Source organism: Lathyrus oleraceus, chromosome 2, assembly GCF_024323335.1.
Source record: "Lathyrus oleraceus cultivar Zhongwan6 chromosome 2, CAAS_Psat_ZW6_1.0, whole genome shotgun sequence".
Lineage (NCBI taxonomy): Eukaryota > Viridiplantae > Streptophyta > Magnoliopsida > Fabales > Fabaceae > Lathyrus > Lathyrus oleraceus.
Window position 1 is genome coordinate 420,526,494 of NC_066580.1, and position 72,089 is coordinate 420,598,582.

Here is a 72,089-nt window from a genome sequence, read left to right on the forward strand (position 1 = left end):
CCTTGGTCAAGGTTTATTTAACTTTTGTTGGATCAAAACCATTGGATTTAGGGGATTGATGAGATGTACATTTCATCTCCCAAAATGAATGGATGGTTTTGTTTTGATTAAAATCCTCCCTTGGTCAATTTGTGTTTCTATCTTCCCCTCCCTCTTCATATCCATCCCTATTCTTCCCTATTCCCTAATTTGACCAATGAAATCTCTAATGTCTAAAGGCTAATTGGTTCATAAATGATCTTGTGTCAGATGAATCAATACCAATATGATTGAGATAGGTCCTTCCATCTTGATTTTTTCTTTTAGTGTGTGATATGTTTTAGGAGTTTGGTTTTTCATACCAAATCTCTAACATACATTAACACCTAAATTTGTATAGCTTAACATAGAGCTAAATTTGACCCTCAAGGTATAACATTCTAGTAAGTGAGATTGTAAGTCTCCCATTCTTCATGGTATTGTATGGAGACTTGACCTTTTTCCTTTCATGAGAGCTAGTGTCATACTTGTTAAATTATCCAAGTTGGAGCCCTTCTCATGGAAGATGTCTTGGTTTAAGGATTCATACTTGTGAATAAATGGTTGAGTATTCTCCAAAGAATGACTTAATCAATTAAAAATCACCACTATCACTTGGCTAACTTTTGACTAACTTTTGACTAACATTTGACTAACATTTATTTATTATGCTTTTAGTTTCAACTCATTTACTTTATGCAATTTAACTTTCAGTCATTTATCATTCATTGCCATTTACATTTCATGTAACTTATTTATGTTTATTTCATTCTCACTTTGCTCATTTGAGCCATACTTTGTGATTGTATATATTTGCTTGTTTGTTTTGATTTTGCTTGTGGTCTTAAGACCTTAAAATACCCAATAATAACAAAAACCCTAAAAAAACATCTGGTGGACTGTTGATCTTGATATGAACTTTTGGACTTAGGATTAGGCAACATTCCCTATGCAAAAAGGACTTGGCCAATGCCAACATTTTGAGACCGAGCTATATTGAAATGAGCATTCATCTGATGCAAGCCTTGGGATTTGTTTGAACTCATCTGCTATTTTATCTTTATGCCCAATTTTTATATTGATCTTGTGTCTGATGCTTTGTTCTAAGTTGATCAAGGAATATTTCATCTGATACATTGGAAGGCAATGAAGACTGCTAGCTATTATAGTGCTTGCTTGGATGTGGCTATCTTTATTTGATTACTTGATCTTCATGATGTCTAAATATTGCTCATAGCTTATTGACTATTGATTGATTAAAGTCCAAAGGAAAATGAGTTTCTATATGACATTCTTGTCTGTTGGATTGCATCCCATTGGTCAGATCTTTTCAACCCTTAACTTTTAAATGTGTGCTTATGATATCCTCTTCATCTCCTCCCACTTCTTAAATTTCAAAATCTCTCCCCCTTTTCTAAAACTTCTTTGCTTATGATTTCAAACTTATACATTGTTTTAATGATTAGAAACTTTGGCCTTATGCCATTGAATTTTTGAACTTCTTTTCCTTAAGTCAAACTTGTAAATGAACTTAACCATATTTGCTTAAATTTCAAAATACAAAAAGAACTAACAACTCCATTCAAACTTTTTGCTCTTCGTGCCTTTTCTTATTAACCTTTTGTTAAAAGTAGTTCACCAACTAATTTGAAAATTTTACCACGAACTACGAGGTTTTGATCCCTCATTTTTATGTTGGTACGTAGGCACAAGATCGAAGGTCTTGTCAAACACAAAAATATAATCAATGAATTCTTTTCTCATCCCCACACTCTATTTTTATCAAATATCTTTTATACCAAAACACACATATACGCATAAAAAAGGGCTCCCTAGGAGTACCTAAGACACTTTGGGTGCTAACACCTTCCCTTTGTGTAACCAACCCCCTTACCTGTAATCTCTAGAATTTATTAGTTTTGATTTGAAAACTTCTTATCTTTGGGTTTTGTTCATACTTTTACCTCTTCCTTTGGAAACAATAAAAGTGCGGTGGCGACTCTGGTTTTATCGATGTTAAGCTCATCCATCGCTTGATGGTCATGAATTTACCGCTACAGAAATTAAGTGGCGTCTCTACTTGGGAGTAGTCCTCTGTTGGTTTAGCCTACTTTTTTATGTGTATATATTTGTATATTTGATGTTTGTATATATTGTTTGTATGATATAATCTGTCTGTTATGCTTGGTGATCTCTGGGCGGTGAGATACGTTCTAACCCAAACTTGAGTGCAATTAAGATAGGAGGATGGTATAGTCACGTTTAACTTGTGTGGAGTAGTCCTTAAAAAATTGGCTTGAGACCCATCTACTAAGTGGAGACCCTTTTGGAGTTACTAATGTCACACAAGTTATTTGTGGATAGGCATTACTTTCTCTGATTTGGGGTCCGAGAAGCTGAGGGCCATAGAACATTTAACCCAACTTGGCTTATTTAGGATGTAGTGTGGAGACTGTTCAAGTGTAGACTTAATAACAATTATTACGTGATACTACACTCATATGAGTTTCTCTTGAGAATATTATGGGTTGATAAGTCAGTCATCCTAAGCTATAATATTCGATAGATGGGATCAAGACTATGGGAACCTCTTAGAACATGATCTACAGGTTTTTATCCTTAGTACACTCCTTTGGGATGGTTCTTAACCTGACTCCATGCTCGTGACTCACAACAAACCCTTTGATTCTCAATTGGTCCGATCAAGTCTTGTCAATATCAATGGAACTTGGGTGTTGATAAGGTGAAAACCATAATCCACCAAAATGGATGATTGATCTTGATAATGACTTGATCCATCCCTTGACCTTTATTTGTGTTTGCCTTGTGTGTGATCCCTTGTGTGTGATTGTTGCATTCATGCATACATGTGTATCATAACATTCATCACAGAAAAATAAATTTCAAGGAACTGAGGTCTTATTTGAAAATATTTTCAGACCATGGATTGTGGACGAAGGAACACTAAGAAGTACAATTTCAGATGTCCTGATTTGAAAAAGCTAAGGAAGTTGTCATCTTTTGTACTAGATCCCTTGGATTTCAAGCAACATCATGGGAAGCTCTTGTCTGTATTATCTGTTGATGTGGTTGAAGGACTTCTGAGTGTTTTGGTGCAGTTCTATGATCCTCTCTACCGATGTTTTACTTTACCTGATTATCAGCTTGTTCTTATGTTAGAGGAGTATGCTTATCTCCTAGGAATACCCATATCTGACAAAGTACCTTTTAGTGGATTGGAGGAGATTCCCAGATCTCATGTTATAGCTGAAGCTCTTCATCTGAAGAAATCTGAAATTGATGCTCATTTGGTTAAGAAAGGAGGTATTCTTGGGTTACTTCTAAGTTCCTCATTGGTAAATCTACTATTTTTTCTCAAGCCGGTAGTATGGATGCTTTTGAAACCATATTTGTATTGCTCATCTATGGTCTAGCTTTGTTCCCTGACATTGATGGTTTTGTTGATGTTAACGCCATTAGAATCTTCTCAATTGGGAATCATATTCCTACTCTGTTAGGTGACATGTATTTCTCTTTGCATTTGAGGAATTCTAAAGGTGGTGGGACTATTGTGTGATGTGTTCCTCTTCTGTACAAGTGGTTTATTTTGCACTTGCCTTAGACGCCTACTTTCTTGGAGAACAAGCAATGTCTACAGTGGTATCAGAGACTTATGTCTCTCACTAATGATGATATTGTTTGGTATGATTCTGTATTAAGTAGCTTGGATATTATTGATAGTTGTGGTGAATTCTCTAATGTGCCCCTCATTGGTACACAAGGAGGAATCAACTACAACCCTGCTTTGGCTCATTGTCAACTTGGGTTCCCCTTAAGAGATAAACCTAATAATACTCAGTTAGAAGATCTATTTTATCAAGAGGGTAAAGATCCCCAACATTTGAAGCAGAAGATGATACATGTTTGACATCATGTGCATAGGAGAGGAAGATCTGAGCTTGGTCCATGCAACTGTGTAGCTTTGGAAGCTTACACAATTTGGGTGAAGAAGAGAGCTTTGGAGCTAAAGATGTTGTACGCTTGTGAAAAACCTATGTATGTGGTTGTGGCTGAACCATAAAATCTCCCAGACCAAGATGTAGAGGAGTTAGAAGATGCACTTACCAAGATGAAGCAAGAGAAAGATGTGTGGGAAGAGAGGTTTCATGCTTTGAGCCGAAAGCATGACGAGTTGTAGCTTGAGTCGAAAGACAAGGATGCACTTATTGAGATTCTAGAAGACCGAGCAATAAAGAGACAGAGAGAGCTATATGGTCTACCTTCCTCTAGTATGCCTCAACCTTCTGGTTCTTGGAATAAGATTGTTGATCAGCTAGTTCTTGAGAAGGCTCAGATGAAGACATCCTTTGAGTCCAAGATTCGACGCATTTGAAGGAAGTATGCACCCATAGGCAGATCATCTGATGCAGTTCCTAGGGATCCTTAGGATGATAGTTTCCTTTTCTCTTGTATTCGTATTTTGGTTTCTGAAATTATACTAAGTGTAATCCTTCCAAATTTTATGAATAAAAAGAGATTTTATGGTCAACCAAATTGTTGTTATTATTATTCATATATATTTGAAAATAAGACTTCATATGTTCCTTGAAATTAAAAATAATAAAAAACATTGCATTTCATGCATCATTTGCATAACAGGTATTGTATCCACTTTTATTGTGTTAACCTTATCTTCCAGCTGATTAGATTTTGATCCATAAATTCTCTTATGTCTCATCTTTTCCTTCATCGGTGAATTGACATGATGTTATCCACAAAAATCTTCTAATAAATGACCAATAATGTGATAAAAAGAATAAAACAAATAAGTATTTCATATTTAATTTCAACATTAATAGCCCAAACCTCCCTTTCAATAAGGAGAACATTAGATAAATGTTCTGACAAATCTAGATCCACAAAAATTCTTGCGTAATATTCATATTTCTTATTGTTAATTGTTTTGTCTAAGGTAAGAGGATACCAATACCTCTTGTGATTGATTTTTTAAATGGTTTTCAATATTCAAGAGGGAAATCATGTATTATAAATCAACATTGGAACATTAGTATTTTTAACTAAATTTGGATTAGAGTTCGAAGTAAAGAATGTTGAGTCATGAGGAGGAGCATCAACATTGGGCTAAGAGCAGCACACAAGTGAGAGAGACACCACATATTCACCCCCAAAATCTTAAGGTGATAGGTGTGTGGATTCTCCCACTTATAAATGCTTAAGTCTTAATATTTATAACCAATATGGGACTCCAACTCACACTTGACTTATTATTCTTAATATTCCCCCTCAAGTGTGAATCCGCAATGCTCCCCCTCATGTGGAAACTTTTTTGTCCATATACACTTGTACCGTCGTTGACACTTCTTCCTGGCCATTTCAATTTCCAAGGAGACCTCTTCTTGGATATTTCGATACAAGTAGGTTGGTCCTTTTATTCGTACCAAAGGCTCGCGATACCATTTGTTAGATAATAAGGAGGAGCATCAACATTGGGCTAAGAGCAACACACAAGTGAGAGAGACACCATATTTTCACCCAAAATCTTAAAGTGATAGGTGTGTGGGTTCTCCCACTTATAAATACTCAAGTCTCCATATTTATAACCAATGTGAAACTCCAACTCACACTTGAATTATTATTCTTAACAAAGAATACCTGGAGAAAGACTCCAAGAATCTACCGTCAAAACCCTCATAAGATCCTTAATGGATGAAAAAGAAAAAAAATCTTACTAATAGATGTGAAATATAATTTGTCAAAAACATTTCAAATGTATTTTATCTTTAAGTGAAGTGCATCAATTGTTGGAAAATATTATGGTTTCTTCAATGTTATTCTTCCATGGAGGAAGTTCTTACAACTACTAAGACTATCAACATAATCATCTTTCTGAATGTTCATGGCTACCATATATCCTTTAAAATAAGGTGTGGGTAATTGGCTCAAGAGTATGTCATAAGTGTTATTTAAAGCTGATTTTGATGTCTTCAAAATTGGAGAGAAAATAAAAGTGATAAGATTCTAATTTATAAGTAAGACAAAAAAGATGGTGATTCAGACATGCCACATGAACCCAACCAACAAGAAGCGATTGGCACAAATAATTTACGTACCTTGGTGTAGAAAATTGACTCAATGCAAAACATGAATTATAGTTTTTGTCCGAGCATTCAAAAACAGTGTTCTTACTAGGGGAATTAAACCATAATAAAGTTTCTCCTCCAATGTCTTGATGAAAGTTATTATACTTTATCGTTTTGTATTGAAACAAATTATGATAAATTTATTATATCATGTTTATTTTAGCCTTTGTTTGGCTATTTGGAAGGAAAAGGATGAGAGAACTTACAAAAAATGAAGGATAAAGTGGAAAGTATTGAAGAATTTTGGTTGGGAGGATTTTTTAGAGTTTGTTTTTATTCATAACACAAAATCTACATAATTTAGGAAACTCAAAACTTGCATTGGAGGAAAGTTTTAAAGAATTTTGGAGGGTTTGCATAAATTATTCTTCAAATATAATTTTTGTTTTTATAATATTTTTAAATTACAATTATAGAAATGATAAACATTTATTTATTATTCTAAACCAAACAACAATTTCAAAAAATGTTTAAAATTTATCTATTTTTTTTACGAATTCCCTCCCCTAAAGCCCTTTCTCTCATTTTTTTCAAACTCTCAAACAAATATTTAATGATTACTAAATGAATACTTTGTTGAATGATAATTCAGTATTTTATTATTTTGCCTATGTGACATTATTGTTTGTGTATATAAGTAGTCGTGTGCTTAGCCATTAAGCAATGCAGTGTGTGTGCAACCACTTTGCTGTAACTGTTTTAGTAGAGTAGTGAAAGTTTGTTATTCTCTATTCTCTCTTTTCTTCCATCTTCATCTTCTTCATCTTGTACACCAATAATTGGTATCTAGAGCTTTAGTTCAGATCCACAGGGAAACACGAGTGAACGGTGAGGCGTTGTGTGATTGATTTTGTTTCTTTAGTTCATGTTGAACTTTTGATTCGAATCGTAACAGAATCACATTTCTTGATTATACGGGATTGGGAAACACTAGTGTTTGGTGAGATCTGAGTGATTTGCACAAAGTTGAAGATGAACGAAAACAGTAATCTGAGTACTAAGCTTCCAATGTCTGATGGCAAGAACTGGAATCATTGGATGATTCAGATGCGTGTGTTGTTTGGTGCTTAAGATGTTCTTAATCTCGTTAATAATAGTGTTCAGGTTGCACTTCCAGAAAATACAAAGGATGTATAAAGGAGTGCTCAACATGATTTGAGGAAGAAGGATTATAAGGCGTTGTTCTACATCCATCTGTATGGATATGAATGTGTTTGAGAAAACTGTTGATTCGACGACAGCAGAGTCTGCATAGGACATACTAGTATGGTGATACGATGATGATGCATAAGTGAAGAATGTGAAGCTTCAGTCTCTAAATATGAAGTATGAGAATCTCAGCATGAAGAACAATGAGAAGGTGCCTGATTACATCTCCAAAGTGATTCTGATCACAAATGAGATGAAGTCATATGAAGAAACTCTCTCTGATGAAAGGAACATTAAGAAGGTACTTAGATCTTTTACCCCCCAATTTATCTACATTATGGTAGTAATTAAATATTCTAAGGATCTTAGCACCATGATAATTGAAGAGCTGCAAAGCGGTCTAGAGGCAAAAGAGTTGCGTTTGACCGAGAGAAACTCTAAAATGAAGGTAGAGCAGCAGGCTCTGAAAGCAGTTTTTGGTAAGAAATATCAGAAGTAATCTTGGTCATAAGCCAGAAAGAGATCTGATGGTGTTTAGAAGTCAGAAAACTCAACTTCTAAAAGGCATAAGAGTGCTCAGAAGGGGAAGTATGACGAGAGGAAGGTTCAATGCTATTGTTGTAAGAAGTTTGGCCACTTCGCTGCTAATTGTTGGTCAAACAAGGAAAGGAAGTTAGAAGAAGCAAACATAGTCATAGGAGATTATGATGATGAATATGGGTTAGTGATGGCTTATGAATCTGATGATGTGTATTTAGAAGACTGGTGTTATATGGACACTGACTGCTTAAATCATCTTATTGGAAATAAGAAATGGCTTATTGACTTTGACTCTAGTAAGAGAATAAAGATCAAATATGTTGATGATAAATACGTCAATGTTAGAGTAATTCTAAATAATGGTAAAACAACACTGATTTAGAATGTGTGGTATGTTTTTGGCATGAAAAACAATCTGATGAGTGTAGGTCAATTAATTGAGAAAGGTTTTTCAGTTACCATGAATGACAATATTTTGAAGTTGTATGAATGTAATCAGAAGTTGGTTATGAAGTCAGAACATGGGAGGAATAGAACATTCAAAGTGAATGTAAAAATTGTAGACTTTGAATGCCATAGTGTAACAAGTGTTGTGAAGGAAAGTGAGTTGTGGCGCAAACGATTTAGTCATCAGAACTTCATAAGCTTAGGGCATATGAATTCAAAAAAGTTGGTACATGGAATTCCTGCAATTAAGAAGCCAGAGAAGTCATTCAATGTGTGTATGAGAGGAAATCAACCAAGACTACCATTTGTATTTGAAATGCCTCAAAGAGCAAAGCATACTCTGGGTGTTATGCATTTTGATGTGTGTGGACCATTTTCAGTACCTTCACTTGGAGGGGACAAATACTTTGTGTCATTTGTTGACGAGTTCACAAGAATGACACGGGTATCCCTCATAAAGTTCCAACACGAGGTGTTTTCTAAATTGAAGAAATTCAGAATCAAGACAAAGAACCAGAGTGGTCAGTGAGAGATAGAGTAACTAAGGAACACCGTAAGGTACGGTGCACTTAAGTGAATTGTAGAACATCGTAAGGTACGGTGTACTTAAGTCGAATACGAAATATGGTAAGGTACCACGCGCTTAAGTGAATTTGGCATATTATAAGATATGGGCCACATACACTTAAGTGGGTTTTTTTTAGCTTGAAGCCCACACAAGTGGTTCTATAAGTAGAACCCTTGTGTAGAAGCATCGTGCAGTTGCAATTTCGTTTTTCTCTCTCTCTCTCTCTCTCTCACTTAAAGCCTTCATTCGTAGAACCTAGCACTGAGATTGAAGGAATCCGTTCGTGTGGATTGAGTAGAGGCGTTGTCATCGTTCAACGTTCGTGATCGCTCTGTAGATCTGCATCAAAGATTACAATCGCCACAAGAGGTAACGATTCTATCACTGATCAAGCCCATTCGTAAGGATCATTAAAGGAGAAATTTTAAATTCCGTTGCGTTTTGGATCGCCCTTCTCCTTCAGTGGTATCAGTGCCACTTACGAAACCATGCATCTGATAGCTGTTTATTTTCTGTATTAATAAGATTAAAAGACAGAATGAATCAAAGAATAAACGAGTAATTAAATTGAGATCGATCAAGTTATATATATGATATAAGTATTCCTTATGCAAAATAAGGTATATATGATATATTGTTTCTGATTCGTTCATTCAAACACTTAATGGTTATTTTCCTTTGAGCGATCAATGGTCGTTTGCTTCTTGATCTGACATTAGTATGGTGAAGCAATGATGTATTGATCAATCATACTGAATCAACAATCGAGATGTGTTTGACGGTCTGAAATTGGTGCATTAGGGTTAATGACGGCACAAGGGTTGTGTTGTCAAAGAGTTATGCATTAGGGTTAATGACGACACAAGGGTTGTGTTGTCAAAGAGTTATGCGATTAGGGTTGTGACTGCGCAAGAGTTGTGCTTTAAAGTATCAAGTGTTGATGTGAAAAACGACGTCGATTTCAAATGAATTGTTCATTTAAATTTTCGGCCAGGGGCGCTGCCCCCTTGACCCCCGTCCGCTGAACGGGCAGCGGAACACCCGTTCCCACTGACCGGGCAGCGGACCCCCGGCTAACTCTGCGTAGTGTGATCGGTCGCCGAAATTTAATTTGGTTTTAATTAATTAAAATAATTAAAATTAATAATAATAATAATGTGTTTATTATTATTGTCTTGTGGTGATCGGTTATGGCCTTAGTTTTCCTTTATTTTGTTTTGGGTTTTAAAATACGACATGCGTGTCGTGCCTCTCTTTTAATCTCTTAATGTAACTTCTTTTCTCATCTCACTCCCTCGTATATAAAACGAGTTTCTTTTATGTAATGTAATGTTATAAAGAAAGAGAAGAATTCAATACCAAAGGAGGACAACCTTGAAGATCTTGCTTGGAGAAGCTTAGATCGTTATTAGGTTAGCTTAGGTTCTCTCATTGGCTTGGGAGAACAATTGCGTTAGGGGCTATAACTGTTTCATTATGAATGTATGTTGATGCATGTGAATGTATGTTGATGCATGTGAGCGACGATTTATATGATAAATAAGTCGGTGAGATCAGTATAATTGAAAATTCCCTTAAATTAAATATTAAGTTCATGCTTTCCAAGTTTTAACACTCATCAAGACTAGTATCGGATAATGTAGGTTTTGCCTACGCGAGGTGCATGTTCTATATTAGTAAGGTGCGATGGGATAATTGTAATATACAATTGTTAAAACAATGGGTCAAACTTAACTAAACAAATTATAATAAGATTATATATGTTTAGAAGCAAGAGTTGGAAATGATCCATGTGATGGATTGGAATAAGGAGTTATTCACCCAACTAAAATATTCGAGAGTTGTATTAGATACAATTGGAAGGAGTTCCTACCTAAATAACCTAGTTTTGTGTAATCCGCCTACGTGGACTTAAAACAGAGTGAAATATGGATCTCGACCCACTAGAAAATCTTCCAATGGGATTTTCCGAATCAAATGGTGAGGGTCATTTGTTTTGAGTAAAATAGTGGGAGCATATTTAATTAAAGGCCTAATTAAATATGTTATTGATACTTATATTTTCATTATTTTCATGTAGATTACCATGACAAAAAACACCTCTAACAACATTTTGCGATCAATCCTTGACAAGGAAAAATTGTCTGGGACAAATTTTCTGGATTGGCACCGAAATCTGAGGATTGTCCTCAAACATGATAGAAAGTTGTATGTTTTGGAGAAACCTGTTCCTGAAGAGGAACCTCCTAGTTCTGCACCTAAGGGCAGAAAGAGATGCTTATAAGAAGCATGTCGATGATGCCAATGAAACTGCTTGTCTCATGTTAGCTACCATGAACTCAGAGTTGCAAAAGCAACATGAGAACATGGCAGCGTTCGATATGATCGAACACCTGAAGATGCTTTATCAAGAGCAAGCAAGGTATGAAAGGTTTGGAGTCTCAAAAGCCTTTTTTCGAGGCAAGTTAGCTGAGGGAGCCCCTGTAGGTCCCCATGTGCTCAAGATGATTGGGTATGTGGAAAACCTTGAGAGGTTGGGTTTTCCCCTCAGAAAGGAACTTGCGACTGATTTGATCTTGCAATCGTTGCCAGATAGATTCAGTCAATTTGTCCTAAATTTCAATATGAATGATATGGACAAATCTCTTCCTGAACTGCTAGCCATGTTAAGAACTGCTAAGCAGAATCTGAAGTCAAAAGGGAAGTCCACTCTGATGATTGGAAATGGAAAGAGACAAAACAAAAGGCCCACCAAGCAGGGTGATAAAGGGAAAGGCAAGGAAGTTGCCAAACCCAAACCCATTGTTGCTGCTTTGAAGCCTAGTGGAGGCATAGCAAAAGAAGGCACCTGTTTCCATTGCGGTAAGACCGGACACTGGAAGAGAAACTGCCAAAAGTACCTGAAAGATAAGAAGAATGGAGTAGAGACTTCAACTTCAGGTATTTTTGTTATTGAAATTAACTTATCTACTTCTGCATCATGGGTATTAGATACTGGATACGGTTCTCACATTTGTACCAATGTGCAGGGACTAAAAAGGAGTAGAGATTTGGCAAAAGGTGAAGCTGACCTACGAGTTGGCAATGGAGCAAAGGTTGCTGCTTTAGCCGTAGGAACTTATGTATTGACTTTACCTAGTGGTTTAATAATTCAGTTAGAGAACTGTTATTATGTACCTGCAATTAGCAAGAATATTATTTTCGTTTCTTGTTTGGACAAGTTTGGTTTTTCATTTATAATAAAGAACAATTGTTGCTCTTGAATGATATATTCTATGCTACTGCACAAATTAACAATGGACTATATGTCCTTGATCTTGAAATGCCTATTTATAACATTAATACTAAAAGGATGAAACCTAATGAGTTAAATCCAACTTACCTTTGGCATTGTCGATTAGGCCACATAAACGAGAAACGCATTTCCAAACTCCATAAAGATGGACTCTTGGACTCTTTTGATTATGAATCATATGAGACATGCAGATCTTGTTTAATTGAAAAGATGACAAAGTCTCCATTCACAGGAAAAGGTGAAAGAGCAAATGATCTTTTGGCCCTCATACATACTGATGTATGTGGACCACTGAACATACCAGCCAGAGGAGGTTTTCAATACTTCATCACATTTACTGATGATTTCAGTAGATATGGTTATGTGTATTTAATGAAACGCAAATCAGAGTCGTTTGAAAAGTTCAAGGAATTCAAGAATGAAGTACAAAACCAACTAGGAAAGAATATTAAAACTCTTCGATCAGATCGAGGTGGTGAGTATTTAAGCCTAGAGTTTGATGACCATCTGAAAGAGTGTGGGATCCTATCCCAACTTACTCCTCCTGGAACACCTCAATGGAATGGTGTATCTGAGAGAAGAAATTGAACCCTGTTAGACATGGTCCGATCCATGATGAGTCACGCCGATCTTCCAAACTCCTTTTGGGGACATGCACTATTGACAACAGCTTACACACTTAACCGTGTTCCATCCAAAAAGGTTGAGAAGACACCATATGAGATATGGAGTGGTAAGAAACCACATATGTCTTACATGAAGATTTGGGGTTGCGAAGTTTATATGAAACGACAAATTTCAACTAAGCTTGAGCCCAAATCTGACAAATGTTGATTTGTGGGGTATCCTAAAGAAACAAGAGGGTATTACTTCTACAATCCTTCTGAGGGCAAAATGTTTGTCTCTCGAACTGGAGTTTTCCTATAAAAGGATTTTATTTCCAAAGGAATCAGTGGGAGGAAGGTAGAGCTTGAAAAAATTCAAGAATCACAAAGCATCGACGCACCTATGGAGGAATTAGAGCAGGAAACAACAGTAGTTGTGGAATAGCAACCTGCTCAAGTAGAACAAGACCAGCGTAGGTCAAACAGGATACATCACCAACCTGAGAGATATGGATATCTCATAACTGATCAAGGTGATGTATTACTCATGGATCAAGATGAGCCTGTGACCTACCAAGAGGCCATAACTAGTCCCGAGTCTGAGAAGTGGCTAGAAGCCATGAAATCTAAAATGGATTCCATGTACACAAACCAAGTTTGGACCTTGGTAGAGCCTCCTGTAGGAGTTAACCCTATAGGATGCAAGTGGGTCTTCAAAAAGAAGACTGACATGGATGGTAAGGTACATACCTATAAGGCAAGACTGGTTGCAAAAGGATATAAACAAATTCATGGGGTTGACTATGATGAAACCTTTTCACCAGTTGCAATGCTTAAATTTGTTCGAATTTTACTTGCTATCGCTGCATATCATGATTATGAAATATGGCAGATGGATTTCAAAACTCTTTTCCTTAATGGGAATCTTCTTGAGGATGTGTACATGACACAGCTTGAAGGACTTGACATACCAGAAGAAGCCCAAAAGATATATAAGTTACAAAGATCAATCTATGGATTGGAGCAAGCTTCCAGAAGCTGGAATCTTCGTTTTGATGAAACGGTAAAACAATATGGATTCATCAAGAACGAAGATGAGCCTTGTGTCTACAAGAAGGTTAGTGGGAGCATGATCGTTTTCCTTGTTTTATATGTAGATGACATATTACTCATTAGAAACGATATCCCTACCCTACAACAAGTAAAGTCTTGGTTGGGGAAATGCTTTTCTATGAAGGACCTAGGTGAAGCAGCATATATATTAGGAATCATAATCTATAGAGATAGATCATAAAAACTGCTTGGCCTAAGTCAGAGTACGTACATAGACAAAGTGCTGAGACGCTTTAATATGCATGATTCCAAGAAAACATTCATACCTATGCAACATGGTATGCGTCTATCAAAAACACAATCCCCTTCAAGTAAGGAAGAAAGGGATCGCATGAATAAGATTCCATATGCATCTACAATATGATATATCATGTATGCCATGTTATGCACTCGACCAGATGTCTCGTATGCTTTAAGTGCAACGAGTAGGTACCAATCTGATCCTGGTGATGCCCATTGGGTAGCTGTCAAGAATATCCTTAAGTATTTGAGAAGGACTAAGGACTCATTCTTGATATATGGAGGTCAGGAAGAGTTGGCTGTAATTGGATACACCGATGCTAGCTTCTAGACAGATAAGGATGACTTTAGATTGCAATCTGGTTATGTGTTTTGCTTAAACGGTGGCGCTGTGAGCTGGAAAAGTTCAAAGCAAGATACAGTTGCTGATTCAACAACTAAGGCCGAGTATATTGCTGCCTCAAGTGCAGCAAAGGAAGTTGTTTGGATCAAAAAGTTCATTAGTGAACTTGGCATAGTTCCTAGCATTGTGGATCCCATTGGTCTCTATTGTGATAACAATGGTGCTATCGCATAAGCTAAGGAGCCTAGATCTCACCAACGATCCAAACACATACTTAGGCGTTATCACCTCATTAGAGAGATAATAGATAGAAGAGATGTGAAAATATGCAGAGTACCTACACTTGACAATATTGTTGACCCACTGACAAAGCCTCTTGCGCAGCAGAAGCATGATGGCCATACTAGATCTATGGGCATTAGGGGAATGCCTGATTGGCTCTAGTGCTAGTGGAAGATTGTTGGTGTAAGCCCTAGAGGCCAATAGTTTTGGTACTTGTATCGAATTATTTATTAATAATAAAAGGCTTTTTTTTTTATTATGTTTGTTTAGTAAAGTCCCTAGAATAGCTAGTCCGTTTAATGTATCAAGTATGACTTAATCATGAGATCACATTAAACATAAGGATACTATTCTTAAAGTATCCGTAGTCGAGCTTTATTATGAAGTGGGATAAAATTAAAGCATGAAGACTATTATGTTTATAGACTGATGATCACATCTCATGGATGATGGATAAGGAGTTATCAAGTCTTAAACATAGGTATGAATATTAAGAGTAATATTTATACTGGATTGACCCGCTATGAGAATACTATATAGAATGTTATGCAAAGTGTCATAAGTTATTCTCATGGTGATAATGGTGTATACCACCCTTCGGCCTGAAACCACTATGGACCCTAGATGTAGAGTCGAGTGCCTTATTGCTGATCAAACATTGTCCATAATTGGATGACCATAAAGACAGTTGATGAGTACTCCACGAAGCATGCTAAGGGACATGAGTGACCTAGATGGAATTTGCACATCCTGTGTAACAGGATAAATGTCTATGGGCCCAATATTTAACTGGACAAGAATGACACGGTCTATGCCTTGTGTTCAAATAGACATAAGGGCAAAAGGATAATTATACACATAATTATTATCACATAAGGATTTGTCAGATCACATGACATTTTCGTGTCTTGGGTAGCAGTGATGTGTTGCTAGATACCGCTCACTGTTTATTATGTTAAATACGTGATTTAATATAATTGCCAATGCCGCGAAAACCTACAGGGTCACACACAAAGGACGGATTGATGAGAGATAGAGTAACTAAGGAACACCGTAAGGTACAGTGCACTTAAGTGAATTGTAGAACATCGTAAGGTACAGTGTACTTAAGTAGAATACGAAATATGGTAAGGTACCACGCGCTTAAGTGAATTTGGCATATTATAAGATATGGGCCACATACACTTAAGTGGGATTTTTTTAGCTTGAAGCACACACAAGTGGTTCTATAAATAGAACCCTTGTGTAGAAGCATCGTGCAGTTGCAATTTTGTTTCTCTCTCTCTCTCTAACTCAAAGCCTTCATTCGTAGCAGCTAGCACTGAGATTGAAGGAATCCGTTCGTGTGGACTAAGTAGAGGCGTTGTCATCGTTCAACGTTCGTGATCGCTCTGTAGATCTGCATCAAAGGTTACAATCGCCACAAGAGGTGACGATTCTATCACTGATCATGCCCATTCGTAAGGATCATTAAAGGATAAATTTTAAATTCCGTTGCATTTTGGATCGCCCTTCTCCTTCAGTCAGAAGCTGAAAGTTCTCAAAACTGATGGTGGAGGTGAGTATAACTCTACAGGGTTCAGAAAGTTCTGTGAGGAGAATAGAATTGAGCATGAGGTGACTGCTTCATACATTCCTTAACACAATGGTCTTGCTGAAAGAAGAAACTGAACTTTGTTTGATATGACAATGAGCATGCTGAAGGAGAAGAATCTACTCCACACCTTGTAGGGATAAGCTGTTGCCACTACAAAATATGTTCTCAACAGGTGTCCAAACAAGAAGCTGAAGGAAATTATTCCTTTAGAAAAGTGGACTAAAGATGAGCAAAGTGTGAGCCATTTGAAGGTGTTTGGTTCTGTTTGTTACAAACATGTTTCAAATGCTAAGAGAAGGAAGTTGGATGACAGAAGCAGAGTTATGTTGCTTATAGGGTACCATCATACAAGTGCTTATAAACTTTATTGTCAGGTCACTAACAAGGTTGAATTCAACATAGATGTCATTATGAATGAATCAGAAGTGTGAGATTAGAGTAACCTCAACCCAACTATGGTGTAGAGTTAACCTCTAAAGATAATTCAAAATCTGAAGGTTCTGAAGATGAGTCAGAATCAAAAAATGATTTTGAAGGTGACTCTGAAGGTGAGTCTGACTCTGAAAGCAAGTCTGACTCTGAAGGTCAATCTGATTCTAATCCAGATTCTGACGGTGATTCAGAATCTGGTGGAAATCCAGACTCTAGGAATATTCATGCCTATAAAGGTGGCCATGCCTCTAAAGGTGGTGTAAGACCCCAATTTTGGCCCTAAGATCCCTCATGGCATCACAACATTACATTTGCAAAGCCTCAAGGATCATAAGCATCTTGGTTCTCCTTGCCTTTAGATGGGACCTCTTGTGAGTGGTTTGAGATCACCAAACATGCTTGAATTGTATACTATTTGCTTTTCTCATTTTATTCACTAACCAAAAGCACAAAAATGTGTCACTAACATTTCTTGTTTGTAGCTTGAGCAATCACAGGGTCAAAAGCTTCTAGGAGATCCTTTGTGCAATAAGAAGATGAAAGCAAGCATGACAATGGTTCCCAAAGCTCTCATCCATAAAATATTCCTCCCTAGTATCTCAATTCATCATTTTGATCAAAGCAAATCAAAGGGTTTGAGGTTTGTGTCCCAAGGAAACCCTAATTCATCTGTGTACCAAGTGTGCCTTGCTCATGAAGCAACCTCATCCCATGGTCAAATACAATCAAGGGAAGTTCTTTAATTCATCATTTCATGCATATTTGAACTTATTTGAGTATCCTCAATCATCAATTCATCAAGATATGAGTTGTGGACTTGAGAAGTTGATCAGTTAATTCATCTGACTATTTTGAAATGCACTGAGACCTAACTTTTTGTGTGTTGGTCAACTGGAGATGATCCCAAGAGAAAAAAATGTTCTTAAGGACAATATGAACAACTTTCATGTTCATCAAAATTGGATTTAAAGCATGGAAGGTCATCATCCATTCCAAGGCATTATAGGTCATTTTGACTGAAACCCTAATTTTGGGTCAACTTCCCAAGAACACAACTCATTCATTTTTTATGATTTTGAGGTGGAACCAAATGCATTGGAAATATTATTGTGTCTAATTCAAAATATATGTTGAACAAAATTTCAAAATCTCAAAAGAAATACATGTGATAATGCAAAACATTATAGGTCACTTTGGGCCAAATGCATTGAAATGGAAAAAAGTCCAACTTCAAGTGCCCATAACTTCTTCATTAAAAATACAAATGATGAAACATTTAAGTCCAAATTGATTGCATTGAAAATATCTACAACTTTCATGTTGAAGGTTTTATAATTTGGAGCTTACATCATTGAGACAGAAGGGCTTGAACATTGGCCAAATTTGGAAACTTCACTTTTGCATGTTTTGCACCCTATACTTTAAACTCAAAATTCACTAATTTCCAAGGCCCAATTGAAATTTTGATCAACATATCATTTGTTCCTTATGTAATAAGTTTTCTAACCATTACTCATGAGGTAGCATTTGGAGTTTGGAAGCACCATTTTCGAAGACATGAAGATTGAATGCATTTTGTGAAATTCCATTCAAATTGCCATGCATGAGCTGTTTATACTTAATGTACACGTCTATTTGCAATTCACATGAACTCAGCAGCTTGTTTTAGTCTTCATTGGGCTTTCCACATGATCACACAAGCCCATGCAATGAGAAATCCATTTGCCATGCACACAAGTAAACTCATGCACTCAGCCATTTCCAGCTATAAATACATGTGTTATGCTTCATAATTCTCCAACCTAAAGGCGCCTAAAACGCTGCAAGAGTGAATCCCTAACCATACCAAAGGAACTAAGTTCATCTTTCTTCAAAAAATTCAGATCTGAAATTCAATTGCATTTGGTTGAATTTTCAGATCTAAAGTTCCTAAACCTTCATCATTTGATCCATTGAAGATCTGTTTTGCAAAAGGAACCAAGGAAAGGGACTCAAAGCTTCACAATCCAAAGGTTTTGATCAACTGTTTTTTTTGCTTCGAATCTCTTTATGCTTTGATCCATTGGCCTTAATATTGTGTTGTCTGAAGTCCTCTCTATAGAGGCATCATTATTGTATGCTTAATTGTTGAAATCGAGCAAGTTCATGATGAACACCATCAAACTTCCATCTCTGATTTCTCTCTTAATAGGAATCTAGAGTGGAAGTGAGTGGTATAGGAGTGATGTACATCACTTCACCTTTCGAACGGTGCCTGGATCGTCCATTTTAGTGAGCATTTGAATCTTTGCATTTTTTGGCCTTCGCCGGAGCTCACCGGAGAAGACGGTGGCGCTGGCCACCGTCTCATTGCCAGATTGTATCTGGACCGTTTGATCACTTTCCCAGATTGAATCATGGCCTTTGTTTGTTATGACTTTTTTAAATGCATTGTGTGACGCGTTTGACTAAGACATTTGGTAGGCGCGCGCTTGAGATCCATCTGATCTGCCAGGTCAATTAATGAACTGGATCCAACGCCTCTCCTTTTTTCTGATTTTTTCTAATTTCCATTTTATTTCTTTTATTTCAAAAATTCATAACTCTCTCATTTTAATTCCAAAAAATATGGGACCAATTGAATTATTTCTCTTTTTAATTCTAGTTTCTAAAAATGATTTTTAATATTTTTTATTTTATCATTTGCTATTTTTTAATAATTTTCTCTTTTCTGGTTATTTTTAATTCATATTAAATAGTTTTTGATATTCAAAAAATACAAAAATATTTTCTCAACCTATTTGAATGATGATGGATCTATGAAAAATATTCTCATCAATTTTTTAATTGATTTGAGATTTATTTGAGATTTTAGTTCAATTAGGTTATTTTTATTCATTTTTAATTGATTAAAAATAGTTTCTGACTTTTAAAAATGCTGAAATTTTTTGTCAAACTTTGTTTGACCTTGTTGAACTTGGGATAATTCACTTGGACTTTCCAAAGTTGATTTGAAGTGATTTTGAAATTTCACCTTTCTTTAATATTTTAATTCAAGTTTATTTTCAAATATTAAAAATGCCAAAAATACTTTGTTTATTTCTTGACTTCCAATCTTCATCCCACTTCTGTTTTTGATTGTTTGACCATGATCCTCAATGTCTTTGGTCAACTCTTAATAGATTGGTACATTCCATTTCATTCCATGCACTTTAATTCTTCATCTCCATTATTCATCTTCATCTTCTTCTTCTTCTTTTCTTTTGGATCAATGAATTAAAGGTTGATAAGTTAGCATTGATTAGGGAGGTTGAATCTTCCTTGATTCAAATCTAATTCATCTTGATCAATTGATCAAGTGAATGGCTTTGCATTAAGGATAGATTGTTTCCTAAATCATGCAAAGAACTTAAACCAATACAAGATCATTTCTCTTCTTCTTTTTGGCATGGCAAGTTGTTGGAACTTGGTTCACTAATCAAGACTTCTAACTTGTGTTGTTGCCTACATTATTATTGACCGGCCTCAGATAGTTGTGACTTCTACATAAGTCCAATTACGATTGCTTAACATAGCGCTAAATTTGCCTTATGGCACACTAACTACTAACATTAACCATTAACCATTAACATTTACTTCTTGCACTTTACTTTTATGCAATTTATTATCCTTATACATATTATTCATTTGCTTTTCCTTTTTCTCACTTGAGCACATGTTTATGTTAATGCAATTTGCCTTTTGCTCACTTGAGCACATAATTGTGTATATATCATTGTGTTTGTGTTTTGATTGTTGTTCACTAAATGCAAAGAAATGGACAAATGGACTTAGACTTTAGGACTTTCCCTATGCAAATTTGGAGTCAAAGAGCAACTAGGCATTGGGCCTTTAGAATGCTATAAAAGTCAAAGAGAAACTAGACATTGGGCCTTTAGAATGCTACAAATGTTGGAGAGGACTTTTGAAAGGACCAATCTCTAAAACTCCTTCTTATTCATTTTTGATTGTTTGATGGAACTTTTTAATGTGTGTGTTCTTGTGCTAGGGATCCCAACATTGAGCCCAAGTGAGGAACCATTGCCATGAGCTTTTAAGAGAGAGAGATCCAAGAGCCATTGAGGAACTTTCCAAGAGCTAACTTGATTGTTGATTGCTTGAGCTTACTATTATTTTGCTTGCATATTCCAAAGGATAGGAGCTACTTGGATCATCAATATGATCTCAAGAGAGGAACTCCATGTGTGGTCTTGTTCTCTTATCCCTTATCTCTTGTATGATTAGGACTTTAGACATTCTTCTTCTTCCCTCCACTCTAACCCAAGCCAAAACTTTTGTGCAAACATTTAACATTTGTTTTCAAACATTAGAAACCTAAGCCTTATGCTTTTGATTTTCAAACTTTCTTTTCTTAACACTTATTTTGAATTGAACTTCTAAATCAACTTTGACCATTTTGTGCATACTTTTCATTGGTAAATATAACCCATTCAAATGTATTTTTGTGGTTTCAATGGCCACTTTCTTAATCAAACATTTTCATAACCTCTAGCTATTAGATTTGAGTTATCCTTGAGGTAGATGTAATGCTCACCTATATCCTTAGTGATGGACAATGAGTCTTCCATGCTTATTATAGGGTTAACCCCTCACTAGCATGTTGAAGTTATCCTCACATGGTGGATTTGTGGTTTTAGGTTGAGTTTTCTCCCTTAGATAACAAAAGACCTTAAGGCTTTTGGACCAATCAATTAACCCACTCATTTTGATATTTTTACCCCGAACTACGAGGTTTTGATCCTAATCTTTTTTAAGATGGTACGTAGGCAATGGGTTTATCCATCCAAACACAAAATGTAAATAAACTTGTATATTCTCTTCTCATCTCTTCAATCATGTTTGTACAAATAAATTTTCACAAAATACCAATCTTACAACAAATGTGAAAAGGGCTCCCTAGGAGTACCTAGGATGTTTTGGGTGCTTAAAACCTTCCCATTGCATAACCAACCCCCTTACCCAGATCTCTGACATTTTTACTAGTTTTTGATTCGATAAAACTTTTAGGTTTTTGTTCGCTTTCTAACCATTCCTTTGGATAAATAGAAGTGCGGTGGCGACTCGACTTGTATGGTTTACCTTGGATTTAGTCAATATCTCTAATGGTAACGAATACCCCGCTACAGAAAAGTGGCGACTCTGCTGGGGAAGTGATTTGCCTAGTGGGTTTTGCCTACTTTTCATATTTGTTGTATTGTATTGTATATTGTTTTGTGACATATTTTTGTGCAATTTGGGATTACTGTATTGTATGTAATGATTGAATTGCTTGAATATTAATTCCTTGTATGCTTGGTGATCTTTGTGAGATGAGTTCTATACCCGAACTCGAGTGCACTTAGGATAGGAGAATGGCATAGTCTTGTTGACTTGTGTGGAGTTATTCCTTAGCAAGTTGACTTGCAAGTCCATTCACTTGGTGGAGGTCATGTTGGGATCAATAATGTCACACAAGTAGTTGTGGTTCGACATTACTCTTTCCAATATAGACCTTAGAAGCCAAGGACCTTAGTTTATCAAGCCCCTCTTGGCCTATTCTTAGGATGTAGTGCGGAAGTCGTTCAAGTGTAAGATTTGATACGATTGTTACGCGATACTACACTCATAAGAGTCTCTCTTGAGAATATTTTTGGGATACGAGTAGTCATTTCTCCGATAATATCCGAAAGATGGGATGATGACTATGGGAACCTCTTGTAGAACATGTTTGACAGGTTAAACCCTAGTACACTCCTTTTGGGTGGTTCTTAAACCGAGACTCCATGCTCGTGACTTGCAACAAACCCTTGATTCGTGGTTGATCCGTTCATGTATCCTTAATATCAATGGAACTTGGATGTTGATAAGGTGTAAACCATAATCCCCTAAAATGGATGATTGATATTAAGGATAATATGATCCATCCCATGACCTTTGTTTGGTGTGCTTTGCTTGATCCTTGAGTGTGATTATTGAATTCATGCATTCATGCACCCATTTGCATCCATATCATCAAAATAATAAGAAAATCTTCAAGGAACTTAAGAAGTCTATTTGCAAATTTTCAGACATGGAAAGACAAAGAAGGAATACAAAGAAGTACAATTTTTCAGACAATCATACTTGAAAGAGCTAAGGAAATTGACATCCTATGTATTAGATCATTTGGGTTTCAAGGCTGGTTTTGGGAAGCTTCTTCCTCTTCCGACTACTCAGGTGGACGAAGGGTTGATGAGTGTATTGGTGCAGTTTTATGATCCTTTGTACCATTGCTTCATATTTCCGGATTTTCAACTTTTGCCCACGCTTGAGGAGTATGCCTATCTTGTGGGCATACCTATTCTAGACCAGTTGTCGTTCAGTGGCTTGGAGAGTATTCCTACTTCTTAGGAGATTGCTGATATGTTGCATATAGATGAATCTCTGGTTGGTGCTCATATGACTACCAAAGGTGGAATTCAAGGTCTCCCTTTTGAGTTCCTTATTGCTCAAGCTACTGTGTATGGGAAGGCCATGAGTGAGGATGCCTTTGAGGCCATATTTGTACTTCTCATCTATGGGTTAGTGTTATTCCCCAACATCGACAAGTTTGTGGATGTGAATGCTATTAGGATTTTCTCTACTCTTAATCCCGTTCTGACTCTGTTGGGTGACACTTATTTCTCTTTGCATATGAGGAATGCAAATGGTGGTGGTGCCATTATGTGTTGTTTGCCTCTGTTGTATAAGTGGCTTATTTCTCACTTACCGTAGACGGTTGCCTTCAAGGAGAACAAAGGATGTCTACGGTGGTCCACGAGACTTATGTCTCTCACTAATGATGATATCTCTTGGTCGCGGTATGATGGTGTGCAGATTATCGACTCTTGTGGTGAATTCTCCAATGTACCTCTTCTTGGTACATGTGGTGGGATTAGCTACAACCCCGTTTTGGCACGTCGTCAGCTTGGGTTCCCCCTGAAAGATAAACCCAATAACATTCTATTAGAGGGTGTGTTCTTTCAGGAGGGTAAAGATCCCCAAGGCTTGAAGGACAGGATGGTCCGCGCTTGGCGCAAGATTCATAGGAAAGGAAGGAAGGAGCTAGGTCCGAAGAATTGTGTCGCTTTGGAGCCTTACACTGCTTGGGTTAGGATGAGAGCTTCTGAGTACCTCATGCCTTACGAGTATTCGAGACCTACACCTTTGGTTGTGGTTGGGCCTTCAACCCTCCCTGACCAAGGAGTAGAGGAGTTGAGAGACGAAGACTGTTCACGTGCTTGGATCCGTGAACGAGAAGAGTTGCTTCAGCAGATCAAGGAGAAGGATGCTTTGATTGAGTTTCTTGAACATCAGGTTATTGATGATCCTAATGATGCATGGACTTCTCTACTTCCTCAGTCTTCCAAGTTTTGGAAGAGGAAGTACGATCGGCTCGCCAAGGAGAAGGCAGATATGGAGGCAGCCTATGAGGAGGAGGTGAAGAGGCTTCGTGCATCTTATCTTCCTGTGTCCCGAGCTTTAGATGATTGTTTCTAGGGATCCATAGGATGATCATTTTCCTTTTCTCTTGTATTGTATTTGGTTACCAATGTTGTACTTCTTTGGTGTAAAAAAAATATTTTCCAAATATCATTAATGAGATGTTTCCATATATGATAAAAGTGTAATATTGCCCAAAATTTGCAAATAGAACTCTAAAGTTCCTCTGATGTAAAAAAAACAAATCATATGCACAAGCATTGCATGCATCATGTGCATAAGCAGGTTTTGTTCCCGGCTTCTTGTCCTATGGTCTAACTCTGTGTTCTTCATTTATTTTGAAGACAAGCTGACTCACCGGTACTACACTAGAGCCAACTCTTTGAGACTGATGGATCATTTGGAACAAGAGAACCGCGAGCTGAAAGAGGAAGTGGCCAGATTGACTGCCCTGATGGAGTCATTCTTGGCTGCCCAGAGCCAGTCTTCTCCAACACCCTCAACTCCTCCCCAGAGGACGGTCATTTCTGAGATTGTGACTTCTACTGTGCCTGCTGAAACAGCCCACTTTGCACCATCTATGCCATCCAGGTTCCCTTGGGGAATGCCCGCCAATTTTGTGCCAGAGGGTTTTGCTCCTACTCTTGCTTCTTTGCCGGCATCTAGCCCGGTCCTTTCAGTGCCACCTCCCATTGTGCACACATTACCAAGAGTTGAAGATACCATCTACCATTCTGAGCCATCTGAGGGCCCAAACGTTTATGAGAAGATGGATGACATGAAAGATCAATTCCTTGAGCTTCGCAAGGAACTGAAGACTTTGAGGGGGAAGGACCTCTTTGGTAAAAGTGTTGTTGAGTTGTGCCTTGTGCCCAACGTAAAGATCCCTATTAAATTCAAAGTACCTGACTTTGAGAAGTATAAGGGAAACACATGCCCTCTCAGCCATCTTGTGATGTATGCTCGCAAGATGTCGACGCAAACTGATAATGACCAACTGCTCATCCATTATTTCCACGAAAGTCTGTCTGGTGCCGCTCTCCGGTGGTACATGGGTCTGGAAGGTTCGAACATCCACTCTTTCAACGATCTTGGCGAGGCCTTCGTCAAGCAATATAAATATAATGTGGATATGGCTCCTGATAGAGACCAGTAGAGGGCAATGTCCCAGAAAGAGAAAGAGACCTTCAAAGAATACGCCCAAAGGTGGCGCGAGTTGGCAGCTCAGATAGTGCCACCCCTTAAGGAGAAAGAGATGACCAAGATCTTTTTGAAGACCTTGAGTTCATTTTACTATGAGAGAATGATAGCCAGTGCTCCCTCAGACTTCACCGAGATGGTGAATATGGGAATGAGACTGGAAGAGGGGGTCCGTGAAGGACGTTTGACTCGAGAGGAAGGCTCTTCAGCAAAGAGATATGGAAGCTTTGCAAAGAAGAAGGAGGGAGAGGCACATGCCGTGTCTTCCCATGTCAAGAGAAGACCCTCTGTGAAGAGGAAGATTGCTCGCCCAATCAACAACCAGCATCAGGTGGCTCATATAGCACCTGTTTTCAGGGAAGCTCAACATTATCAGCAACCACAAGCTCAGCAATATAGCAACAACAGCAGCGTCCGCAACAACAAGCCTGAGCTTCACTGCGTATATCATTCCGGTGCTCCCGGACATGACGTGGAGAATTGCTATCCCTTAAAGACCAAGGTACAAGACCCTGTGAGAAGTGGGATTTTGTTTTTCGAGGACGTAGGTCCGAACATGAAGAAGAACCCATTGCCCGAGCATGGGAAATCTATCAATATGGTCCAGGGCTGTCCTGGCAAGTATAAAGTCAAATATGTCAGTCATATTCGACAATCGCTGGTTGAGATGCATCGTTTGCTGTGTGACTATAGCCATTATGAGCATGACCACGATAGATGTCGAGTTTGTTCTGTTAATCATAAAGGGTGTCGCCAGGTGCGCAGAGATGTTCAAGAAATGCTGGATGAGGGAGTCATTGAGATCCTTCAAAACAGAAATGTTGACGAAGATGCTGATGAAGTCAACGTAATTTCTCCGGTATTCCGGATACCTTAACCTGTTCTCATCAAGTATGATGGTAGCAAGCAGAAGGTTTCTCCTGCTCTGACTATCAAGCCAGCCGGCCCTGTACCGTACTCTTCTGAGAAGGCGGTCCCCTATCGCTACAATGTTGTAGCAGTGGAAAATGGGAAAGAGGTGTCCCTGCCCTCTTCATCTGTCGTTAATATTGCCGACGTCAGCGGTTTGACCCGTAGCTGGCGTGTTTTTTCGGCTCCGTTGAAGCCTCAAGCTGATGCTCAAGGAAAGGTTGACGCTGATTTTGTTGAACGCCCGATTGGGAATGCTATGAGCACTCTGAATCCGGCACTTGTTGCTAAGCCCTCCTCTATGTTGAGAACTCCTGCTTCTGCTGGCCCGAGTGGCAATACGAGAGAAGATTGTGATGAGATGCTGAGGCTCATCAAAAGAAGCGAGTACAACGTTGTAGATCAGCTTCTACAAACGCCATCCAAAATATCTGTATTATCATTGCTATTGAATTCAGAACCACACCGAGAAGCTCTGCAAAAGGTGTTGGATGTGGCGTATGTGGATCACGACGTCACGGTAGAACAGTTTGACAGCATTGTTGCAAACATCACCGCTTGTAACAATTTGAGTTTTTGTGACGATGATCTCCCCGATGAGGGGAGAGACCACAACTTGGCATTACACATATCGATGAGCTGCAAAGATGACGCCATGTCCAATGTGTTGGTGGACACTGGGTCATCATTGAATGTATTACCGAAGACCACTCTTGCGAAATTATCATATCAGGGGCCTCCCATGAGGCAGAGTGGAGTAGTTGTGAAGGCTTTCGATGGGTCTCGCAAAACTGTGATTGGTGAGGTTGATCTCCCAGTTAAAATCGGACCAAGTGATTTCCAGATTACCTTCCAGGTTATGGACATTCACCCATCATATAGCTGTCTCCTAGGCAGGCCATGGATTCACGAGGCTGGCGCCGTGACATCCACCCTACACCAGAAATTGAAATTTGTAAAGAATAAGAAGCTGGTGGTGGTAGGGGAGAAAAGGCTCTCCTGGTAAGCCATTTGTCTTCCTTCTCTTATATAGATGTTGAGGATGAAGTTGGAACTCCGTTCCAAGCTTTATCTATTGCTGGACCTATTAAGAAGGGAACTCCTTCATTTGCTTCCTATAAAGATGCAAAGTTGGCCATTGAGCATGGTGCAACTGCCGGTTTGGGGCAAATGATTGAGTTGGAAGACAACAAATCCCGGGCTGGTATATGCTATTCTTATGGGGTCTTCAACAAGCAAGGATTGTTCGAGAGTGGTGGATTTATCCACACCGGTCAAGACAAAGAGGCTGCTGCCGTTTTGGAAGAGAACGAAGAGGATTCTGGCAATTTCATCATCCCTGGAGGGATCTGCAATAATTGGGTCGCTGTTGACATTCCGACAGTTATCCATAAGTCAAAGTAATGTTCATTGTGTTTAAAAACCCTTCTACCATGCCAAAAGGAGAAGTGATGACATTGTTGGCGCATAAATACAATGATGTTTTCATTCAATAAGTTCATGTTAAATGTTTGTTTTTCCAATTATTTTCCCTTTTTGCTTTTGCATGAAAATGGTGATCATATAAAACCCTAAAAATAAAAATAAAATCAATCTTTTCATCTGCATAATGATTTGCTTTGTTTGAATTCTAAAGTTTCTTTTATATCCAAAATCATTGTGCAGGTTAATCAAACCCATTGAACATAATGATCCAACACCATCTCCCAACTTTGAATTCCCTGTATTTGAGGCGGAAGAAGATGATGTTGAAGAGATTCCTGACGAGATTACCCGTCTACTTGAGCATGAAGAGAAGATCATTCAGCCGCATCTTGAGAATCTGGAAACAGCCAACTTGGGGTCTGAAGATTGTGTGCGAGAAGTGAAGATTGGGGCACTCCTGGAAGAATCTGTTAAGAAGGAGTTGATTGAGTTGCTACAAGAATATGTTGACGTCTTTGCCTGGTCATATGAAGACATGCCTGGTCTAGATACAGATATTGTGCAACATTTCCTACCTTTGAAGCCTGAGTGTGTGCCTGTGAAGCAGAAGCTCAGAAGAACTCATCCCGATATGGCAGTAAAGATCAAGGAAGAAGTTCAGAAGCAAATTGATGTGGGGTTTCTGGTGACTTCTACATATCCTCAATGGGTGGCCAATATTGTGCCCGTGCCTAAGAAAGATGGAAAAGTCCGGATGTGTGTGGACTATAGAGACTTGAATAAAGCTAGTCCAAAAGATGATTTCCCTCTACCACATATCGATATGTTGGTAGATAATACAGCTAAATTCAAGGTCTTCTCATTTATGGATGGATTTTCCGGATATAATCAAATCAAAATGGCACCCGAGGATATGGAGAAGACAACATTCATCACACCTTGGGGAACATTCTGTTATCGAGTGATGCCCTTCGGTTTGAAGAACGCCGGAGCCACGTATCAATGAGCCATGACTACTTTATTTCATGATATGATGCATGAGGAGATCGAGGTATACGTTGATGATATGATCGCTAAGTCAAGAACGGAAGTTGAACATGTAGAGCACCTGTTGAAGCTTTTTCAGCGTTTAAGGAAGTACAAGCTTCGTCTGAATCCTAACAAGTGTACATTTGGAGTCCGTTCCGGAAAGCTTTTGGGCTTTATCGTTAGTGAAAGAGGTATTGAGGTTGATCCTGCCAAGGTCAAAGCAATACAAGATATGCCTGCGCCCAAAATTGAGAAGCAAGTTCGAGGTTTTCTTGGTCGCTTGAATTATATTTCCAGGTTCATATCCCACATGACTGCCACATGTGCACCAATATTGAAGCTTCTCCGAAAAGATCAGTCTCATGATTGGACCGAGGATTGCCAAAAAGCTTTTGACAGCATTAAAGAGTATTTGTCTGAACCTCCGATTCTGTCTCCGCCTGTTGAAGGGAGACCATTGATTATGTATCTGACAGTTCTTGAAGACTCAATGGGTTGTGTCCTTGGCCAGCAAGATGAATTAGGAAAGAAAGAATATGCTATCTACTACCTGAGTAAGAAGTTTACTGATTGTGAGTCTCGATACTCAATGCTTGAGAAGACATGTTGTGCTTTGGCTTGGGCTGCTAAGCGCTTACGCCAGTATATGTTGAATCATACGACTTGGTTGATATCCAAAATGGATCCAACCAAGTATATCTTTGAGAAGTCTGCTTTAACAGGGAGGATTGCCCGTTGGCAGATGTTGTTATCTGAATATGACATCGAGTATCGAGCTCAGAAGGCGATAAAAGGTAGTATTTTGACAGACCACTTGGCACATCAACCGATCGAAGATTATCAGTCAGTTCAGTATGACTTCCCAGATGAGGAGATTCTGTATTTGAAAATGAAAGATTGCGATGAGCCTACGCTCGATGAAGGGCCGGAGCCTGGTTCCAGATGGAGTATGGTATTTGGTGGCGTTGTAAATCAATACGGAAATGGCATTGGGGCAGTGATTATTACCCCTCAGGGCACACATTTTCCTTTTACAGCAAGGCTAACTTTCAAATGCACAAACAATATGGCTGAATACGAGGCCTGTATCATGGGATTAGAAGAATGTATTGATCTTAGGATCAAGCATCTTGATGTTTATGGTGATTCGGCCCTCGTTGTTAATCAGATTAAGGGTGAATGGGAAACGAATCAGCCCGACCTCATTCCATATAGGGATTATGCGAGAAGGATTTCAACGTTCTTTACTGAGGTTGACTTCCATCATATTCCTCGAGATGAGAATCAGATGGTAGACGCTCTCGCTACACTTGCTTCAATGATTGTGGTCAGACTTTGGAATGAAGTCCCCAATATCACTGTGATGCGCTTGGATAGACCAGCTCATGTATTTTCAGTAGAGGAGGTGCAAGATGATAAGCCGTGGTATTATGATATCAAGTGTTTCCTTCAGAGCCAGATTTACCCGCCTGGGACATCTGTGAAAGATAGGAAGACTTTGAGGAGATTGTCAGGCAGTTTCTACCTCAATGGTGATGTGCTTTATAAGAGAAACTTTGACATGGTGCTGCTCAGATGCGTGGATAGACACGAAGCAGACCTGTTAATGACTGAGGTCCATGAGGGTTCATTTGGTACACATTCCAATGGACATGCCATGGCTAGAAAGATGTTGAGAGCAGGCTATTATTGGCTGACAATGGAGTCTGACTGCTGCAAATATGTGAAGAAATGCCATAAGTGTCAGATTTACGCGGATAAGATTCATATTCCCCCGACACTTCTGAATGTGATTTCATCACCATGGCCCTTCTCCATGTGGGGAATCGACATGATTGGCATGATAGAGCCGAAAGCGTCCAACGGTCACAGATTTATTCTCGTAGCAATTGATTACTTCACCAAATGGGTGGAAGCAGCGTCATATGCAAACGTGACCAGGCAGGTGGTCGTGAAATTTATCAAGAATCAACTCATATGCCGGTATGGTGTGCCAGATAAGATCATTACTGATAATGGATCAAACTTGAACAATAGAATGATGAAAGAGTTGTGTAGCGAGTTCAAGATCGCACATCACAATTCTTCTCCTTACAGACCCAAGATGAATGGGGCTGTTGAAGCTGCTAATAAGAATATCAAGAAAATTATCCAGAAGATGGTTGTTACGTACAAAGATTGGCATGAGATGCTGCCATTTGCTTTACATGGATATCGTACGTCTGTCCGTACTTCGACATGGGCGACCCCTTTCTCTCTTGTTTACGGCATGGAGGATGTACTCCCCGCAGAGGTGGAGATCCCATCAATGAGAGTTTTGATGGAAGCCAAGTTGACTGATGCTGAATGGGTTCAGAGTCGTTATGACCAGTTGAATCTGATAGAAGAAAAGAGATTGACTGCCATGTGTCATGGTCAGTTATATCAACAAAGAATGAAGAAAGCCTTTGATAAGAAGGTCAAGCCTCGTGTGTTCCAAGAGGGTGACCTTGTGCTCAAGAAAGTCTTGTCTTTTGCGCCCGATTTCAGGGGCAAGTGGATTCCAAACTATGAAGGTCCATATGTTGTCAAGAGAGCCTTTTCAGGCGGTGCATTGATACTTACAACTATGGATGAGGAGGATTTCACTCATCCTGTGAATTCAGATGCAGTCAAGAAATACTCCGCCTAAAAAATAAAAACAGAATAGCTCGCTAAGTTGAAAACCCGAAATGGCGGCTTAGGCAAAAATGAGCGTTTCGGTGGATTGAAAACCTGAAAGGGCGATCCAGGAAAAAGTTAGAGACATATAAAAAATGATGATGAATATATGTGTCCCGCTAGATTGAGTACCTCACCCTGGGGCAATCTAGGCAAAAAAAAAAGGGATTTGGCAAGTAACTGCATCCTGACAAGACTTTGTTCTACAAACTGTCATCTATCAGATGTTCCCGCTCAGTCATCATCAACCAAAGCTTCAAATACATCGGATTCAGAATTGGTGGGGAAATGGTCATTATGTTCAATGTAGCCCCTTTTCAATATATATCACCAATTTCAAAATTGTAAAGATCCATGGAGTCTTGCCATTTGCAGACTACCATTCCATCAAATAAATTTTGAGCCTTTATCCAATTATTTACATTCTTATTTGTTTCTATTCAACAAATGTTTTGCATGTTTTAATTGAGAAATATCATTGTTTAAAATTTTTCATAGTTTGTTTTTAAACAAAGTGAACATTCACAATGATAAAAGGGATACTGGGGATGTCTTCAGTGCTCTCCCAAGGATGGTAGGATTCTCGACAGGGCAAGACATTGTTCATATTCCTGGCATGTTTGTATCCTCTTCCTCCAAAACCTTTTGTGGTTTCCTCTCCTGAGCAGAGTGTGTGTTAAAGATATGCAGCTCCCTTTCCTCCTCAGCAGATGAGATCCTGGGTAGGGATAATATTTGGTTGACCCTTGGAAGTTTCTAGTTGGTGTTTTTATCCCCACAAGGATCCATCATCCCCTTTGTTAGTTTCTCCAGTGAAGTCGCCATGATCATGTTCTCAACTGGAATGACTGATGCTCATTCCCCTGCAGAGATCTTTGTTGTCCTGGCTTTCTCTCTTGAGATGTAGTACCGGATGTTGTGTATTGTTCGTTGGACCTGTTTGTGTTAGAAATGTCTGTTTGTCAGCATTCATCATACATAAACCATGCATATATGCATAGTGATAACATTCAAATATTCATGTCGCATTATTTGCCATATATCTTTGGTTGTTATCTCTTGTTTGAGGGTATTATGTTTCCCCAAGCAAATGTTGGTGATTGATCTCTCCATATAGAGTCAGCCTCAAAAGCAGAAAATATTTATCCTTTCCTCCATAGTCCCCACAGAGTTATGTCCTCGTGGATGATGGTTGTTTTTGTTTCCTCCCAACATATATATTGGGATAGAATTCCCCATTGAGTTATATCCTCATAGGGACAAGTCTTGTTTCATCGTGCCTATCTAGTTTGATCCTAGATTGGCCTCTTGTGTCTACTTCCTGCACTTCCCCGTGGTCTAGATGAATAGTTGCTAATTAACCAGTAATTATCCATCTTTTCCCCGGCGGAGTCTATGGTTTTCTACCCAGTATCCGGTAGATGTAATCCCCTCCTTGACGGTTATCTTTATCCAATATTCGGTATTGATATTCCTTCACCCCTTTTTGAGCATATCCCCTAGTAACCGGTGATATGTCTCCTGGATCGTTGCCTTTGTCAATGTATCCCCAGTGAGTCATCTCTCATTTACCCTTTATTGTTAATGATTGTTTCTCCCCTGGATTGGTCATCATTATATACCTAGTATTCGGTATCCCAATGCCCTTGCTTTTCGGTCGATTTATCCTTTATTAACCCAGTAACCTGTTGTGGATAATCTTCCATGCGAGTATGCTATCTACGTTCTGACGGTAATAGATAATATATCTCATGCACTCTTTGGTCGAAGCCTTTTGTTCTTCCCCAGTCGAGTAAGATTCGTATCCCTTTTTATGGAATCGAATGTCCATCCTATAATCGAGTTTGCTTTTAGCCCTCTTTTAGATGATGAGTGTCTTGGTAATATTTCCCAATTCACGCTTTGGTTGGTCACCTATTATATGCCCAGTAACCGGTATCCCTGGTGTTCCTTCCTCCCTGCTCCCTATTATTGATTTCTTGTCCCTTGCGGAGTCGGACTTTCCTGAGTTGAAGTATACCTTTCTAGGTCTTCCTCAGATGATTTCGGATGTTTGATATCTCTCACCTTTATACCGGTCTTAGATATTCATTCTTCCCGAGCATGTTGTTCTCTTACCCTTATACCGGTGTTCAAATCACATGTCTCTTTGAGCTTATTACCCAGTAACCGGTAATACCTCATCCTGTTGCTTCCCCAGAGGAGTCTTGTTTGGGTGTTTCCCTAGCAAAGTCCCTTGGTGGATTCTCCAGCCTGAGTCCGGATTTTTATCTGAAGTATCCGTCACGGATAATTTTCGCTGTAGTGGCATATTCCCCAATACATGCATCTTTGAGTCAGCTCGAGTCTTTCCATTGATTTATTTCATGGATTTCCTTCGTGTCTCTCAGCAAGTTTCAAGTCGTGACCTGCTCATGCATTTTTATCCCTTTACTCCCCAGTAAAGTCCCTAGAGTCTCTGTCACATTTATGAGTGTGTTACTCTAGTGGATTTTCAATTATTCCTGATTTCTTTCTTTCTTTGTGGACACATATCCCCACAGAGTGTTACCGTTTGCATACATACATTTGCATCATGAGGTCTCTTAGGGACCAAAATTCGTCTCTTTGTTATTATTTAAGCCCATTCTACCTCGTCGAGACGAAGATTTTAACCTTCACTTCTCCGGCTAGAATGACCTTAAATAGGGGCATCTGTAAGACCCCAATTTTGGCCCTAAGATCCCTCATGGCATCACAATATTACATTTGCAAAGCCTCAAGGATCATAAGCATATTGGTTCCCCTTGCCTTTGGGTGGGACCTCTTGTGAGTGGTTTGAGATCACCAAACATGCTTGAATTGTATATTATTTGCTTTTCTCATTTTATTCACTAACCAAAAGCACAAAAATATGTCACTAACATTTCTTGTTTGTAGCTTGAGCAATCACAGGGTCAAAAGCTTCTAGGAGATCCTTTGTGCAATAAGAAGATGAAAGCAAGCATGGCAATGGTTACCAAAGCTCTCATCCATCAAATATGCCTACCTAGTATCTCAATTCATCATTTTGATCAAATCAAATAAAAGGGTTTGAGGTTTGTGTCCCAGGGAAACCCTAATTCATCTGTGTACCAAGTGTGCCTTGCTCATGAAGCAACCTCAACCCATGGTCAAATACAATCAAGGGAAGTTATTTAATTCATCATTTCATGCATATTTGAACTTATTTGAGTGTCCTCAATCATCAATTCATCAAGATATGAGTTGTGGACTTGAGAAGTTGATCAGTCAATTCATCTGACTATTTTGAAATGCACTGAGACCTAACTTTTTGTGTGTTGGTCAAATGGAGATTATCCCAAGAGAAAACATGTTCTTAAGTACAATATTAACAACTTTCATGTTCATCAAAATTGGATTTAAAGCATGGAAGGTCATCATCCATTCCAAGGCATTATAGGTCATTTTGACTGAAACCCTAATTTTGGGTCAACTTCCCAAGAACATAACTCATTAATTTTTTATGATTTTAAGGTGGAACCAAATGCGTTGGAAATATTATTGTGTCTAATTCAAAATATATGTTGAACAAAATTTCAAAATCTCAAAAGAAATACATGTGATAATGCAAAACATTATAGGTCACTTTGGGCCAAATGCATTGAAATGGAAAAAAGTCCAACTTCAAGTGCCCATAACTTCTTCATTAAAAATACAAATGATGAAACATTTAAGTCCAAATTGATTGCATTGAAACTATCTACAGCTTTCATGTTGAAGGTTTTATAATTTGGAGCTTACATCATTGAGACAGAAGGGCTTGAACATTGGCCAAATTTGGAAACTTCACTTTTGCATGTTTTGCACCCTATACTTTAAACTCAAAATTCACTAGTTTCCAAGGCCCAATTGAAATTTTGATCAACATATCATTTGTTCCTTATGCAATAAGCTTTCTAACCATTACTCATGAGGTAGCATTTGGAGTTTGGAAGCACCATTTTCAAAGACATGAAGATTGAATGCATTTTGTGAAATTCCATTCAAATTGCCATGCATGAGCTGTTTATACTTAATGTACACGTCTATTTACAATTCACATGAAATCAGCAGCTTGTTTCAGTCTTCATTGGGCTTTCCACATGATCACACAAGCCCGTGCAATGAGAAATCCATTTGCCATGCACACGAGTAAACTCATGCACTCAACCATTTCCAGCTATAAATACATGTGTTATGCTTCATAATTCTCCAACCTAAAGGTGCATGAAATGCTGCAAGAGTGAATCCCTAACCATACCAAAGGAACTAAGTTCATCTTTCTTCAAAAAATTCAGATCTGAAATTCAATTGCATTTGGTTGAATTTTCAGATCTGAAGTTCCTAAACCTTCATCATTTGATCCATTGAAGATCTGTTTTGCAAAAGGAACCAAGGAAAGGGACTCAAAGCTTCACAATCCAAAGGTTTTGATCAACTGTTTTTTTTGCTTCGAATCTCTTTATGCTTTGATCCATTGGCCTTAATATTGTGTTGTCTGAAGTCCTCTCTATAGAGGCATCATTATTGTATGCTTAATTGTTGAAATCGAGCAAGTTCATGATGAACACCATCAAACTTCCATCTCTGATTTCTCTCTTAATAGGAATCTAGAGTGGAAGTGAGTGGTATAGGAGTGATGTACATCACTTCACCTTTCGAACGGTGCCTGGATCGTCCATTTTAGTGAGCATTTGAATCTTTGCATTTTTTGGCCTTCGCCGGAGCTCACCGGAGAAGACGGTGGCGCTGGCCACCGTCTCATTGCCAGATTGTATCTGGACCGTTTGATCACTTTCCCAGATTGAATCATGGCCTTTGTTTGTTATGACTTTTTTAAATGCATTGTGTGACGCGTTTGACTAAGACATTTGGTAGGCGCGCGCTTGAGATCCATCTGATCTGCCAGGTCAATTAATGAACTGGACCTAACGCCTCTCCTTTTTTCTGATTTTTTCTAATTTCCATTTTATTTCTTTTATTTCATTTTATTTCAAAAATTCATAACTCTCTCATTTTAATTTCAAAAAATATGGGACCAATTGCATTATTTCTCTTTTTAATTCTAATTTCTAAAAATGATTTTTAATATTTTTTATTTTGTCATTTGCTATTTTTTATTAATTTTCTCTTTTCTGGTTATTTTTAATTCATTTTAAATAGTTTTTGATATTCAAAAAATACAAAAATATTTTCTCAACCTATTTGAATGATGATGGATCTATGAAAAATATTCTCATCAATTTTTTAATTGATTTGAGATTTATTTGAGATTTTAGTTCAATTAGGTTATCTTTATTCATTTTTAATTGATTAAAAATAGTTTCTGACTTTTAAAAATGCTGAAATTTTTTGTCAAACTTTGTTTGACCTTGCTGAACTTGGGATAATTCACTTGGACTTTCCAAAGTTGATTTGAAGTGATTTTGAAGTTTGACCTTTCTTTAATATTTTAATTCAAGTTTATTTTCAAATATTAAAAATGCCAAAAATACTTTGTTTATTTCTTGACTTCCAATCTTCATCCCACTTCTGTTTTTGATTGTTTGACCATGATCCTCAATGTCTTTGGTCAACTCTTAATAGATTGGTACATTCCATTTCATTCCATGCACTTTAATTCTTCATCTCCATTATTCATCTTCATCTTCTTCTTCTTCTTTTCTTTTGGATCAATGAGTTAAAGGTTGATAAGTTAGCATTGATTAGGGAGGTTTAATCTTCCTTGATTCAAATCTAATTCATCTTGATCAATTGATCAAGTGAATGGCTTTGCATTAAGGATAGATTGTTTCCTAAATCATGCAAAGAACTTAAACCAATACAAGATCATTTCTCTTCTTCTTTTTGGCATGGCAAGTTGTTGGAACTTGGTTCACTAATCAAGACTTCTAACTTGTGTTGTTGCCTACATTATTTTTGACCGGCCTCAGATAGTTGTGACTTCTACATAATCCAATTACGATTGCTTAACATAGCACTAAATTTGCCTTATGGCACACTAACTACTAACATTAACCATTAACCATTAACATTTACTTCTTGCACTTTACTTTTATACAATTTATTATCCTTATACATATTATTCATTTGCTTTTCCTTTTGCTCACTTGAGCACATGTTTATGTTAATGCAATTTGCCTTTTGCTCACTTGAGCACATAATTGTGTATATATTATTGTGTTTGTGTTTTGATTGTTGTCGACTAAATGCAAAGAAATGGACAAATGGACTTAGACTTTAGGATTTTCCCTATGCAAATTTGGAGTCAAAGAGCAACTAGGCATTGGGCCTTTAGAATGCTATAAAAGTCAAAGAGCAACTAGGCATTGGGCCTTTAGAATGCTACAAATGTTGGAGAGGACTTTTGAAAGGACCAATCTCTAAAACTCTTTCTTGTTCATTTTTGATTGTTTGATGGAACTTTTTAATGTGTGTGTTCTTGTGCTAGGGATCCCAACATTGAGCCTAAGTCAGGAACCATTGCCATGAGCTTTTGAGAGAGAGAGATCCAAGAGCCATTGAGGAACTTTCCAAGAGCTAACTTGATTGTTGATTGCTTGAGCTTACTATTATTTTGCTTGCATATTCCAAAGGATAGGAGCTACTTGGATCATCAATATAATCTCAAGAGAGGAACTCCATGTGTGGTCTTGTTCTCTTATCCCTTATCTCTTGTATGATTAGGACTTTAGCCATTCTTCTTCTTCCCTCCACTCTAACCCAAGCCAAAACTTTTGTGCAAACATTTAACATTTGTTTTCAAACATTAGAAACCTAAGCCTTATGCTTTTGATTTTCAAACTTTCTTTTCTTAACACTTATTTTGAATTGAACTTCTAAATCAACTTTGACCATTTTGTGCATACTTTTTATTGGTAAATATAACCCATTCAAATGTCTTTTTGTGGTTTCAATGGCCACTTTCTTAATCAAACATTTTCATAACCTCTAGCTATTAGGTTTGAGTTATCCTTGAGGTAGATGTAATGCTCACCTATATCCTTAGTGATGGACAATGAGTCTTCCATGCTTATTATAGGGTTAACCCTTCACTAACATGTTGAAGCTATCCTCACATGATGGATTTGTGGTTTTAGGTTGAGTTTTCTCCCTTAGATAACAAAAGACCTTAAGGCTTTTGGACCAATCAATTCACCCACTCATTTTGAGATTTTTACCCCGAACTACGAGGTTTTGATCCTAATCTTTTTTAAGATGGTACGTAGGCAATGTGTTTATCCATCCAAACACAAAATGTAAATAAACTTGTATATTCTCTTCTCATCTCTTCAATCATGTTTGCACAAATAAATTTTCACAAAATACCAATCTTACAACAAATGTGAAAAGGGCTCCCTAGGAGTACCTAGGATGTTTTGGGTGCTTTAAACCTTCCCATTGCATAACCAAACCCCTTACCCAGATCTCTGACATTTTTACTAGTTTTTGATTCGATAAAACTTTTAGGTTTTTGTTCGCTTTCTAACCATTCCTTTGGATAAATAGAAGTGCGGTGGCGACTCGACTTGTATGGTTTACCTTGGATTTAGTCAATATCTCTAATGGTAACGAATACCCCGCTACAGAAAAGTGGCGACTCTACTGGGGAAGTGATTCGCCTAGTGGGTTTTGCCTACTTTTCATATTTGTTGTATTGTATTGTATATTGTTTTGTGACATATTTTTGTGCAATTTGGGATTATTGTATTGTATGTAATGATTGAATTGCTTGAATATTAATTCCTTGTATGCTTGGTGATCTTTGTGAGATGAGTTCTATACCCGAACTCGAGTGCACTTAGGATAGGAGAATGGCATAGTCTTGTTGACTTGTGTGGAGTTATTCCTTAGCAAGTTGACTTGCAAGTCCATTCACTTGGTGGAGGTCATGTTGGGATCAATAATGTCACACAAGTAGTTGTGGTTAGACATTACTCTTTCCAATATAGACCTTAGAAGCCAAGGACCTTAGTTTATCAAGCCCCTCTTGGCCTATTCTTAGGATGTAGTGCGAAAGTCGTTCAAGTGTAAGATTTGATACGATTGTTACGCGATACTACACTCATAAGAGTCTCTCTTGAGAATATTTTTGGGATACGAGTAGTCATTTCTCCGATAATATCCGAAAGATGGGATGATGACTATGGGAACCTCTTGTAGAACATGTTTGGCAGGTTAAACCCTAGTACACTCCTTTTGGGTGGTTCTTAAACCGAGACTCCTTGCTCGTGACTTGCAACAAACCCTTGATTCGTGGTTGATCCGTTCATGTATCCTTAATATCAATGGAACTTGGGTGTTGATAAGGTGTAAACCATAATCCACCAAAATGGATGATTGATATTAAGGATAATATGATCCATCCCATGACCTTTGTTTGGTGTGCTTTGCTTGATCCTTGAGTGTGATTATTGAATTCATGCATTCATGCACCCATTTGCATCCATATCATCAAAATAATAAGAAAATCTTCAAGGAACTTAAGAAGTCTATTTGCAAATTTTCAGACATGGAAAGACAAAGAAGGAATACAAAGAAGTACAATTTCAGACAACCATACTTGAAAGAGCTAAGGAAATTGACATCCTATGTATTAGATCATTTGGGTTTCAAGGCTCGTTTTGGGAAGCTTCTTCCTCTTCCGACTACTCAGGTGGACGAAGGGTTGATGAGTGTATTGGTGCAGTTTTATGATCCTTTGTACCATTGCTTCACATTTCCGGATTTTCAGCTTTTGCCCACGCTTGAGGAGTATGCCTATCTTGTGGGCATACCTATTCTAGACCAGTTGTCGTTCAGTGGCTTGGAGAGTATTCCTACTTCTCAGGAGATCGCTGATATGTTGCATATAGATGAATCTCTGGTTGGTGCTCATATGACTACCAAAGGTGGAATTCAAGATCTCCCTTCTGAGTTCCTTATTGCTCAAGCTATTGTGTATGGGAAGGCCATGAGTGAGGACGCCTTTGAGGCTATATTTGTACTTCTCATCTATGGGTTAGTGTTATTCCCCAACATCGACAAGTTTGTGGATGTGAACGCTATTAGGATTTTCTCTACTCTTAATCCCGTTTTGACTCTGTTGGGTGACACTTATTTCTCTTTGCATATGAGGAATGCAAAGGGTGGTGGTGCCATTGTGTGTTGTTTGCCTTTGTTGTATAAGTGGTTTATTTCTCACTTACCGTAGACGGTTGCCTTCAAGGAGAACAAAGGATGTCTACGGTGGTCCACGAGACTTATGTCTCTCACTAATGATGATATCTCTTGGTCGCGGTATGATGGTGTGCAGATTATCGACTCTTGTGGTGAATTCTCCAATGTACCTCTTCTTGGTACATGTGGTGGGATTAGCTACAACCCCGTTTTGGCACGTCGTCAGCTTGGGTTCCCCCTGAAAGATAAACCCAATAACATTCTATTAGAGGGTGTGTTCTTTCAGGAGGGTAAAGATCCCTAAGGCTTGAAGGACAGGATGGTCCGCGCTTGGCGCAAGATTCATAGGAAAGGAAGGAAGAAGCTAGGTCCGAAGAATTGTGTCGCTTTGGAGCCTTACACTGCTTGGGTTAGGAGGAGAGCTTCTGAGTACCTCATGCCTTACGAGTATCCGAGACCTACACCTTTGGTTGTGGTTGGGCCTTCAACCCTCCCTGACCAAGGAGTAGAGGAGTTGAGAGACGAAGACTGTTCAAGTGCTTGGATCCGTGAACGAGAAGAGTTGCTTCAGCAGATCAAGGAGAAGGATGCTTTGATTGAGTTTCTTGAACATCAGGTTATTGATGATCCTAATGATGCATGGACTTCTCTACTTCCTCAGTCTTCCAAGTTTTGGAAGAGGAAGTACGATCGACTCGCCAAGGAGAAGGCAAATATGGAGGCAGCCTATGGGGAGGAGGTGAAGAGGCTTCGTGCATCTTATCTTCCTGTGTCCCGAGCTTTATATGATTGTTTCTAGGGATCCATAGGATGATCATTTTCCTTTTCTCTTGTATTGTATTTGGTTACCAATGTTGTACTTCTTTGGTGTAAAAAAAATATTTTCCAGATATCATTGATGAGATATTTCCATATATGATAAAAGTGTAATATTGCCCAAAATTTGCAAATAGAACTCTAAAGTTCCTCTGATGTAAAAAAAACAAATCATATGCACAAGCATTGCATGCATCATGTGCATAAGCAGGTTTTGTTCCCGGCTTCTTGTCCTATGGTCTAACTCTGTGTTCTTCATTTATTTTGAAGACAAGCTGACTCACCGGTACTACACTAGAGCCAACTCTTTGAGACTGATGGATCATTTGGAACAAGAGAACCGCGAGCTGAAAGAGGAAGTGGCCAGATTGACTGCCCTGATGGAGTCATTCTTGGCTGCCCAGAGCCAGTCTTCTCCAACACCCTCAACTTCGCCCCAGAGGACGGTCATTTCTGAGATTGTGACTTCTACTGTGCCTGCTGCAACAGCCCACTTTGCGCCATCTATCCCATCCAGGTTCCCTTGGGGAATGCCCGCCAATTTTGTGCCAGAGGGTTTTGCTCCTACTCTTGCTTCTTTGCCGGCATCTAGCCCGGTCCTTTCAATGCCACCTCCCATTGTACACACATTACCAAGAGTTGAAGATACCATCTACCATTCTGAGCCATCTGAGGGCCCAAACGTTTATGAGAAGATGGATGACATGAAAGATCAATTCCTTGAGCTTCGCAAGGAACTGAAGACTTTGAGGGGGAAGGACCTCTTTGGTAAAAGTGTTGTTGAGTTGTGCCTTGTGCCCAACGTAAAGATCCCTATTAAATTCAAAGTACCTGACTTTGAGAAGTATAAGGGAAACACATGCCCTCTCAGCCATCTTGTGATGTATGCTCGCAAGATGTCGATGCAAACTGATAATGACCAACTGCTCATCCATTATTTCCAGGACAGTCTGTCCGGTGCCGCTCTCCGGTGGTACATGGGTCTGGAAAGTTCGAACATCCGCTCTTTCAACGATCTTGGCGAGGCCTTCGTCAAGCAATATAAATACAATGTGGATATGGCTCCCGATAGAGACCAGCTGAGAGCAATGTCCCAGAAAGAGAAAGAGACCTTCAAAGAATACGCCCAAAGGTGGCGCGAGTTGGCAGCTCAGATAGTGCCACCCCTTGAGGTGAATATGGGAATGAGACTGGAAGAGGGGGTCCGTGACGGACGTTTGACTCGAGAGGAAGGCTCTTCAGCAAAGAGATATGGAAGCTTTGCAAAGAAGAAGGAGGGAGAGACACATGATGTGTCTTCCCATGTCAAGAGAAGACCCTTTATGAAGAGGAAGATTGCTCGCCCAATCAACAACCAACATCAGGTGGCTCATATAGCACCTGTTTTCAGGGAAGCTCAGCATTATCAGCAACCACAAGCTCAGCAATATCAGCAACAACAGCAGCGTCCGCAACAACAAGCCCGAGCTTCACTACGTATATCATTCTAGTGCTCCCGGACATGACGTGGAGAATTGCTATCCCTTAAAGACCAAGGTGCAAGACTCTGTGAGAAGTGGGATTTTGTTTTTCGAGGACGTAGGTCCGAACATGAAGAAGAACCCATTGCCCGAGCATGGGAAATCTGTCAATATGGTCCAGGGCTGTCCTGGCAAGTATAAAGTCAAATATGTCAGTCATATTCGACAATTGCTGGTTGAGATGCATCGTTTGCTGTGTGACTATAGCCATTATGAGCATGACCACGATAGATGTCGAGTTTGTTCTGTTAATCAGAGAGGGTGTCACCAGGTGCGCAGAGATGTTCAAGAAATGCTGGATGAGGGAGTCATTGAGATCCTTCAAAACAGAAATGTTGACGAAGATGCTGATGAAGTCAACGTAATTTCTCCGGTATTCCGGATACCTGAACCTGTTGTCATCAAGTATGATGGTAGCAAGCAGAAGGTTTCTCCTGCTCTGACTATCAAGCCAGCCGGCCTTGTACCGTACTCTTCTGAGAAGGCGGTCCCCTATCGCTACAATGCTGTAGTAGTGGAAAATGGGAAAGAGGTGTCCCTGCCCTCTTCATCTGTCGTTAATATTGCCGACGTCAGCGGTTTGACCCGTAGCTGGCATGTTTTTTCGGCTCCGTTGAAGCCTCAAGCTGATGCTCAAGGAAAGGTTGACGCTGATTTTGTTGAACGCCCGATTGGGAATGCTGTGAGCGCTCTGAATCCGGCACTTGTTGCTAAGCCCTCCTCTACGTTGAGAACTCCTACTTCTGCTGGCCCGAGTGGCAATACGAGAGAAGATTGTGATGAGATGCTGACGCTCATCAAAAGAAGCGAGTACAACGTTGTAGATCAGCTTCTACAAACGCCATCCAAAATATCTGTGTTATCATTGCTATTGAATTCAGGACCACACCGAGAAGCTCTGCATAAGATGTTGGATGTGGCGTATGTGGATCACGACGTCACGGTAGAACAGTTTGACAGCATTGTTGCAAACATCACCGCTTGTAACAATTTGAGTTTTTGTGACGATGATCTCCCCGATGAGGGGAGAGACCACAACTTGGCATTACACATATCGATGAGCTGCAAAGATGACGCCATGTCCAATGTGTTGGTGGAAACTAGGTCATCATTGAATGTATTGCCGAAGACTACTCTTGCGAAATTATCATATCAGGGGCCTCCCATGAGGCCGAGTGGAGTAGTTGTGAAGGCTTTCGATGGGTCTCGCAAAACTGTGATTGGTGAGGTTGATCTCCCAGTCAAAATCGGACCAAGTGATTTCCAGATTACCTTCCAGGTTATGGACATTCACCCATCATATAGCTGTCTTCTAGGAAGGCCATGGATTCACGAGGCTGGCGCCGTGACATCCACCCTACACCAGAAATTGAAATTTGTAAAGAATAAGAAGCTGGTGGTGGTAGGGGAGAAAAGGCTATCCTGGTAAGCCATTTGTCTTCCTTCTCTTATATAGATGTTGAGGATGAAGTTGGAACTCCGTTCCAAGCTTTATCTATTGCTGAACCTATTAAGAAGGGAACTCCTTCATTTGCTTCCTATAAAGATGCAAAGTTGGCCATTGAGCATGGTGCAACTGCCGGTTTGGGGCAAATGATTGATTTGGAAGACAACAAATCCCGGGCTGGCATATGCTATTCTTATGGGGTCTTCAACAAGCAAGGATTGTTCGAGAGTGGTGGATTTATCCACACCGGTCAAGACAAAGAGGCTGCTGCCATTTTGGAAAAGAACGAAGAGGATTCTGGCAATTTCATCATCCCTGGAGGGATCTGCAATAATTGGGTCGCTGTTGACATTCCGACAGTTATCCATAAGTCAAAGTAATGTTCATTGTGTTTAAAAACCCTTCTCCCATGCCAAAAGGAGAAGTGATGACATTGTTGGCGCATAAATACAATGATGTTTTCATTCAATAAGTTCATGTTAAATGTTTGTTTTTCCAATTATTTTCCCTTTTTGCTTTTGCATGAAAATGGTGATCACATAAAACCCTAAAAATAAAAATAAAATCAATCTTTTCATCTGCATAATGATTTGCTTTGTTTGAATTCTAAAGTTTCTTTTATATCCAAAATCATTGTGCAGGTTAATCAAACCCATTGAACATAATTATCCAACACCATCTCCCAACTTTGAATTCCCTGTATTTGAGGCGGAAGAAGATGATGTTGAAGAGATTCCTGACGAGATTACCCGTCTACTTGAGCATGAAGAGAAGATCATTCAGCCGCATCTTGAGCATCTGGAAACAGCCAACTTGGGGTCTAAAGATTGTGTGCGAGAAGTGAGGATTGGGGCACTCCTGGAAGAATCTGTTAAGAAGGAGTTGATTGAGTTGCTACAAGAATATGTTGACGTCTTTGCCTGGTCATATGAAGACGCCTGGTCTAGATACAGATATTGTGCAACATTTCCTACCTTTGAAGCCTGAGTGCGTGCCTGTGAAGCAGAAGCTCAGAAGAACTCATCCCGATATGGCAGTAAAGATCAAGGAAGAAGTTCAGAAGCAAATTGATGCGGGGTTTCTGGTGACTTCTACATATCCTCAATGGGTGGCCAATATTGTGCCCGTGCCTAAGAAAGATGGAAAAGTCTGGATGTGTGTGGACTATAGAGACTTGAATAAAGCTAGTCCGAAAGATGATTTCCCTCTACCACATATCGATATGTTGGTAGATAATACAGCTAAATTCAAGGTCTTCTCATTTATGGATGGATTTTCCGGATATAATCAAATCAAAATGGCACCCGAGGATATGGAGAAGACAACATTCATCACACCTTGGGGAACATTCTGTTATCGAGTGATGCCCTTCGGTTTGAAGAACGCCGGAGCCACGTATCAACGAGCCATGACTACTTTATTTCATGATATGATGCATGAGGAGATCGAGGTATACGTTGATGATATGATCGCTAAGTCAAGAACGGAAGTTGAACATGTAGAGCACCTGTTAAAGCTTTTTCAGCGTTTAAGGAAGTACAAGCTTCATCTGAATCCTAACAAGTGTACATTTGGAGTCCGTTCCGGAAAGCTTTTGGGCTTTATCGTTAGTGAAAGAGGTATTGAGGTTGATCCTGCCAAGGTCAAAGCAATACAAGAGATGCCTGCGCCCAAAACTGAGAAGCAAATTCGAGGTTTTGTTGGCCGCTTGAATTATATTTCCAGGTTCATATCCCACATGACTGCCATATGTGCACCAATATTCAAGCTCCTCCAGAAAGATCAGTCTCATGATTGGACCGAGGATTGCCAAAAAGCTTTTGACAACATTAAAGAGTATTTGTCTGAACCTCCGATTCTGTCTCCGCCTGTTGAAGGGAGACCATTGATTATGTATCTGACAGTTCTTGAAGACTCAATGGGTTATGTCCTTGGCCAGCAAGATGAATCAGGAAAGAAAGAATATGTTATCTACTACCTGAGTAAGAAGTTTACTGATTGTGAGTCTCGATACTCAATGCTTGAGAAGACATGTTGTGCTTTGGCTTGGGCTGCTAAACGTTTATGCCAGTATATGTTGAATCATACGACTTGGTTGATATCCAAAATGGATCCAACCAAGTATATGTTTGAGAAGCCTGCTTTAACAGGGAGGATTGCCCGTTGGCAGATGTTGTTATCTGAATATGACATCGAGTATCGAGCTCAAAAGGCGATAAAAGGTAGTATTTTGGCAGACCACTTGGCATATCAACCGATCGAAGATTATCAGTCAGTTCAGTATGACTTCCCAGATGAGGAGATTCTGTATTTGAAAATGAAAGATTGCGATGAGCCTACGCTCGATGAAGGGCCAAAGCCTGGTTCCAGATGGAGTATGGTATTTGGTGGCGCTGTAAATCAATACGGAAATGGCATTGGGGCAGTGATTATTACCCCTTAGGGCACACATTTTCCTTTTACAGCAAGGCTAACTTTCAAATGCACAAACAATATGGCTGAATACGAGGCCTGTATCATGGGATTAGAAGAATGTATTGATCTTAGGATCAAGCATCTTGATGTTTATGGTGATTCGGCCCTCGTTGTTAATCAGATTAAGGGTGAATGGGAAACGAATCAGCTCGGCCTCATTCCATATAGGGATTATGCGAGAAGGATTTCAACGTTTTTTACTGAGGTTGACTTCCATCATATTCCTCGAGATGAGAATCAGATGGCAGACGCTCTCGCTACACTTGCTTCAATGATTGTGGTCAGACTTTGGAATGAAGTCCCCAATATCAATGTGATGCACTTGGATAGACCAGCTCATGTATTTGCAGTAGAGGAGGTGTAAGATGATAAGCCGTGGTATTATGATATCAAGTGTTTCCTTCAGAGCCAGATTTACCCGCCTGGGGCATCTGTGAAAGATAGGAAGACTTTGAGGAGATTGTCAGGCAGTTTCTACCTCAATGGCGATGTGCTTTATAAGAGAAACTTTGACATGGCGCTGCTCAGATGCGTGGATAGACACGAAGCAGACCTGTTAATGACTGAGGTCCATGAGGGTTCATTTGGTACACATTCCAATGGACATGCCATGGCTAGAAAGATGTTGAGAGCAGGCTACTATTGGCTGACAATGGAGTCTGACTGCTGCAAATATGTGAAGAAATGCCATAAATGTCAGATTTACGCGGATAAGATTCATATTCCCCCGACACTTCTGAATGTGATTTCATCACCATGGCCCTTCTCCATGTGGGGAATCGACATGATTGGCATGATAGAGCCGAAAGCGTCCAACGGTCACAGATTTATTCTCGTAGCAATTGATTACTTCACCGAATGGGTGGAAGCAACGTCATATGCAAACGTGACCAGGCAGGTGGTCGTGAAATTTATCAAGAATCAACTCATATGCCGGTATGGTGTGCCAGATAAGATCATTACTGATAATGGATCAAACTTGAACAATAGAATGATGAAAGAGTTGTGTAGCGAGTTCAAGATCGCACATCACAATTCTTCTCCTTACAGACCCAAGATGAATGGGGTTGTTGAAGCTGCTAATAAGAATATTAAGAAAATTATCCAGAAGATGGTTGTTACGTACAAAGATTGGCATGAGATGCTGCCATTTGCTTTACATGGATATCGTACGTCTGTCCGCACTTCGACATGGGCGACCCCTTTCTCTCTTGTTTACGGCATGGAGGCTGTACTCCCAGCAGAGGTGGAGATCCCATCAATGAGAGTTTTGATGGAAGCCAAGTTGACTGATGCTGAATGGGTTCAGAGTCGTTATGACCAGTTGAATCTGATAGAAGAAAAGAGATTGACTGCCATGTGTCATGGTAAGTTATATCAACAAAGAATGAAGAAAGCCTTTGATAAGAAGGTCAAGCCTCGTGTGTTCCAAGAGGGTGACCTTGTGCTCAAGAAAGTCTTGTCTTTTGCGCCCGATTTCAGGGGCAAGTGGATTCCAAACTATGAAGGTCCATATGTTGTCAAGAGAGCCTTTTCAGGCGGTGCATTGATACTTACAACTATGGATGAGGAGGATTTCACTCGTCCTGTGAATTCAGATGCAGTCAAGAAATACTTCGCCTAAAAAATAAAAACAGAATAGCTCGCTAAGTTGAAAACCCGAAAGGGCGGCTTAGGCAAAAATGAGCGTTTCGGTGGATTGAAAACCCGAAAGGACGATCCAGGAAAAAGTTAGAGACATATAAAAAATGATGATGAATATATGTGTCCCGCTAGATTGAGTACCTCACCCTGGGGCAATCTAGGCAAAAAAAAGGGATTTGGCAAGTAACTGCATCCTGACAAGACTTTGTTCTACAAACTGTCATCTATCAGAGGTTCCCGCTCAGTCATCATCAACCAAAGCTTCAAATACATCGGATTCAGAATTGGTGGGGAAATGGTCATTATGTTCAATGTAGCCCCTTTTCAATATATATCACCAATTTCAAAATTGTAAAGATCCATGGAGTCTTGCCATTTGCAGACTACCATTCCATCAAATAAATTTTGAGCCTTTATCCAATTATTTACATTCTTATTTGTTTCTATTCAACAAATGTTTTGCATGTTTTAATTGAGAAATATCATTGTTTAAAAATTTTCATAGTTTGTTTTTAAACAAAGTGAACATTCACAATGATAAAAGGGATACTGGGGATGTCTTCAGTGCTCTCCCAAGGATGGTAGGATTCTAGACAGGGCAAGACATTTGTTCATATTCCTGGCATGTTTGTATCCTCTTCCTTCGAAACCTTTTGTGGTTTCCTCTCTTGAGCAGAGTGTGTGTTAAAGATATGCAGCTCCCTTTCCTCCTCAGCAGATGAGATCCTGGGTAGGGATAATATTTGGTTGACCCTTGGAAGTTTCTAGTTGGTGTTTTTATCCCCACAAGGATCCATCATCCCCTTTGTTAGTTTCTCCAGTGAAGTCGCCATGATCATGTTCTCAACTGGAATGACTGATGCTCATTCCCCTGCAGAGATCTTTGTTGTCCTGGCTTTCTCTCTTGAGATGTAGTACCGGATGTTGTGTATTGTTCGTTGGACCTGTTTGTGTTAGAAATGTCTGTTTGTCAGCATTCATCATACATAAACCATGCATATATGCATAGTGATAACATTCAAATATTCATGTCGCATTATTTGCCATATATCTTTGGTTGTTATCTCTTGTTTGAGGGTATTATGTTTCCCCAAGCAAATGTTGGTGATTGATCTCTCCATATAGAGTCAGCCCCATAAGCAGAAAATATTTATCCTTTCCTCCATAGTCCCCACAGAGTTATGTCCTCGTGGATGATGGTTGTTTCTGTTTCCTCCCAACACATATGTTGGGATGGAATTCCCCATTGAGTTATATCCTCATCGGGACAAGTCTTGTTTCATCGTGCCTATCTAGTTTGATCCTAGATTGGCTTCTTGTGTCTGCTTCTTGCACTTCCCCGTGGTCTAGATGAATAGTTGCTAATTAACCAGTAATTATCCATCTTTTCCCCGGCGGAGTCTATGGTTTTCTACCCAGTATCCGGTAGATGTAATCCCCTCCTTGACGGTTATCTTTATCCAATATTCGGTATTGATATTCCTTCACCATTTTTTGAGCATATCCCCTAGTAACCGGTGATATGTCTCTTGGATCGTTGCCTTTGTCAATGTATCCCCAGTGAGTCATCTCTCATTTACCCTTTATTGGTAATGATTGTTTCTCCCCTGGATTAGTCATCATTATATACCTAGTATTCGGTATCCCAATGCCCTTGCTTTTCGGTCGATTTATCCTTTATTAACCCAGTAACGGTTGTGGATAATCTTCCATGCGAGTATGCTATCTACGTTCTGACGGTAATAGATAATATATCTCATGCACTCTTTGGCCGAAGCCTTTTGTTCTTCCCCAGTCGAGTAAGATTCGTATCCCTTTTTATGGAATCGAATGTCCATCCTATAATCGAGTTTGCTTTTAGCCCTCTTTTAGATGATGAGTGTCTTGGTAATATTTCCCAATTCACGCTTTGGTTGGTCACCTATTATATGCCCAGTAACCGGTATCCCTGGTGTTCCTTCCTCCCTGCTCCCTATTATTGATTTCTTGTCCCTTGCGGAGTCGGACTTTCCTGAGTTGAAGTATACCTTTCTAGGTCTTCCTCAGATGATTTCGGATGTTTGATATCTCTCACCTTTATACCGGTCTTAGATATTCATTCTTCCCGAGCATGTTGTTCTCTTACCCTTATACCGGTGTTCAGATCACATGTCTCTTTGAGCTTATTACCCAGTAACCGGTAATACCTCATCCTGTTGCTTCCCCAGAGGAGTCTTGTTTGGATGTTTCCCTAGCAAAGTCCCTTGGTGGATTCTCCAGCCTGAGTCCAGATTTTTATCCGAAGTATCCGTCACGGATAATTTTCGCTGTAGTGGCATATTCCCCAATACATGCATCTTTGAGTCAGCTCGAGTCTTTCCATTGATTTATTTCATGGATTTCCTTCGTGTCTCTCAGCAAGTTTCAAGTCGTGACCTGCTCATGCATTTTTATCCCTTTACTCCCCAGTAAAGTCCCTAGAGTCTCTGTCACATTTATGAGTGTGTTACTCTAGTGGATTTTCAATTATTCCTGATTTCTTTCTTTCTTTGTGGACGCATATCCCCACAGAGTGTTACCGTTTGCATACATACATTTGCATCATGAGGTCTCTTAGGGACCAAAATTCGTCTCTTTGTTATTATTTAAGCCCATTCTACCTCGTCGAGACGAAGATTTTAACCTTCACTTCTCCGGCTAGAATGACCTTAAATAGGGGCATCTGTAAGACCCCAATTTTGGCCCTAAGATCCCTCATGGCATCACAACATTACATTTGCAAAGCCTCAAGGATCATAAGCATATTGGTTCCCCTTGCCTTTGGGTGGGACCTCTTGTGAGTGGTTTGAGATCACCAAACATGCTTGAATTGTATATTATTTGCTTTTCTCATTTTATTCACTAACCAAAAGCACAAAAATATGTCACTAACATTTCTTGTTTGTAGCTTGAGCAATCACAGGGTCAAAAGCTTCTAGGAGATCCTTTGTGCAATAAGAAGATGAAAGCAAGCATGGCAATGGTTACCAAAGCTCTCATCCATCAAATATGCCTACCTAGTATCTCAATTCATCATTTTGATCAAAGCAAATAAAAGGGTTTGAGGTTTGTGTCCCAAGGAAACCCTAATTCATCTGTGTACCAAGTGTGCCTTGCTCATGAAGAAACCTCAACCCATGGTCAAATACAATCAAGGGAAGTTATTTAATTCATCATTTCATGCATATTTGAACTTATTTGAGTGTCCTCAATCATCAATTCATCAAGATATGAGTTGTGGACTTGAGAAGTTGATTAGTCAATTCATCTGACTATTTTGAAATGCACTGAGACCTAACTTTTTGTGTGTTGGTCAAATGGAGATTATCCCAAGAAAAAAATGTTCTTAAGTACAATATTAACAACTTTCATGTTCATCAAAATTGGATTTAAAGCATGGAAGGTCATCATCCATTCCAAGGCATTATAGGTCATTTTGACTGAAACCCTAATTTTGGGTCAACTTCCCAAGAACATAACTCATTAATTTTTTATGATTTTGAGGTGGAACCAAATGCATTGGAAATATTATTGTGTCTAATTCAAAATATATGTTGAACAAAATTTCAAAATCTCAAAAGAAATACATGTGATAATGCAAAACATTATAGGTCACTTTGGGCCAAATGCATTGAAATGGAAAAAAGTCCAACTTCAAGTGCCCATAACTTCTTCATTAAAAATACAAATGATGAAAAATTTAAATTCAAATTGATTGCATTGAAACTATCTACAACTTTCATGTTGAAGGTTTTATAATTTGGAGCTTACATCATTGAGACAGAAGGGCTTGAACATTGGCCAAATTTAGAAACTTCACTTTTGCATGTTTTGCACCCTATACTTTAAACTCAAAATTCACTAATTTCCAAGGCCCAATTGAAATTTTGATCAACATATCATTTGTTCCTTATGCAATAAGCTTTCTAACCATTACTCATGAGGTAGCATTTGGAGTTTGGAAGCACCATTTTCAAAGACATGAAGATTGAATGCATTTTGTGAAATTCCATTCAAATTGCCATGCATGAGCTGTTTATACTTAATGTACACGTCTATTTCCAATTCACATGAAATCAGCAGCTTGTTTCAGTCTTCATTGGGCTTTCCACATGATCACACAAGCCCATGCAATGAGAAATCCATTTGCCATGCACACAAGTAAACTCATGCACTCAACCATTTCTAGCTATAAATACATGTGTTATGCTTCATAATTCTCCAACCTAAAGGTGCATGAAATGCTGCAAGAGTGAATCCCTAACTATACCAAAGGAACTAAGTTCATCTTTCTTCAAAAAATTAAGATCTGAAATTCAATTGCATTTGCCTTATGGCACACTAACTACTAACATTAACCATTAACCATTAACATTTACTTCTTGCACTTTACTTTTATGCAATTTATTATCCTTATACATATTATTCATTTGCTTTTCCTTTTGCTCACTTGAGCACATGTTTATGTTAATGCAATTTGCCTTTTGCTCACTTGAGCACATAATTGTGTATATATCATTGTGTTTGTGTTTTGATTGTTGTTGACTAAATGCAAAGAAATGGACAAATGGACTTAGACTTTAGGACTTTCCCTATGCAAATTTGGAGTCAAAGAGCAACTAGGCATTGGGCCTTTAGAATGCTACAAATGTTGGAGAGGACTTTTGAAAGGACCAATCTCTAAAACTCCTTCTTGTTCATTTTTGATTGTTTGATGGAACTTTTTAATGTGTGTGTTCTTGTGCTAGGGATCCCAACATTGAGCCTAAGTGAGGAACCATTGCCATGAGCTTTTAAGAGAGAGAGATCCAAGAGCCATTGAGGAACTTTCCAAGAGCTAACTTGATTGTTGATTGCTTGAGCTTACTATTATTTTGCTTGCATATTCCAAAGGATAGGAGCTACTTGGATCATCAATATGATCTCAAGAGAGGAACTCCATGTGTGGTCTTGTTCTCTTATCCCTTATCTCTTGTATGATTAGGACTTTGGTCATTCTTCTTCTTCCCTCCACTCTAACCCAAGCAAAAAAATTTGTGCAAACATTTAACATTTGTTTTCAAACATTAGAAACCTAAGCCTTATGCTTTTGATTTTCAAACTTTCTTTTCTTAACACTTATTTTGAATTGAACTTCTAAATCAACTTTGACCATTTTGTGCATACTTTTCATTGGTAAATATAACCCATTCAAATGTCTTTTTGTGGTTTCAATGGCCACTTTCTTAATCAAACATTTTCATAACCTCTAGCTATTAGGTTTGAGTTATCCTTGAGGTAGATGTAATGCTCACATATATCCTTAGTGATGGACAATGAGTCTTCCATGCTTATTATAGGGTTAACCCCTCACTAGCATGTTGAAGCTATCCTCACATGGTGGATTTGTGGTTTTAGGTTGAGTTTTCTCCCTTAGATAACAAAAGACCTTAAGGCTTTTGGACCAATCAATTCACCCACTCATTTTGAGATTTTTACCCCGAACTACGAGGTTTTGATCCTAATCTTTTTTAAGATGGTACGTAGGCAATGGGTTTATCCATCCAAACACAAAATGTAAACAAACTTGTATATTCTCTTCTCATCTCTTCAATCAAGTTTGCACAAATAAATTTTCACAAAATACCAATCTTACAACAAATGTGAAAAGGGCTCCCTAGGAGTACCTAGGATGTTTTGGGTGCTTAAAACCTTCTCATTGCATAACCAACCCCCTTACCCAGATCTCTGACATTTTTACTAGTTTTTGATTCGATAAAACTTTTAGGTTTTTGTTCGCTTTCTAACCATTCCTTTGGATAAATAGAAGTGCGGTGGCGACTCGACTTGTATGGTTTACCTTGGATTTAGTCAATATCTCTAATGGTAACGAATACCCCGCTACAGAAAAGTGGCGACTCTGCTGGGGAAGTGATTTGCCTAGAGGGTTTTGCCTATTTTTCATATTTGTTGTATTGTATTGTATATTGTTTTGTGACATATTTTTGTGCAATTTGGGATTACTGTATTGTATGTAATGATTGAATTGCTTGAATATTAATTCCTTGTATGCTTGGTGATCTTTGTGAGATGAGTTCTATACCCGAACTCGAGTGCACTTAGGATAGGAGAATGGCATAGTCTTGTTGACTTGTGTGGAGTTATTCCTTAGCAAGTTGACTTGCAAGTCCATTCACTTGGTGGAGGTCATGTTGGGATCAATAATGTCACACAAGTAGTTGTGGTTCGACATTACTCTTTCCAATATAGACCTTAGAAGCCAAGGACCTTAGTTTATCAAGCCCCTCTTGGCCTATTCTTAGGATGTAGTGCGAAAGTCGTTCAAGTGTAAGATTTGATACGATTGTTACGCGATACTACACTCATAAGAGTCTCTCTTGAGAATATTTTTGGGATACGAGTAGTCATTTCTTCGATAATATCTGAAAGATGGGATGATGACTATGGGAACCTCTTGTAGAACATGTTTGGCAGGTTAAACCCTAGTACACTCCTTTTGGGTGGTTCTTCCCTAGTAGTCATTCCAATTATATGAGGATCGCCCGTTTTCACCAAGTTTTTATGACCTGTAACTCTGGTCGGAATCTCCATGCTCGTCGGAGAAGACGGTGGTGTACACCACCGTCCGTTTGCCAGTTTGAATCCCATCCGTTGATGATGATTTCCAGATTGAATCATGGCTCTTGGATCTTATGACTTTTTTAATTCCACATGTTACTCAGTTGACTAAGGCCTACCATGAGCGCGCGCATGTGGAGCGTCTGATCAGCCACGTCAATTAATGAGGCTTGATCAAACGCCTCTCCTTTTTTCTGATTTTCTTAATTTCCATTTTTATTTCTTTTATTTCATTAAACTTCAAAAAATCATAACTCTCTCATTTTTAATCCAAAAAATATGGGACCAATTGCATTATTTCTCTTTTTAATTCTAGTTTATAAAAATGATTTTTAATTTCTTTTATTTCATCATTTGATATTTTTTGTGAATTTTCTCTTTTCTGGTTATTTTTAATTCATTTTAAATAGTTTTTGATATTCAAAAAATACAAAAATATTTTCTCAACCTATTTGAATGATGATGGATCTATGAAAAGTATTCTCATCAATTTTTTAATTGATTTGAGATTTATTTGAGATTTTAGTTCAATTAGGTTATTTTTATTCATTTTTAATTGGTTAAAAATAGTTTCTGACTTTTAAAAATGCTGAAATTTTTTGTCAAACTTTGTTTGACCTTGTTGAACTTAGGATAAATCACTTGGACTTTTCAAAGTTGATTTGAAGTGATTTTGAAGTTTGACCTTTCTTTAATATTTTAATTCAAGTTTATTTTCAAATATTAAAAATGCCAAAAATATTTTGTTCATTTCTTGACTTCCAATCTTCATCTCACTTCTGTTTTTGATTGTTTGACCATGATCCTCAATGTCATTGGTCAACACTTGTTGATTGGTACATGCCATTTCATTTAATGCACTTATTTCTTTTCATTATCCATCTTCTTCTTCTTCTTCTTCTTCTTTTCTTTTTGATCAATGAGTTAAAGGTTGATAAGTTAGCATTGATTAGGGAGGCTTAATCTTCCTTGATTCAAATCTAATTCATCTTGATCAAATGATCAAGTGAATGGCTTTGCATTAAGGATAGGTTACTTCCTAAATCATGCAAATGACTTAAACCAATACAAGATCAATTCTCTTTTTTTCTTTTGGCATGGCAAGTTGTTGGAACTTGATTCACTAATCAAGACTTCTAACTTGTGTTGTTGCCTACATTATTATTGACCGGCCTCAGATAATTGTGACTTCTACATAAGTCCAATTACGATTGTTTAACATAGCGCTAAATTTGTCTTATGGCACACTAATTACTAACATTAACCATTAACCATTAACCTTTACTTTTTGCACTTTACATTTATGCAATTTAATATTCTTGTACATATTATTCATTTGCTTTTTCCTTTGCTCACTTGAGCACATGTTTATGTTAATGCAATTTGCCTTTTGCTCACTTGAGCACATATTTGTGTATATGCTATTGTGTTTGTGTTTTGTTTGGATTGTTGTTGACCAAAATGCAAAGAAATGGACAAATGGACTTAGACTTTAGGACTTTCCCTATGCAAATTTGGAGTCAAAGAGCAACTAGGCATTGGGCCTTTAGAATGCTATAAATGTTGAATATGACTTTGAAAGAACCCACTTCTAAACTCTTCTTGTCCATTCCTTGTTTTGTTTGCTAGAATCTTTTAATGTGTGTGTTCTTGTGCTAGGGATTCCACCTTGATTCAAATTAAGGAACCATTGCCATGAGATTCTAAGAGAGAGAGATCCAAGATACATTTGGGGAACTTTCCAATATTTCTTTTGATTGATGATTGCTTGAGTTTATGCTTATGTGATTGCTTATTCCAAAGGATGGGAGCTACTTGGATCATCAATATGATCTCAAGAGAGGAACTCCATTTGTGGTCTTGTTCTCTTATCCCTTACCTCTTGTATGTTTAGGACTTTAGTCATTCTTCTTCTTCTCTCCACTCTAACCCAAGCCAAAACTTTTGTGCAAACATTTAACACTTGTTTTCAACATTAGAAACCTAAGCCTTATGCTTTTGATTTTCAAACTTTCTTTTCTTAATACTTATTTGGAATTGAATCTTTAAATCCACTTTAACCATATTTTGTAAATACTTTTCATTGGTAAATATAACCCATTCAAAATACTTTTTATGGTTTCAATAACCACCTTCTTAATCAAACTTTTCATAACCTTTAGCTATTAGGTTTGAGTTATCCTTGAGGTAGGTGTAATACTCACCTATATCCTTAGTGATGGACAATGAGTCTTCCATGCTTATTATAGGGTTAACCCCTCACTAGCATGTTGAAGTTATCCTCACATGGTGGATTTGTGGTTTTAGGTTGAGTTTTCTCCCTTGGATAACAAAAGACCTTAAGGATTTTGGACCAATCAATTCACCAACTCATTTTGAGATTTTTACCCCGATCTACGAGGTTTTGATCCTAATCTTTTTTAAGATGGTACGTAGGCAATGGGTTTATCCATCCAAACACAAATGTAAATAAACTTGTATATTCTCTTCTCATCTCTTCAATCATGTTTGCACAAATAATTTTCACCAAATACCAACCTTACAACAAAAATGGGAAAAGGGCTCCCTAGGAGTACCTAGGATGTTTTGGGTGCTTAAAACCTTCCCATTGCATAACCAACCCCCTTACCCAGATCTCTGACATTTTTACTAGTTTTTGATTCAATAAAACTTTTAGATTTTTGTTCGCTTTCTAACCATTCCTTTGAATAAATAGAAGTGCGGTGGCGACTCGACTTGTATGGTTTACCTTGGATTTAGTCAATATCTCTAATGGTAACGAATACCCCGCTACAGGTGGTACTTATGGAGTTCCAGCATCTGATATTGTTCTAGCGTCCGAAGAAGATTCTGAGCAAGTTCAGAGGCCACAAAAAATCAGAAACATTCCAAAAAGGTTTGTAGAGTTTGACATGTTATAAGATACTGAAGTAGACTCAGAAGGAGAAGTCATTCAATGTGCCATGTTAGTAGACTATGAACTAGTGAGTGTCGCATCCACGAAAAAACAACCGGCGGGCTAAAACAAAACAAACAGAGCCGCCACCGTGCGTTATTTATCCCAAAGAGGGAAAGGAAACGCTCAGAGTAAACCTGGAAAAAGCATGGTCTCGCGACCAAAGAGATGGGATCGGGAGTCGGTTATGCGAAGGGAAGGTATTAGCACCCCTCACGTCCGTCGTACTCGACGGGATCCACGCTCAAAAGATAGAAAAAGGTTGCTAAAACAAACATCACACACACAAGAAACACAGGTGGAGGAAGAGGGGAGATGGCTCGCTAGGATATCGCATCCTATGCCTACGTATCTCGTCTGGAACGAGAATCAGAGCTGCCGTAGTTCGGCTCACGCACGCCGAAACAAAACACACGCAAAAAGGCAAACATGGAACCCGAACGCCAATCGCTGGACTTACATCGGCTTCCGAACCAAACAAACACACTCAGGATACGGACAGCCAATCGCTGGGCTTACATCCATATCCTGACACACAAGAAGAAACAAACAACAAGTTACTAAGGAGTCGGAAACTCGAGCCTAGCAACTGTCAAGCAAACGCACACAAAAAAGAAAAAAAAGTGCCCGGAGAGACCTTGCACGGTCTCCTGCCTACGTACCTCATCTGGTATGAGGATCAGGGCGACGTAGTTCCCCTTAACAGGGGAGAAAGACTAGCCTAACCAGATAACAGAGGGAGACACAACTAGGGAGACTAACTCGAGCCTAGATGTTATCATGCAAAATCATCCCTAAGTTATGGTTTCTATCCTAACTTGCACAGGCAGCAAGCTAATCCTAAACAGGTAAAGCAGAGCATGCGAGCATAAACAAAACAAAGCAAACATTCACAATTAGCACACACTATATACAGACAAGGTGGGCTCAATCAAGGGTTAAGTTGCAAAAGCAACACAACTGTGTCAGGGTGATATTAGCTCTTAACCTTGACATTGAGAGTCAAGGTGAAGCCAGATGAAAGGTGAGTGAAGATTAGACTTCACAGCTCTTATCCCTGGCCAGGGAGAGCTTCAGACAAAGAAGTGTGGGTCCAGAAAGTGGGAACCCTTCTACACTTATGACACTGACTCAACTGTACAACTGTACATGGATCTTGGGTTAGGATCCACAAGGCATCAACATGCGATGTGAGCCAAGGGACGACTCAACAGAATAGCAGGAGGTGGACTACACACCTCTTGTGTCTGCCAATTGCCTTAACAAAGGTCTTTTCCTGCTTGGGGACAAAAATAAACAAGCACAAACATTGCCTCTTAAGGAGGACTTCAGACAGGTGCCTGGCCAAGTAACAGGCCAGGTCTTCCAGACTACATGGAGAAAAGAAATTCTACCTCAATTGGTTTATACAACCAAGCAGCAGCACAAGCGAGTTCTTAAGGAACTATTAGCAACTAATGTACCTGAAATCAATCAAATATAATCAGTATACCAATCATAAAGTCAAAACAGACAAGATAAGAGCCAACAGTCAACACAATCAATCTCATGTGCAAAGCACAAGTCCAAAGCAAGTGAGCTAAGCATCCTACAAAATAGAACAAGTTAGTTCATAACAATCAACCAAACTCAATCAACTTGCATTAATCTCCTTAAAGCATTTGCTTTCTTCAACCTGAAAATCACATTCAAACATGAGAAACAAGACCACTAAGACAAGCCTAGGGTCCAAAGGAGATGAAAAACTTAAAACAGCAAGTGAAACTCAACAAGAATCAAGATAAATCACTCCAGAATAAAGTCCAATTTGTCTCACATCAAAACTATGCACCAAATCCATTTCATACAAGAAAAAGCACAAAACATGCAATTTAGAACCTCAAAGGACCAAACAGAATGATCACAATCAAATCAATACCAAAACATTTCAATAAATCCTCAAAAAATTCATGATCAAACAGCATCCATAACATGTCAATCATACCAAATTTCAGCTCATTTGTACCAAGGGAAGCAAGCCAATAAAAATCAAAAAGTCAACACAAATTCAAGCAAGCTCATACATGGCATCAAAACAAGCATCAACTTCAACCAATCATAAAACAGAGACAAAACATGATAAATGAATGAGACCAAAGCCAAGATGCACTTCAAGATGTCTACAATACTCATGCCAAATTTCACATTCATCCAATTAATAACCAGAATTTCACAAATCAAATGGAAACATGTCTCATAAAAAGTCAACAAATGACTAAACAGCAAATAAAATCCTAATCAAATAGGAAAAGCATTCAAAAAATCCAGAAAACATCACATGTATTCTCAACATCCATATGTAATCTCATGCAAAAATCCAGCTCAATTCAAGTTCAACAAGCATAGAAAATAAAATCAAGAAGTTGCACAAAGCATAGCATGGCACAAAATATAACACCTCTAAAGATCATGTCATAACTCTCAATCCAGGAACTAAAAAATTACAAACCACATATCAAAATGACCAGGAATGAGTCTAGTTTAAGCACAAAAAATTTCATGAATTTCTAATGAAGCATCATCACTTTATGAGCAAAAGAGTGAGCATGGTGCACAAAATGACATGTCAAAGCAAACCCTAAGCATTTTCAGAAATTACACGTGCACAATATTATTAAAAATCACCATAAAATCCAGAACATCACAAGGAGAATGGCACAAAAAATTGCATCAAATTTGGATTAAAATTGGATGAGTTATCATTTTTTGAATGAGAAAGAAAAATAAAAAAAATATGAAATGGAGGCATGTGAATCATGTGGAGGCAAGGAAATTAATTCAAAAGGCCAAAAGCGAAAATGACACAGCCAGGACTCGAAGGGAGTCCACTTTCAAAAGCCTGACGCGCTCAAACACCTTGGAGCATGAACAGTAGCGCTGGAACGGATCTAGCAAGGCTTTTTTTGAAATTTTTCAAGTGTTCTTCATGTTCTTCATGTGTTCATAGGCTCAAGAACAAATGTTCACCAAATTGGACAAACTTTATATCAATGGAAAGGTCTCACAACGTACATCATGAATCTCAAATTATTTTGTCCTAATTCTTCCTAATCTAAGAAAATCGATAGCAAACATAATCATGCATCAACATTCAAATCAACATAACTCTCTCATTTCTCAACCAAATTTAGTGAAACGAATTGCAGAATTCTCTACTAAGAAAGATCTATCCAAATCATCAATCAATTTCAAGAATTATTAAGGTCTAAATCTAACCTTCAAGATGATGACAGTTGTGAATCGCGCGTTTCAGGCTTCCAAAAGCAAAAACAGATGCTCTATGATGCTAGTAGAAGTGAATGGATGCAAGGCCTTGGCTCAATTACGCACGATCTTGATGAAATCTCCATTTGCCATTGTTGCACCTCACTTTAACAGTCCTTGAATTGGCTTGAATGTGAAGAATCCTTGCTTGCAAAAGCTTCTACAATGCTTGGAAGTGACGAATCAATGAAGAATTTAGCTATGTTTGTGAAGAAATTGCAAAAAAATGAAGATGAAAAGTTGAGAGAATTTTGGTGATTTTCAGATCTAGATCTGAATTCTGTTATGGTTAATCAAAAAACAGTTAGGATTATGTTTATATATGCATTGTTAATGATGTTAGTAAACATGATTAGTGCTAATGGAATGGATTAGTGAAAATGCAAGTTTCATGCTAAATGACCAATTAGCCAATGCACCCTCCCTCATGCAAAACCAATGCAACAGTAGAATTTTTTTGTTGCAGCAAGTTTCAAATGGTATTGGTGAGCTAGTGCAAAAGGAATGGAGTGAAAATAATGAATATTTCTCAAAATGCACTTTTTCCCTCCACTTTTTAAATTAAGTCCACTTGAAAAATGCACTTTTTATGTGATGAGTTTTCATGAAATGTGATGATGGATCATGATAGTACATGTCAAATGGAGTTTGCTCAAAAAAGAACCACATGAATTGGCCTTTTGGTTCAAGAGTTATGCCACTTTAAAAATCAACTTTTTTGGACAATGATCAATCCATAACTTGCCAACCACACATGAGAAATTCATTTTCTTAGACTTTTTGGAAAGGTGAGAGCAAGATCTACAACTTTCATGTTGAACAAATTTTCATTTGAAGCATTTTTGGACACGTAATTTTGAGGAGAAAAACTTTCCATTTTTTGCAGTTTTCAATTACAAGTCACTTTCTATTTTTGGAAAGTTTCCATCTGACTTTATTTTCTTCATTCTTGATGTTTGAAATGTCAAATGAAACTTGTTTAGACATGAATGAAGTGTCTCTAACCCTCTCCCTCCTCCAAATCCATGAATTCAGGCACAGTTGACCATAGTTGACTTTTCTGACTGATAGATGAATTTCAGCTTGACTGATCAAATTGAGCTTCAAACTCCTGATGAAATGGCTCAATGATGAAACCCTAGCTTTCATAAGCTCAATATAATCATAAAATTATCCCCATATCCATTGAAAACCCCATCTCCTTGCTAAGTCCTGATTGGCCCAATACAACTGATTAGGGTTGACCAGAGGTCAAAACCCTAATCCCAAGGTATCTGATCATGAACAATGAATCTCCTGGTGATGACAAAACCATGATGATGATGATGTATCATTGCAACCAAGATCAAGCTCAACCCCTTTGAAGAATCAAGAAACCCTAATCTGTAGCACAATCCTCAGATGGCTAGTGATCAATCCATTGAAACCCTTAGCTTGCATCTCAACCTCTTTATCTTCCGATCAAGACTTAGGAGGATGACTTGCTCCATGTTTCCACATGATATGCAAATATGCAATGACTAATGACCTATGAAATGATATGCAATATGCTCAACTAATCCCAAGAGAGGAGGGCAAATTTTGAGGTATTACAGCTGCCCCTATTCAATCCACTGTGAACCTGTCGATATGAATAGCCTCGGCTTTCAGATGATCAGGATGAAGAGTGATTGAATACCAAGAACAGACAAACAATTTGCACTCTGATGGGAAATAATTAACCATGCCTGTCAGAATCGGCAAAGAAACAATCTTGAAGAAAAATCCGTCTGGTACGGAGAAAGTCGGCCTGATCACCGAAACAGAATGTCGACCTGGATACCAAAATAAATGGTAACACAGGGATAACCATGGCCTGAACACCACATATCCGCTGGGGATTATCATCTCTCTTTTTTTTTTTTTGCTTTTCTTGAACCCCGAAATTTTCCTCTTTCGCTCAAGTGATCCCGGATCATTGCATTTGAACCCCGACATCTTGTTTACCAAGATAATGAACCCCATTCTCCATTTGAACCCCAGTCGCCTGACGATAACTTGTGATCGCCATAGTGAACCCCATTCTCCAGAAAATGCCTCAACATTTCCCTTTCTCCATTTGAACCCCAATCTCCAGAAAATGCCTCAACATTTCCCTTTCTCCATTTGAACCCCGCTCTCCACTTTCTTGTGATAATTCCGTTGGTACGTCGGAAATAACACCAAACACCACTCTGAGGGCGACATATCAGAGGGTACACCTTCACAAAAGGAAGGTAACATGTGCATCTCTTCTTCAGAAGACACCCGTAACGACCTCCGTTGGCCTCAGCCAAAGTCTAAGGTGACACATGAACAGAAGATAATCCTGAGGACCTCATCCCGGATATAATCTTCAACTCCAATCTCTATTTGAACCCCGATCTCCAGAAAATGCCTCAACATTTTCTTTTCTCCAATTGAACCCCGATCTCCAGAAAATGCCTCAACATTTCCCTTTCTCCATTTGAACCCCGATCCCCAGAAAATGCCTCAACATTTCCCTTTCTCCATTTGAACCCCAATTGTCGCGCTGATCGCGTAACGTCCTTTGATTTTATTTCCATCTCCGCCCGACGGAAAAATTTCCTCCAGTATCGCACTACTGGGGAACATTGCTGATCTGACATCATGATGCTAAACTCCTCAGAGTAACACCTTCACCATCCGGCGAAACTAAATCTCAAACGGTAACCACGGCTTGAGTCGCGCTGATCGCATAACATTCCCATCTCTGTCCGACAGAAAAGTTTCCTCCAGTATCGCACTACTGGGGAAGTACTATTGATAAAAAACGGTGCCAAACTCCTTGGAGCAACACCTTCACCCTCAGGCAACCACTTCTCAAACGATAACCACGGTCTGAGGCTAGCTCATGCTTGCAATATGATGCATGATTGATTTTTCTGCGTAATGCTCCATACTTACGGAAATGCTACGCGATTCATTATACAATATGCTATGCTTATCTACATGATGAATGTATAAAAAGTATCCCCCTCAAGGGACTCTTCTGAGGAGCTCGAGACACTCTGCTGAGGAACTCGCCACCACTCCAATCTCCCCCCTGCTGGGGAACAACACTGCTGCTGGGAAAAAGGAAACTCTTGTTGGGGAAAAACCTCCTTTGCACCCAATCCGCTCGAGGAATTGCTGGGGAAGTAACCACCAACGCATTCTGTGGGGATACAACAGTCTTTGACTTGCTAGGGATACAACACTCCAGACTCTGCTTGAAACACCACCACACACAGATATCTCCACTGGGAAACAGCAACCTTCAAGTCTGGCTGCTGGGGAAGCATCGATCTGAAACCTGCTGGGGGATAACCATCCGGACCCTGCTAGGGAAGCTACAGACCTTGGATCTGCTGTGGAGTTAGTCCTCACGATTCTGCTTGGAGAGATGAGGAAAATCTGGTACTGAACACCAGACGACTCGTCGAACCTTGGTATTCATATCCAACTCCCATGTCAGCTTTCCAATTTTGAGAACTCCCAGACTCATCTGGACCTTTTCTGCTCCATCATCTTGTATTCCAAACAGCTCCGTACTCGACGGAGAGCGAACTCCTGGGATTTATACAAACTTTTCAATCTTCAGACTTTTAAGAGTCTTCTTGATTAATATCCAGGATCGTCGTACGTCTCACCGTCTTTTCACCGTTCTTTTATTCATTCGTCCCTGATTGGACTCCATGGGGATTTGTTTCGTCAAAAGCTTCCACATCACAACCTGCAAGTGAGTGAAAAATATCTAACAGCACCTGCAAAAGAGATCGTTAGATAAAACCGTGCCCCAGGCGTGTCAAGATTTCAACACTTGGGTCACTCCACCTTCCGAATAAGATTTCAAGTTTTCAATCTTTTAAACATGCATTGGAAGGGACCTGTATGTCTTAAAATGCAAAGATTCGTTATCAAAATAATCAGATGTTTTTGCAATCAAAGCGGTAATTAAAAACAAAAACAAAAGTATTTGACTGATATGCACTTTATTGATTTGAAAAATGTGGCTCAAATGAGCAATACAAAGGAAGTAATTCCTGAAAAGAGGTAATTGCGCACAAAAGGAAAAATCTATCCTAATGGCAATGTGAAACCCGTAATCTCATCGAGTTCCAACTCGGTTACACCCCATATGTCCTCAGACTCTCCGTGCTTTCCGCCTTCTGAACAAGACGCTTCTGATTGATCCCTACCGGGTATTATCCATGATGCCTTAACCAAAGCGCAAACGATCATGCCAGACGCAGTTGTTCGTTTCAGTCCCTCTTTTGCCTGGACCGCCCTTTCGGGTTTTCAGTCCACCGGGATACCCTTTTTTGCCCAAGCCGCCTTTTCAGGTTTTCGACTTGCCGGGTGTACATTTTTTCTTTTTATCCTTAATTTTTGCCCGAACCTTTTCTTTCTGTTTTTTTTTTTTCGCCGAGATGCCCATTTTTGCCTGGACTATTTTATTCTTTTCGTCCAGCGGGTCTCTTTATACAAAGTATTTTTTAACTGCGTCTGCATTCACAGGGGATGGAAAATCTTCGCCATCCATGGTCGTCAACAACAAGGCTCCGCCAGAGAAAACCTTCTTGACCACGAATGGACCTTCATAATTAGGTGTCCATTTGCCCCTTCGATCGTTTTGAGGAGGAAGGATCCTTTTCAGCACCATATCACCTACGTGATATACACGAGGTCGTACCTTTCTGTCAAAAGCACGCTTCATCCGCTGCTGGTATAACTGCCCATGACAGATAGCCGCCAGCCTCTTTTCCTCAATCAGGCTTAACTCTTCATACCGGGTCCTTACCCATTCAGCCTCTTGCAATCTTACGTCCATCAGGACTCTCAAAGAGGGAATCTGAACCTCAACAGGTAACACGGCTTCCATTCCATATACCAATGAGAAAGGCGTTGCCCCAGTAGATGTACGCACCGATGTTCGATACCCATGCAATGCAAACGGCAACATCTCATGCCAGTCTTTATAGGTCACCACCATCTTTTGCACAATCTTCTTGATGTTCTTATTGGCTGCCTCAACCGCCCCATTCATCTTCGGACGATAGGGAGAAGAATTGTGATGTTCGATCTTGAATTCCCGGCACAGTTCTGCCATCATCTTGTTGTTCAAATTAGAACCATTATCAGTAATGATTCTCTCGGGAACCCCATATCTGCAAATGATGTCTCTCTTGAGAAATCTGGCAACGACCTGCTTCGTCACGTTCGTATAAGAGGCTGCTTCCACCCACTTGGTGAAGTAATCAATAGCCACTAAGATGAACCGATGCCCATTCGAAGCCGTAGGCTCAATCTTTCCGATCATATCAATGCCCCACATAGCAAACGGCCAGGGAGACGACATTAAACTCAACGGATTTGGAGGCACGTGCACCTTATCAGCATAAATCTGGCATTTATGACACTTCCGCACGAAATTGAAACATTGGGCCTCCATTGTTATCCAATAATAACCTGCCCTCAGCAGCTTCTTCACCATTGCATTCCCACTGGCATGGGTACCGAACGATCCCTCATGGACTTCTTTCATTAATTGGCTTGCTTCCTTGTCATCAACACATCTGAGCAAGACCCAATCAAAATTCCGCTTATACAAAACCCCATCCTTATTGAGATAGAACACCATGGCCAACCTCCGCAGAGTCTTTCGGTCCTTCTTAGATGCTCCCTCAGGATACTCTTGAGTCTCCAGATAGCGCTTGATATCGTAATACCACGGCTTCCCATCATCAGGCGTTGTATCAACAGCAAACACATAAGCCGGTCTATCCATACGACCTACCTCCACGCTGGGGAACTGATTCCACCATTGTACCTTAATCAAAACGGCCAGGGTAGCCAAAGCATCTGCCAAAGGATTCTCTTCTCTGGGCACATGATGCATCTTCACCTTGGTGAAAAACGTCAACAATCTCCTCGTATAATCCCGATACGGCACTAAGTGAGATTGATGCGTATACCATTTCCCGTTAACCTGATTTACAACCAGAGCTGAATCTCCATATATGACAAGGTTCTTGATCCTCAAATCAATCGCCTCTTCAATCCCCAGTATACAAGCTTCGTATTCAGCCACGTTGTTGGTGCACTCAAATGTTAGCCGGGCAGCAAAAGGAATGTGGGATCCTTTCGGCGTAACCAAAACAGCACCAACACCGCTTCCATTCACATTAACGGCCCCATCAAACATCAGAATCCATTCGGATTCAGGGTCAGGCCCCTCCTCCGGGATTGGTTCCTCGCAATCTTTCGATTTGAGAAACATGACGTCCTCATCAGGGAACTCAAACTTCATCGGTTGATAATCATCAATGGGTTGCTGGGCGAGGTAATCAGACAATACACTCCCCTTGATTGCTTTCTGAGAAGTATACTGTATATCATACTCTGTCAAAATCATTTGCCACCTCGCAACCCGTCCGGTCAATGCTGGCTTCTCGAAAATGTACTTGATTGGATCCATCTTGGAAATCAACAAAGTGGTATGAACCAGCATATACTGTCTCAGTCGGCGAGCAGCCCAGACCAAAGCACAGCAAGTTTTCTCGAGCAGTGAATATCTTGTTTCATAGTCGGTAAACTTTTTGCTAAGGTAGTATATGGCATGCTCTTTTCGACCAGACTCGTCATGCTGCCCCAATACACACCCCATAGACCCCTCGAGGACCGTCAGGTACAGAATTAACGGTCTTCCCTCCACAGGAGGCATCAGAATCGGAGGCTCCTGCAAATATTCTTTTATTTTTTCAAATGCCGCTTGGCAATCATTATTCCACCTGACCGTCTGATCTTTTCTTAACAATTTAAATATCGGTTCACACGTGGCTGTTAGATGAGATATGAACCGTGAAATGTAGTTCAATCTACCTAAGAAACCACGAACCTCCTTCTCTGTTCTCGGTTCAGGCATTTCTCTTATTGCTTTTACTTTAGCAGGATCAACCTCGATTCCTTTCTCACTTACAATAAACCCCAGCAATCTACCGGACCGCACTCCGAAAGTGCACTTGTTCGGATTCAACCTCAGTCTGAACTGTCTCAGCCGGTCGAACAACTTGGCCAGATCTACCAAATGCCCCTCTTCTGTTTGGGACTTTGCTATCATGTCATCAACATAGCATTCAATTTCATGATGAATCATATCATGAAACAAAGTCACCATGGCTCTCTGATAAGTAGCACGGGCGTTCTTGAGACCGAATGGCATCACCTTGTAACAAAAGGTGCCCCATGGTGTAATGAACGTTGTTTTCTCCATATCATCTGGCGACATTTTGATTTGATTATAGCCAGAAAAGCCATCCATGAAGGAAAACACCGAGAATTGAGCTGTATTATCTACCAACACATCGATGTGAGGTAGTGGAAAATCATCCTTCGGACTAGCTCTGTTCAGATCTCGATAGTCCACACACATTCTCACCTTCCCATCTTTCTTCGGGACTGGTACGATGTTCGCGACCCATGGCGGATAATTAGTGACAGCAAGGAAACCAGCATCCCACTGCTTCTGCACTTCTTCTTTGATCTTCATCGCCATGTCAAGTCGAGTTCTGCGCAACTTCTGCTTCACTGGAGGACAATCTGCTCTCAACGGTAGCTTGTGCACAACGATATCGGTATCCAACCCTGGCATATCTTGATAAGACCAGGCAAAGATGTCGACATACTCTTTCAACAATGCTACCATTCTGCTCTTGACACTTTCCTCCAAAGCATCCCCGATTTTCACTTCTTTCTTGACCTCGTCGGTACTCAAGTTTACAACCTCAATCTGCTCTTCGTGCGGCTGAATCACCTTCTCCTCTTGTTTCAACAACCTGGCTAATTCCCCTGGCAGTTCACAATCTTCTTCGTCTTCTTCTTCAGCATGATAGATTGGATTGTCGAAGTCATACGAGGGTGTAACAGGATTGTTATCAATGAGATCCGGAGAATGATCGCATCTGCATGAATGTTGATTCATGCATTGCTTTAGAACCGGTGTGAGACAAATTGAAAAGAAAAATGAAAACATTGCCATTTTTATTTTGTTTTATTTTTAAACTGTAAAAATAAATGAAAAACAGGGAACACCGCTTTTAACTGAAAAACATCCGTTTATTTATGATGCAAAAAATTTGCAAAATGAAACATGAGGTGGCCCTTACAATGAACCATTACGTGTCGGGCAACACGTAAGGCTTTCATGCAGATAAAATCAAAACAAGAAAAATATTACTCTTCCAGCCGAGTGACCCGGACGATCTTTTCAGCCTTCCAGTTCTGGATTCCCATCCCTAGTGCGCACGGCTTTATCCACCGGTCAATGTTGCAGTCGCTATCAGCTTCGTCACTCATCATGCAGATGTGATCCGGATCCAGCATTCCGGCACTAGTGAACGTGACTGGTGTACGGCGTCCTCTGCCTCGTCCTGACGAGCCTCTGTTCGGCTGGTACCCCACTCCAAAGCGGTCTTTCTTTGCAGATATATCCATCATCCTGCCCCAATCGGGAGCCTCTCCATTCTTCACCACCTCGGCGGCCTGCTTATACGAAGATATGGACGATTTTTCTTCTTCCTTTGCAAAAAGAGCATTCTCCACCTTAACGGTTTCAAATGCCTGACTAGGCGTCTCCCATATCTCACCATCCATCTCAACGTATTTGAATGAGGACAAGTGGCTGACAAAGATGTCCTCCTCTCCGCAGACAGTGACAACCTGCCCCTCCCAGATATACTTCAGCTTTTGGTGCAAAGTCGAGGTCACTGCCCCTGCAGCATGGATCCATGGTCGACCCAACAGGCAATTGTATGCCGGCTGAATATCCATGACGTAGAAAGTCGACTTGAACACCTCTGGGCCTATCTTCACTAGAAGCTCAACCTCTCCGAATACAGCCCGCTTCGATCCATCGAAGGCCCGCACTATCAGATCAGTGGGTGTCAGAATCAGCCCTTCACAATTCAGCTTAGCCAGAGCTTTCTTCGGCAACACATTTAATGAGGAGCCTGTATCAACCAGCACATGCAAAAGCACGGCTCCTTTACACTCCATTTCAATGTGTAATGCCCGATTCTGATTCCTCCCATCCACAGTCAGATCCATGTCGGTAAAACCCAACCCATGGTTGGCATGCACATTAGACACGACCGTCTCCAACTGGTTAATTGTTATCTCTTGAGGAACATAGGCTTTCTTCAGGATCTTCATCAAAGCCTCTCTATGCCCCTCAGAGCTTAATAACAAAGATAGAATTGATATTTTGGAGGGAGTCTGCTACAGATGGTCCACAAGCTTGTACTCAGATTTCTTGATGATTCTAAGAAATTCTTCTGCATCATCATCAAGTTTTTCTTCCGACCCCACGGGCGCCGGTGTCACCACTGGAGTACCATCACTCACCACTGCTTTCCCTTTCGCCCTGGCTAAAGCCTCGGCCTTTTCTTTTTTCTCTTTTTCTCCTTCTTCTCTCCTCAACGCATCAGGAGCAAACAGTCTTCCACTGCGAGTGAAACCGCTGGGACCGGCATTATCCACCTTTGACACGGTGGTTTCACTAGCAGTCTGATCTTCCACTTTCTCACCGTTATAGTACACGTCTCCACCATAATGCCATGGCACGGTATCATCTTTGTCATACGGAATTGGTCCAGGTACCGTGATGGTAACGGGAGCCGCCTCCGCCAGAGTAGACAAATCCACCGGGTCAAAGTATATCGTTATGGTGGAGACCTCATCTTTTCCCATATCAACCTTCTCAATCAGAATACTTCCATTGTCCATCAGTCCCTGGACAGTCTCTCTCAACAATTCACACCCATTCGGAACAACGGTGCACTCAGCACAATCATCACCACAGCCCGGGTAAACCCCATTCAACATCAATTGCCGCTTGACCTCAGCCAACGGAGTCTTCAACTGATCAACCCTCAACAACCCGATTCGGCCCTCCTCAGAGATAGCATTCACCCCCTTTTGACCATGCGCGGGCATGGGATTAGCATTAACGTTCGGAGAAGGTGCAAAGTTGATTGCTTTCGAATCCACCAGGTCTTGAACCGTGTGCTTAAAAGCTTTGCAGTTCTCTACGTTATGCCCGGGAGCACCTGAATGGAATTCACATTTCGCATTCTCATCGTAATTGGCTGGCCTCTGATCAGGTCTCAAAGGTGCCAGAGTTCTCAACTGTACTAACCCCAGATCTTGCAATTTCTTCAACAAGAAAGAGTAAGTCACAGGTGGCCTGTCGAACTGCCGGTCATTCATTCTTCCTCGCACCTGATAACCAGCCCTCTGAGGCCTCTGCTGAAATGGTTGACGTTGCTGTTGCGGTTGCTGCTGTTGCTGTTGTGCAGGCTGATTCTCAGCAGGAATAGTTACCGCAGCAGTGTGCTGGAAGTAACGATCCCTACTGGGTCCTCTCTGAGCGTAGACCGCACTGGTATCACCCTCTTTTTTCCTCTGGCCGTTACCGAAGGGCTTCTTCTACCCAAACGACGAAGCATTACCACCCTGAATCTTTCCGAGCTTCAGCCAGCTCTCAATCCTCTCTCCAGCTA